The sequence below is a fragment of the Cryptotermes secundus genome, unplaced genomic scaffold (assembly GCF_002891405.2).
Source record: "Cryptotermes secundus unplaced genomic scaffold, Csec_1.0 scaffold184, whole genome shotgun sequence".
NCBI lineage: Eukaryota > Metazoa > Arthropoda > Insecta > Blattodea > Kalotermitidae > Cryptotermes > Cryptotermes secundus.
The window spans coordinates 721,453-782,400 of record NW_019725839.1 but is presented as its reverse complement, the minus strand read 5'-3'; the positions used below and the strand labels follow the sequence as shown (position 1 = coordinate 782,400).

At 41.6% G+C, this 60,948-nt stretch overlaps 4 protein-coding genes across 17 annotated transcripts in view; 1 reads left to right on the top strand and 3 right to left on the bottom strand.

Moving 5' to 3' along the window:
- Positions 1 to 434: 434 nt before the first annotated feature.
- On the top strand, positions 435 to 4,016 carry LOC111863574 (protein mono-ADP-ribosyltransferase PARP16). Of its 8 annotated transcripts, none has more exons than XM_023850015.2 (7): positions 435 to 608; positions 1,034 to 1,282; positions 1,845 to 2,000; positions 2,366 to 2,575; positions 2,669 to 2,834; positions 3,260 to 3,395; positions 3,477 to 4,016. In XM_023850015.2, the coding sequence occupies exons 2-7, from the start codon at positions 1,037 to 1,039 to the stop codon at positions 3,631 to 3,633; spliced, it is 1,071 nt and encodes a 356-aa protein (XP_023705783.1). In that variant the 5' UTR covers positions 435 to 608; positions 1,034 to 1,036; the 3' UTR covers positions 3,634 to 4,016. The 8 variants fall into 8 exon arrangements, with proteins under 8 accessions (XP_023705783.1, XP_023705785.1, XP_023705781.1 ...); XM_023850017.1 differs by lacking the exon at positions 435 to 608 and adding an exon at positions 615 to 755 and having other exon boundaries at positions 1,107 to 1,282; XM_023850013.2 differs by lacking the exon at positions 435 to 608 and adding an exon at positions 615 to 755.
- Positions 4,017 to 6,211: 2,195 nt separating this feature from the next.
- LOC111863563 (peptidylglycine alpha-hydroxylating monooxygenase) lies at positions 6,212 to 19,616 on the bottom strand. The gene is made up of 10 exons (XM_023849990.2): positions 19,471 to 19,616; positions 17,102 to 17,159; positions 14,835 to 14,922; positions 13,616 to 13,685; positions 12,920 to 13,052; positions 11,569 to 11,617; positions 10,736 to 10,881; positions 10,283 to 10,425; positions 9,743 to 9,792; positions 6,212 to 9,218 (listed from the first exon to the last, which is right to left on the bottom strand). The coding sequence occupies exons 1-10, from the start codon at positions 19,588 to 19,590 to the stop codon at positions 9,059 to 9,061; spliced, it is 1,017 nt and encodes a 338-aa protein (XP_023705758.1). The 5' UTR covers positions 19,591 to 19,616; the 3' UTR covers positions 6,212 to 9,058.
- Positions 19,617 to 23,780: 4,164 nt separating this feature from the next.
- On the bottom strand, positions 23,781 to 45,039 carry LOC111863539 (transcriptional repressor p66-alpha). Of its 7 annotated transcripts, XM_023849941.2 has the most exons (11): positions 39,847 to 39,870; positions 39,622 to 39,684; positions 35,665 to 35,737; positions 33,742 to 34,075; positions 33,023 to 33,307; positions 32,055 to 32,181; positions 31,490 to 31,653; positions 30,379 to 30,441; positions 29,843 to 29,938; positions 29,458 to 29,665; positions 23,781 to 28,769 (listed from the first exon to the last, which is right to left on the bottom strand). In XM_023849941.2, exons 3-11 carry the CDS (start codon positions 35,712 to 35,714, stop codon positions 28,084 to 28,086), a joined length of 2,013 nt encoding a protein of 670 aa, XP_023705709.1. In that variant the 5' UTR covers positions 35,715 to 35,737; positions 39,622 to 39,684; positions 39,847 to 39,870; the 3' UTR covers positions 23,781 to 28,083. The 7 variants fall into 7 exon arrangements, with proteins under 7 accessions (XP_023705709.1, XP_023705711.2, XP_023705706.1 ...); XM_023849943.2 differs by lacking the exons at positions 39,622 to 39,684; positions 39,847 to 39,870 and adding an exon at positions 44,909 to 45,039; XM_023849938.2 differs by lacking the exons at positions 39,622 to 39,684; positions 39,847 to 39,870 and adding an exon at positions 40,443 to 40,970.
- Positions 45,040 to 55,285: 10,246 nt separating this feature from the next.
- The window catches only part of LOC111863578 (F-box only protein 33), a 14,067-nt gene continuing 8,404 nt past the window's right edge, over positions 55,286 to 60,948 (bottom strand). Inside the window, exons 6-7 of the mRNA XM_023850024.2 lie at positions 60,626 to 60,765; positions 55,286 to 58,319 (exon numbers count right to left, since the gene is read on the bottom strand). Coding sequence (XP_023705792.1) covers positions 58,185 to 58,319; positions 60,626 to 60,765 — 275 coding nt within the window. The 3' untranslated portion in view covers positions 55,286 to 58,184. The remainder of the gene's footprint in view (positions 58,320 to 60,625; positions 60,766 to 60,948) is intronic.

Sequence of the window (60,948 nt, the reverse complement as noted above, 5' to 3'; positions counted from 1 at the left end):
TGTGTACAGATACTATAGTATCTATACTCTTAATCCGTGCATGAACAGAATTAATGTTGTAACCTATAGGATCGAGGGCACGCCAAGGAAACGCAACCGCAACGCATCTACAATTCCCGAGAATTGTTATCAGCCTGGCCATATTATTGAAGCAGGGCAAATTGAGTAAACGACAACGCAACTCGCGGAAAGACTGAGAAACTAACTTCCAGGCAACGGAGCATGCTAGTCATCTCACAATTGTTTTGCCGCGTTGTTTACATAGGCGATTGTCAATAAACCGCCAGTCGTAAAATAACTCTGACTCTGACTCTGCCTAGAATTTCCGGTGCTTTTGCAGGCGTTATCAGAATTATCAATATAATATTTCACAAAATCTGAATTGTTCGTTGTTCAGAGATACTGGTCAATTTTGGCTTGTTGGCTATTGTTTAACATTGTTGCTGATTCGAAAATACAAATATTCACGTTTATAGTTTTTAGCAGTTATATAATATATTTGAAATTCAAAATAAATTGTCAAGAAGAATAATTATACACACCGCAGCAAACCTGAGATAACGTTCGCGCACACGTCAGAATTACGAATCACGTTAGAATTCAGCGCCGTTAGTACCTAAGACGTTGTTGCTCTGAAACGCTTTGAAATTTGCATGGTTGATGAGGGTTGATGACAGTTGGTTGTTTGATTGGACGTATGCAATAGGGAACGATAGGGAATGGGTATATGGTGGATTGTATCATGTTAATTCGTGGTAATTACGGCCGTACACTATATTGTCATATACACAAACCCTAACTAAAGCACTATCCTAACCTAAACTAATGAAATCAACGTTGGTGCTGAATGGGTCTCAGAGGAGTAATGTTCTAGCATAAAATTCGCCGTATTGGCACAACAGAATTATATATTTGCGTATAAATTCTTAGTGTACAAACCACCATAATTATAAACCCGACCTTTTGGCATACGTTTTTATTCGTTAGATGTCACATTTATTGCTTTTTTATTTGTATTTTAAATTATTCTCAGGTTATGCAAGGAGAAAGAAGTGAAACAACATTTGATGGAAGCAGTCAAGCAGTTGATGACTTTAATGTTACAGCCAAAGAGGATAAGAAAATCGTTACATTACGAAACATATTAGATAAAGATCGAAAAGGAGCAGATCTGAAATTGAGTTTGTTTGTTGCTGCATGTCGAAGCTACAGATACGACTCGTGTTTGAAACCATTTCCACCTGAGTTCATCAATAATGGCCTTAAAGACATAGAATATTTGGTATGTAACATAATATTTATGATCCATTAGCTGAATTGTGCACACATGAAACCGCAGATACTAGAACAGCAAAGTATTGTCAAGATCACAGTAAAGTTTGCATTTACATTTCTTCCAAGGCTTCACAAGTGTATATGAAGTAAAATTACAGTGATTAACTCTGACAGCAGTGGATGTCTCTTGATTGCTCTAATGGAATTTCATGACATTATATCCTGTTAGGGAGCCTTATTGTGTTGGCCCGTAACTACTGTCGGCTGAAAGACCAGATTTTTGAGGATCAGTTATGGGATGGACTTTACTTCCCTTGATGGTAGGGTGATAGCTTCCACAGATATACAATTGAATGAGGCCTGATTTCCACACAGCCACAAAGTTTCATTGTTGTCACAGGGAAGGGCATGCAAGAAAGTCTACTTTGAACGCGGCTGATCTTGAAGCAAAGACGTTTGAGCATAGGACCAGCAGGTTCTCCCTGAATTTAATGTTGGTTTTGTAGGAGCAAGTTAAGTAAGATGTTATGCATGTTGTTCATCTGAAGTAGATTATTTTCTTGCTCTAGCTTGAGGTCATTGACAAGATGCCCACATTGACGCAGCTGGTGCAAGAGCTTTACGACCCAGATGTGTATCAGAAAATTGGGCTGGTGATTGATCTGCTCCATTGGCTTCTGGTGGAACTCAAAGACATCCAGATCAAATCCGTGCCAAAATCAGAGGTAATGCCAGTAGAATGGCACAGTGTTTGGTACCAACAGCATGACAGTTAGGAGGGTGATAGTGTAAATTTGGGCTGCCAATGGTAGCTGTCTCCTATAGTCTGACAGTACAGTAGTAATGATAAACTTTGTCAAAAATGTCTGTGAGGGTATGTCGTACCTTGAGTAGACAATATTATGAAAGAAGAATCTTGTGTGTTCAATCAGATATCCAGTGCAGTGATTTTGGTTCCTGTTATGTGTTGAAAATAGAATCTAGAAAGTGTGTAATAATGATATAACAATCTGTGTTTCAATCTGATGATGACACACCCTCAAAGATATTTTATAATATAACAATAAAAGGTAATTGGTTGTATGTGCAGTTTGGTGCAATAATGGGGTGTGTGCACTGTGAGACTGCAGCCCCAGCACCAAACCTGATCTTCCAGCTGGTTGGTAACCCTTGTGGCACCAACGAGATGAGGTGGAAGGAAGTTTCCAGAGGCCACAAGACACTGTATGCCTTTCATGGCAGTCGCCTCGACAACTTCCACTCCATCCTGCATTACGGCCTGCAGAAACACTTCAGCAAGGTTAGCCTCTGTCCCATGTTTGAGTTAGCAAAACCTGAGCATTATATGGTAGGCAAACTGATCCATTCTATGCCTCTGGCAATGTCTGTGCAGAACTCTCTGTTTGGCCACGGGATCTACTTGTCCAGTGAACTGAGCGTGAGTCTGCCGTACAGTCCCATGGGATATGGCTGGCGGTGGAGCACTGTGGGTAGAGAGATGAGCTGCGTTGCACTCTGTGAGGTTGTTGACCACCCAGATGTAAAGTATCAGGACAAAGGCAAGGAATGACATCTGCAAGCTCTGGACCTCAGAAGGATGACTGGAGAAAGTGTTGTAATGTACAGCTTCATAACTTGGGGTTTTCAGGTGCTAAGGGCAGTTAAATCAAGAAGGATGAGATGATAGGAATGAGAAATGCATACAAAATTTTGATTGATACACCAGAAAACTTTTGGCAGATGTAGGCAGAGATGGGAGGACCATGTTGCAGTAGATCTTAAAGAAAAGAATGTGTGAAAATTTGGCTGGATTCGCTTGGCTGAGGATAGGGACTGTGGAATTTTGTTAACAGGGCAATGAGCCTTCAGGTTTCAGTTCAAATTTCTCAGCCAGCTGAACAACTCGGTTACAGGCAGACCCTGCATCAGGGACTTCATTGGTTACCTTCCTTTTTTTTCACATGTCCCTCCATTTGTATTGCAGAGTCGGCCAGGTCTCGATCCATGGCTATGGACAGCATGGGAGGAGAAGTGCCAGACAAGTACTATGTTGTCCTGAACAGTGATTTGGTGAAAGTGCGCTACTTGCTGGTGTACAACAGGAACTTGCCACAGGCTAGGTGAGTTCCATTTGCATTCCCATTGTACATACGTAATGTTCTCAACTCATGTCAACCAATAGAATACGGAAACGTTTGCAGGTCCGAGGGCTCCGGATCGTGGCTAAGGTGGATGGGGAGACACAAGCTGCTGACATTCATGTTGTGCTATGTGGTGCTGCTTGTCTCCGTGGGGCTGTCCAGCAGTCAGCTGGCTCAGCAGTTCTACCATCTCGTGCTGAAGCGCACAGGCCTCTAAAGCATTTCCTATTACCAAATGTGATATATTTTTATAAGACAATCCAAATGGATTTTAGACACAAAGTTGAATTTGCATTTATATGATTGTCACATTCCTCTTTATTTATCTGCGGTTCATCTGCTACAGAACCAATAAATCAACAACTTTAATAGATTTTGGTTCATGTCCCTATTATCCCTTCAGGGTTTAGAGACATCATTGCCTGAGTACTGCAATGTTTTGTCTCCACTTTTGGCAAAAATGAGATAATTCATTTTCAAATTATTTGTATCATGTTGCTTTGTCTATATACACTTTCATAGATTGACCGTACTGACTAGTGTGAGATTTCAGAATTATTTTGTTCTAAGCCACATTTAAACCACAGCTGATTCCCTAACTTCAAATCCAGTATCCCGGAAACTGATGCTGATGTGTAGTACACTCCAGTACTCTCTCAGGTGATAACATCCTATGTGCTCAGTTTGTTAATGTTATACTAGAGAGTGAGCTAGTTAGCTCAGTCACTGTAGTGATTATTAGGCTGTTGGTTGGATGACTGCAGAATTAGGATTCAGTTCTGTGGCACGGAGATTTTGTTTGAACCTATGCATCCAGACAGGCACCAGGGTCCACCAAGCCTTGCTTTTCCCAGGGGTAAATAACTATTTAGAATCTGGATGATGGACAAATTCTGAAAATCCAGTATCTCTGCACATTTCAACTGCTTTACCCCTGGGAAAAGGCTTGGTGGACCCTGGTGTCTGTCTGGATGCAAACAAAATCTACAAAAATAACTATTTAGATTCTAGATGATGGACAAAGTCCGAAAACCCAGTATCTCTGTGTGTTATACACCATCATCAGAACCCTGTAGTATCTAGTTGGAATGGGCATTAACCACTCACCTCCATTAAAACAACTACAGACAAAGACATCAGCTTGTTAATCAATCAGTATTGCCTTTCTGTCAGTGACAGAGAAGAGGCTGATGCCTGAATTCAACAGTACATCTAACGTAACCTAACCTAACCTAACCTGTGTGAGTCAATCTTCACCGCCACTGTGCCACCTGCGTTGGCAAACATCAGTTGCAGCTGCTGGAGTGTGGTCATCGACTGGAGAAGTTGAATGTCCTTACCAGTCCCCACTAAGCAGGGTGTTCTGTTACAGTTTACATCTGAATTATGTCAACAAGCAGAATCTTGGGCAGAAGGAAACAGCTCATTCTGACATCCAAAAATATTTATTTATTATACAGTATACACAATTTTTAAAAGTTATACAGATGATTGTAGTTCTTGTGCATATAGACAGAGGGCACACTGTGCAGTACATGCAATAAATATAGAAATTCATTAAGTACACACTGCTGTTGGAATGTTTACAGTACTGGGTTCCTCACTTCCCACCCCCACATTTGCATTTTGGGAGCCAATACTGTTATGTGGGGTTACATTTTGTAACTGCAGGTTGCACATAACTGCACCAAACAGTTCACACTTGTATGCCTGCCATAGTTTATCTCCTTGTCAAGTTATCTGAAGCCAAGTACATGTGGCAACTACAGCAAAATCCTTATGTGATATTTCTTGATTTAAGTTTAACATCCAATTTACATACTCCAAGTCCTGTGCTCCACCATTTTAAGGTTTTCTGCCTATTGTTCAAACCCATTAATGTGCACTTTAATGCATTTATATCTCAAGTTGTAATTTCAGTGAATAACATTTAAGTTATAGGTAAAGCTGTCCCTGTAACAGGCTGTGAAGGTAACCCCCCACCCCCAGGAAGATTCCTGGTACTCATTTCTATTAGAGGCTGAGTTGACCCCAGGGCCATTGTGCGGCTGGAAGGATTACGTCAATTGAAAAATCCAGTGACTCCATCAGGAATTGAACCTGCAACCTTCTGGCTTGTAGCATAGTGCCACAACCAGCTATGCTATCACGTGCCTGTGGTTTGCAGAATAAACAAAAGTTTTCCACAAACATCAAGTGGCAGAAATATTCAATGTGTTTTTCAGGTTAGAATACAAAATGTATAAGTGTAAATGCCCAGAATTGAGATGACTGGAAAATGCAGAGAATGATTTACATGAGCTGTAAGTTAAGGCATAAAGACAAAGTATAAATAATAGCTTTCTAAGAAGTACTTTGGTCCATGGAGTTAGAAACAAAATTGCAGACGATCTTAATCTTTTAAAATGTAAAGAATGAAATTACATTTTTACTGAAGTTGCCAGGCATTCAGACTCACCTTTTGCCATTTATGTATGATAATTCAAAAGTTTGGACTGTCCCTAGCAATTTAAACAGACGACATGGTGAGGTTCACTTGAGTGAAACCAGGAACAAATCAACCATTTACCGAATCTAAGTTATCATATAAAGCTCCTGACAGTGGGAACCTCAAGTACAATGTACAAGCACCAGTCAGATTTACTGAAATTTTTAACAGTGTACAATAAATGTAAGTTTTGAGGTTTTCACGGCGATGACTATGAAGAAAGTCGTCTTCTGGGTTTTGGCCGACGTTTCGGAGGAACATATCGCCTCCATCATCATTACGCTACTGCTCTCTGCATTCACAAGCCATTCACCTGCTCTGAAGATGGAGGCGATATGTTCCTCCGAAACGTCGGCCAAAACCCAGAAGACGACTTTCTTCAGTGTACAATAAAGTTTACAGAATGAAAGGAACAGAAGATGATACAGCCAAACATAAACAGCAGCAATACTGTGAGGCAGATGCCTAGTTTACATGGGCAGAATCTTGCTCCAGCTCACTTCATGTCAAATGGAGAGACATAGCGATGTAAGCCTTCCACTGGGCACAAGTCACTTGGAGGAACCACAGTTAACAAATAAACTTTGAACAGCCTGTAAGACTGAGCAGGGGCCCAAACCTTATATAACAGCAGTACAAAACACTGTGAGGGCAGGAATTATGCAATGCAAGAAAATGCCAGAACCTTCCATTTTCACACCAGATGTCTCATGACTTAGCATGAGAAAAGTCTGATGCAACTGAAATATTGCAATGGCAACAGTGACTTCCGCCATCGGACTGTTTATGTGAGATGAGGTGCTCACAGTGGTGACTCTGGGCTGTGATACTCTTAATGATCTACCAGTCTATACTGTGTCACACCCCAGAACACAGGAATTGTGACCACAGCAAGCCAACTCCAGGCATTCACCGTTTGCCCCCTGTTCTCTGAGTGCAGTCTGCTATGAAGCTGAGTGATAAAAACACAATATTCATTTTACATACATACATACATACATACACTCAATAAACCAGAAAATTTCTCTGGTCATGTCAATACAGGTTTTCCTACTGATGTTACATTAAGAATTAAATAGAAAACCGTCTGGTTGCATACTTAGTTTTCTGTTCACATAATTTTTTCCTCTATTGTGATTCCCAGGATTCATATGATAGGCACATCCCTACCATAGATGGGAAGGAATGAAGACTCTACAAAATATGTGCAGAATACTGTAATGTACATATCAGAATAGGAAATGGGACACAAAAATATAACTGCTCAGTAACACTGCAATGTATATAAGAAGCATGACTCACAATTAGGACCATATGCAGTTCTATATATATCTAGCTGTAAGTACTTGCATGAGACAGACACTTCACTGAGACGATAAGGCGCCCTGGAAGTGTTTAAGTACAGTACGTGACTCATTGTACCTGAAGGGAGTAATACTCAAGTCATTCCATCAATTCTTACTTTTGTCCTGTCATTTATGAGTAATTCAGTTTTGATAATTTCATTTTGTAAGTTAAAGGAACTGTGTGGCTCAATGAATGGGCACAGTGCTGTTACTGAAGAGTTCAACACAAGGAAACAGATCCTGGTCCAGTGGCCTGAGAACACACTGCAGCAGATCAAACGGCAAGTGCCAGCATTCACATAGCTAAGCTAGGCCAACATGCTCACAGACTCAAAGGGGCTGAGGCCCTGGAGCAAGGGGGAGAGATGAGTGCTGAGTTCATAGTGGCAGGGAAGGAAGGGCAACGAGGTGCAGCAAGCAGGGGGCTATTGAGCTGCTAGGCCTTGCTTAGTGGCTGGGTCTCTCTGACATCCAATAATGTTCACAGGTATGAATGTACAGTTATGAACCAAGCCATGGAACATTTATAGACTTCTGCTCAATTCAGTTGTACTTTTCTTTGTCAGTTGGTCTGGAAGGCAATGAAATAGTCAGACTTCTGAGACAGAGTTACATTATCAATATTCATTTGAACACGACTGGAACTTTCTCTTTGGCCCAAAGCAAAATCATGAGCCTGACACAAGTTCTGATGGCATTTTAACAAAACAAACAGAGGTCTCACAAAGAGCAGATGTGGAGCAAGAAAAGGCTTGTGCTGGCATCTCGCCATTGGATTTCAAGAAAAAGGAACATAAATTTTAAAACACTTTTGCAGGTAACACACAGTTAGGCAAAATATTTGATTTTGTACATTCTCTGCTCCTTCACATGGTCTTTCTTGCAAATGCTGAGTGCAGAAATTCTTGCACAGCCACTGGCAACGGGCTTGCAAAAGGGGGGGGGTACATGCTTGCTCATAACATAATCTTTGGCATCAAGCACCCTGAATCCATATACGCACTCCCCTTCACCTTTCTCACAGCTGCTCGTCTTCTTCCTGCATCTCACACTTCAAGGTTAGGGAAGACACCAAATTGGAGCAGAGACAGATGTTGGACAGGTCTATGTTTGCCCTCTTTCTCTCTGTGCTCCAGCTCACCCACCAGTGCTTGTATGTGAGAAGAAGCAGACTTTGTGGACACCCTGCTACTCACAGAGTACACAGAAAGATTGCTTCTAAGCTAAATTACACTACAGGGTGGTTGTTAAATTCCGGATTAGTCTGGGCGACCATGATCTACTTAAGTACAAGAATCAGTGGGAAAGGGAAATAAACTGGCATTATAGCTGATGCTTAGAGACCAGAGTTCTGTTGCATTTAATTCATATGTATGTTACATAGATGGCACAACAGTGCACAATGTTTTGTTCTTAACACATCCGGTTCTGGTCTTAGGCACAGGGGCTTCTCTTTCTTATGTAGTTTAGGCATTCTTTACAAAGCAAAGCAAAAGTATTATGTAGAGGTAATTTCTGTCTGTCATACTGCCTAAATCCCTTGATATATTTGTTTAAAATTCAATATAGGAGACTTGTACTAAACGTTTCGGAGCAAATCAAATTTTCAGCCATACTGTATGACGATACACAAGTCATATACTTAACAAACCAGAGACAATGCCAGTGGGAATCCTGCATAAGAGGAAGGCAGTTAAGATAAATGTAAAGTTCTCTCTGTGCTCAAAAACAAAGCCAAGGGGTACAGGAGGGAATGAGGGATGTGGTGGGTAGACTTTACAACCACCCTGTGCCAGCACGCTGACACCTCACAGTGTGCTGGCATCCTCATCGGGAATGTTGTTCAGCTCAGAGGCCCAGTAGTAGAATGGAGGTCCATCCGTGAAGCAGTATTTCTTCTGGAGAGGTGAGTCCCGTTCTACCCAGTACATAAGGTAGAAATTGCACATCTCATCGTTATTGGTAAGCCTGCAGAATCATAACACAAACTTTACGCTGCTGCAAATGACAGAATGAGTTAAAGGCTACTAATGTGGATTTCATCCACCTTCCTTGCCGCAGAATTGTGTATACATGTATAATCACTGAAGTCTGTTCATCTATCCCACCATCTCTTTCAAACACAGCATCATAGAAAAACTGGTAAAAATGGAAATGACTCCAGGAAATCTATTAATTTTGTTGCCACATGCATGGGTTTGAGTCCAAGTGGACTCATTTCCCCATTATTTCCTTCATCAAAAAGAGCATTAGATCCTCACAACAACAGCATGACTTCGCTTGTTCTACGGCAACTGATAACAAAATTACCCTGAGGGACTGAGAAGCTTCAAGATGAACACAGCCCAAACACAAGTCTGCAGCATTATTTCTAATGTGTTTCAATGTTAGCTTCTCATTTAGTATACTACTTCACTGAACTGTGCTATTAGCAGTAACAGCATTCTGCAAGCCTGCTGGCAGGTGAGTGACACACAAGGGGATGTACTCACCCTGTGTAGGTGGTGCGGTTACGGGTGCTCTGCATGGTGCAGCGTGCTGCCTGCAACAAGAACGGTTTTATTTACCCACTCATTCACTTAGTACATAGATTTATACAAAAATAAGATAACCTGCCTTTCCAGAAATGCTTGTTCCTGTTTCAAAAAACTGTACAGCTTTCTTTGAACATGATCAAACAGTGCTCCATGCTGTAATATCTGATCAGCAACTACACTGTACTGTCATACAGCGAGAGCAAAGAAACAACAGCCTCACTGTGACGAGGACAGGAACACTGCTGCCATTACTACTGGTGGTGACTTATGAGGTTTGTCAACCTACTGACGCATGCTGCCACATTCACAAATACTGACATAATCTGCTCATTACCATAAATACAGTGTACGTATACACGTGCCCACACATATAAACACTTACTTCATTCAGTTCTCAAAGCAAAAGTAACCTTGGAAGCTTGTGCATGGTGTCTAGTAATTATATTTTAAACGAATGATCAAGATACATGATAATGTGTTGCATATGTCCCTTACAACTTTGTCGCCACGCACAATGGGCTCCTGGTTCTCAACAGGGTAGAACATCTGTGGCGTGAGGGGGTTACGCTTGCCAAGTAGAATCCAGTGGTCGACGCCACTGCTGTCCCTGCGGATGTGGTAGCCTGACACGACCTTGCCTGCAATGACAGGTTGGTGTGTATTTAGGAGCACCACCAATACATTAATAAAATGCAATTACAGGCAGACACTAAGAAACACACATGTAACAAGGCATCTACAATATAGACCTTAAGTCACTCAGATTACAGTAAGGAGTTGGCAGTGCATTTGCACCGTCCCCTCCTGCACTCTTGCACCTCAAATGAAGTGCAGCGCCCCGTAACAGCCATTCTCTAACACTCCAACAAGCCACACCCATGGTAACAATCATGCAACTGTCACTACAATCCGCTGCTCACAGCAACATAACTAAATGCGACTACTCACCGAGGCTGTGTGTGTGTGTACGATATGCAAATGGATGCAACACTTTTTTCTCATTAATCATACAAGATGTTTCCATCTTCTCTACTGACATGGGCTCAATGCTGCCCCCTGTGCCCAACAGGAGGACCCCTGCCTCCTTCTCAAGCCTGCCAACATGACAAAGACATGAAAAACGAAATGCAAGGAGACAGATCATGTGGAAATGGGTTACACAGTATCTGCATATCATTACGTTGTCATCATCGTCAGTCATCGATTAGGTTTAAATCTGTTCTGACTTCAAATTTTGTTCTGACCATCTCTTCCTTGGTCTTCCAGGTGACCTCATTTCTCTAGGATGATACTGTCATTATATGTGTACTGGAGAAAACCCAATTAAAATGATTTAGATTAAATTAGTTCACGTTTCAATTATGTTGCTCTGGGTACCAACATAGTTATATTCTTCCAAAGTGCTGGTAACCATGTACCAGAAAACATGGTGTCATAAACAAGATCACAACTTTAGTCTTCTTGCACAGTGTGAGAAAACTGACTACAGGGTCATCACATTTTTCCGTCTGAAGCTTTGGTATGGAACATCTACAGTAACAGTAGACGTGAGTGCTTAATTAAGTGCCATGCTATGAAGTCACATGAGGGAGTGAATGTATTCTTAATGTCAGCAGTAGACAAGGGTGAGTGGTTACTTTACCCCCAAGGAAAGAGTTCTCAGTACCCACTGGATCCTGCCTATCTCAGCATTTATAGTGCATGTAAATGGTGTAGGAGAAGAAGAAGGAGATGATGGAGTATCGTGCAAGCCTAAGGGTGTCACAACTGGCAACACTTACGGTCTCTCAGTGTAGTGGAGATGTATTCCAGAGTCATCTGTCTTCCCACCTGAAAACAGAAATCATCTGTTATGGCCATCATTCAACGAAACAAGCTTCAAAATTTTCTTTAGTAGACACAGTGCTGCAGTCTGGTGAGCAGTGTACTGCCACAGAGCTAAAACTGGGGAATATGAAAAAGGCAACATTTTCTCTCCACCACTTAGTGAGAGCTCTAAGGTTTCGCCTGGAATAAGCTGTAAGCATTGTGTAGCATATACACTACAACCACACGTTTGCACTGTGTATCAATTCTCAAATTCTTGACATCAAAAATTTCATATGAATGTCTGTCAATTTTATAAGCATCTTCTTTATGGGTTAAAAAGCAGCTGATGGCGACATCACAACTCTTTGGGGATATTCAGGCCAGTGGGTCACACCATAGCTCAAGCGGTTAGTCGCTGGCTTCCCACCGCGGCGGCCCAGGTTCGAATCCAGGTCTGGTCAAGTGGGATTTGTGGTGGACAAAGTGGTGCTGGGGCGGGTTTTCTCCAAGTACTTTGGTTTCCCCTGCTAATCTTCATTCCATAAAATTCTCCATCATCATAATCACCCAGGGCAGGCTACAATAGGCCAATCAGTGGCCGCCGTGCCAAGTGGACCCAGTTGGATTCCACCCCCCACTAAGCGAATTTAATTCAGGCCAGTGCCAAGTAATATAGGATATGTCAAACCCCTGAGCTGAAGGTAAAGTAAATTTCTGAATAATGTGTAGGGTACTGACAGTGATTTCACAAATATGACAAAACTGTTAATTCAAAATTCTCAACAGTAAATGTGCCAAAATTTGGAAACCATGTTTTCAGTTCTTGTAAATTTCCTTTCACTGCTGAGTTATGTAATATCACATGAAATGAGTGTGTATGGTGAACTGGACAGGGTTGAGGAGGAAGTGGTTCTATTTCAGTGCCTCAAGAAGCACCCACAGCAGAAGCTGCCATGTGCGCTCGCTAATTTGTGTGACTCATGAACAGGAACAATGTACAACACTGCTAACCAAACATGCTCTGTGATATTTTTACTGAGAGGAAATGAATGTTATGATGGTATTTTAAAACAAAAGTTGCAATATTATATTTTAGCATCCTGCTGCATTTAAATTTATATTGATATCACTGCATTACAGATGGAAGAAAACTACAACTGGAAAGTTGTGAACTGCATAACAGGAAATGTGCATGACTGATATGTAACACATTTCATATCTTCCTGCAAAGTTCAGTGCATTTCATCAGTGAAAATATGTCATATAGTGATAGATGAAAAATGAACACTGGTTAGATGATAAGGAAAACTTGCATATTTGCACCTTCAAAGGGCTTGCTGGTGGCGTAGTGCACCTGCAGAACAAGGTACTGGATAGGGGACTTGCCCCCAACCTTGAAGCCAACCCCCTCAGGCAGCTCCAGCTCTGGGGCATCTCGTGCCCATGCATATATCACCTGCAACAGCAATGTCATCCTCTTGGTGCAAGGATTATAATCGCCACTGTGAAACTTTGTGAACAACTGCCAAGCTGTATTCAAGAATTAAGTTATTGTGACCAACATTTCCAGCAGAGCAGTATCAATGATAGGGCAAACTTTGTTCATACACACACAAATGTCAATACTAACTGAACAACCCATTTCGCTGATATGATTTTACTCTCATATAACAAGATCACACTAAATCCATGGTAGTAGAACCCACCATTGGACATGATCCTGAGCCAGTTCTGACCACCTACTGTTCTCACATTCTATTTCCCTAAGATTTATCTTAAGATTATCCTCCACTGCTTTATATATCTTCAGAGTGGCTGCTCTGGAACACAGTTCTCTATCCACATGTCTATTCCACCATACATGCTACATATGCAGCCCATCATAAATTCACTAATCCGAATGTTTGTATAAATAAAGCATCAAGGATGTCTACAAATAAGGACACCAGTTAGTTATATTTCCCAGCTCTGAGTTCAGTATTTGTAGCATGAATGTGTCTGGGCAAAGGGGTACTTTACCTGGGACCCCACTGCGCATGGACTTGCCGTTTCTGAGGTGTCAAGCTTCCCTGACATCTCGCCACAGTTCCTGAAAGACAATACACACCACTGTGTCATTATCACCCTTTCCAGTATTGGGTCTGCTGAGACCTGTCAAGGATGTAACAAAACAGAATCATTCCATTTTACCTGAGATCTTCCAGATTTTTTTTGGGGGGGGGGTCTGATATTTAAACACCTCCTCTGGAATCCTGTCAATGTGTTTCTCTTTCAAATTTCTTCTGTACTGTTCTATAAATTCTGTTATTTGTGGAATTTTTAGTTCTGTCACAATTTCTTACTTTCTTTTGCAGACTGTGAGGCTGTAGCCTTCAGTTTCCTCCTGCTGTCCATGGCTCCATGCCACAGCAGGATCTGGTTTGCCTAGGAACTAATGACAGTCTGAAGACAGTTTGAAGATGTGATTTACATATTCTTGTATTTCAGTCTATAGAGTATATTTTGCCTGAAACATGGACCCTTACAAAGAGAAACAAAAGCACAACCCAAACAATGAAATTTGTGACAAATACTAGGAAAGGAACAGGTACAGATGGAACTACAGATTAAATCCTTCAAGAAGCTGCAATACAAAATTATATCCCAAATAGCCCAAAAGTGTTACTGGTGAATTTTTTGTAATTTTGTCATGATTTCCTGCTTATCAGCCTCATGAAACCCATGTCAGTTGGTATTACCTGTCTCCTCCCATGGGCCATGCTTCAGTGTACAAAGAGAAATAATGCATCGCATACAAGGGTACAAACTGTACAAAGAAAATGATGATTATGATACAAAATTTTGTTACGTGTGCTTGTTATGAAACAATGCTGTATCAAATGGTGAAATCTCACAGCTTTGGGTGCAGAAATGCAAATGATTACAGACAGGTTGCAGTGAGTCAGGAGAAAAGACAGGTCACACTATGAAGGTGCACATTTCAGTGGACAGGCTAAGAAAACCCATGAAAAATTTCATCCAAATAATCAATTACAGTCTGGATATGAACTGAATACCTTCTGAATGTTAAACGTATGCAGTGCCTGGAACACAAAGAAGTCACAGAGAATGCAGCTGCAGTGGAAGGATAATATTATCTTGAGAACATAAATTGGTAGAGGACAGGATCCAGTGCTAGGATTTTGTGTCTCTGGTAATGAACCACTGACTAAGGAAATATATTTATCAATCAACTCACCAGACTGCACTCCGACTGCCTGGCTTAGTACACCCGTACAGCAGCATGTGGTGTGTTGTCTTCATTGTGGCATTTGGTTCAAACCCAACTGGAACAGTCACATGCAGAGTGGAGCATGAGCCTCTCAACTGACAATTCACACAATTTGTTCCGGAAGATTCGGTTTAATAAAGCAAAATGAGTTGTATACAGTCTGGCTGCAATTGTCAGTGGTAATGCAATGAGGCAGCAATACTGGGTCCAACATCATTAGCTTCCTCTGGTTTCTTGATAGTCAGAGGATGTGAATGATGTTACTTAGTTATCTGTGCCCTTGTGGGATCTTCCATCGCACATTAGTTTATAGGCTGAAATGTATAACTTCTGTTTTCTTTTAATTTGGCTTCTTCATTTCTTTTCTTTTCCCTCTCACTCTCTTTTCCCATGTTCATTTCTTTCTTGTGTCACTATGTTTGCACTTTTCTTGGGTACTCTGTCTTATCTCCTCACTTCGATGTACAAGTATATATCTCACGGATTCTTACACATGTTAACTGCGTTCTGATTGGCAGGTACAACATGCAGCTGTCTTACTGGCTCATTCGGATGAATGTTCATTTTTTCATACATATTTGTGGCTTGAAGCTGGAGGCCTTTGTCCCCATTAAGACATGAGAATTCTGCGTGCAAGAAGTTAACATATGCTGTTATGAAATATTTTCCATTCATCCTTAAGCATCTGTTTTGTAGTACCTGAAATTCTTGAATTTTACATTTGTGTGTATGGGCACAGGCTTTGGAACAACAACAGATCACTGGTTTGATGTGTGTCACGTATAGTTGAGTACCAGGACAAGCTTTTGATGACTGAAAGTCATCTAAATAATATTTACAAATTTAATTCCTTTGCCACAGGAAACACATTATGTCTTCATAATGACAAACAGGTTAATGCTGTTTAAGGAAATAATTGCTGTTTACTGTGAGAATCATTTGATACAAGTAAAAAAAATTTTTTTTTTTAAATTTGCTTAGTGGGGGGTGGAGTCCAACTGGGTCCACTTGGCATGGCAGCCACTGATTGGCCTATTGTAGCCTGCCCTGGGTGATTATGATGATATGTTGTGGAATGAAGATTGGCAGGGGAAACCAAAGTCCTCGCAGAAAACCAGCCCCAGCGCCACTTTGTCCATCACAAATCCCACTTGACCAGACCCAGGATCGAACCCGAGCCGCCGCGGTGGGAAACCAGTAACTAACTGCTTGGGCTATGGTGGGGCCTTGATACCAGTAAATATACACTACTATGTGGGTATAATGCATCATTTTTTTATGTTAAAGCAGGTGGTATATATAGTAACCATTGTGCTTTAAAGGGTTAATATTTAATGTTAGGATTCGCACAGACTTCTCAGCTTTACACCTGACTGTTGTATGAGATGTTCACTGGCAAAACAGCCCCACAAGAACTTGTGACTGATGTCATGTGACACTGCAAATGGTGTTTGTGGAGCAGGTTGCCTGCACATCTTCTGGGTCAGTACAGTGAAACATGAAACATTTCTGCAAATCAGTCAGTTTCATGCATATGTGTGATCAGGGGATCTCTGTGTGCACACTGATACAGGCAAGCTCAGTGTTAATGCAGATGGCCAGACAGAAAACGAACGGCAGAAATAAGAAATGAATAAAAAGTGTACATAAAACCAAATGGTAAAAGGAAATTTGGGAACGAAAGAAGGAGTAACATTTGTATGACTGCTGACAAAACATACTGTAATGGTGTGAACTGGATTCATGCGGCTCATGACATACACAAATGACAGGCTTTTGTGATGACAATGAGGAAAAAAACATGCACTATAATAACAGAAAATATCTTCTTCACCAGAATAATATCTGCTGCTGGATGTGAGGTGTGTTCTGCATTGTAGCGCAGTGTACTTCGGAGACAACCTAACATATTTTGAGGATCATATCGCCAAAGAGTAAGCCAAGCAAGAAACCAGCAGAAGCATGTGACAATTTTCTCTACTACATAGTATTGCAAACCACATGACCATACTCTACAGCTGTATGTTGGTCAAGGGTTCAGTTGGATGGAAAGCAGGCACTTGGAAAACAGAGGCATAGAAGGGCGAATACTGAAACTTCTGAAAATAAGTTGTAAGGATGTGAAGCAGCTCAAGACTGTGTCAAATGGTGTGCTCAGTACTGCTAAACTAGGGGCCCTTATGTAAGGGTAATTAATTGCAATCAATAAAAGGGATAAAGTACTGCCTACTCACCAATGTAGTAACTCTTGCTGTAGTCCACTTTCACTGGAGTACATAGGTACAGTTCAGGCTGAAACAAAGCAGACAGATATCACTGGCCAGCACGTCATCCAACACGTATGGCACAGATGTGCCACGTGTCAGAGACTCTGTTTGGCTGGTGTGGGGTGTGCACTAGATATTTTTTATTGCTAGTGGGGCGGGACTAAGTCCCTTGTACTGCGGCCACTTCTGGCCTATTGTACCAACCCCAGATGTTAGGTGAGGGTGATTGTGGAGCAATTGGTGGAATGAAGATTGGCAGGGGAAACCGAAGAAAATCTGCCATAGCGCCACTTTCTCCACCACCAATCCCACTTGACCAGACCCGCGATCGAACCCGGGCCGCCGCGGTGGGAAGCCAGCGACTAACCGCTTGAGCTATGGTGCGGCCAGTGCACTAGATTCATCTGATCTGGAATGGGGCCCGAGGACCTTCTGTTAGAGGGACTGAACGCTGAACCCCCTACCCCCCTTCAAACGAAATTTCATCGGAATACACTGAGTAGGTTTGGTAATGACATATTAACACAGACGGGCATGAGGGTGGGAGGCCCCACAGTTGCGCAAAACGAGATAGGAAGAGAACCCCCTGCCACTGCCAGTACAAACAAATGAACTCAATCACGTGCACTTCACTGCACCAAGTCGCACGCTATATGCGCATATGTCAGAGCTTACATGTAGTTCGTAAAAGCTACTGTAAAAGTAAAAAAAAGTAAAGGTATCCCTGTAACAGGCCGTGGAAGCCCATAGGGTTTGGCGATGTTGAGGTTCCCACATTTTCTAGACAATCGGCTCACAGATGGCGGCAAGGTTGTCAGCCTTACGCGCCGGCCGTCCTTTAGCCCCAGGAAGATTCCTGGTACTCATTTCTATTAGAGGCTTAGTCGACCCCAGGGCCATAGTTGGGCTGGAAGGATTAGGTCAATTGAAAAAATCTACTGACCTCATCGGGACTTAAACCCGTGACCTTCCGGCTTGTAGCATAGTGCCTCAACCAACTGCGCTACCGCCAATGCATCTAGTCCATAATACGTCTTCTAAGTAATGTAAATCTAAAGATGTAACAGACAATTTTGTTTCCAGGTAAATGTATCAGGGTCATTTGATTATTCGTCCCGGTAGGGTTTACCGGGACATAAGGGCATTCTCGTTTATGTGGAAATTCATGTTAGCATCGTATTGCAAGCGGTGTATATAGACCTTCGTAACATCCGCTTCTCCGTCACAGTGACGTGCGAATGCTCACTCATATAATGCCATCTGACGGAATATAATTAGAAGTGTTTGTTTATTAAGATCGATCGCAACCATGGCTACAAGCATGACGTCATAACAGCCAACCGTGGGTGAAAAATCGATCAGAATAATTGCAAGCATCTGCGCAGGCGGAGAATTCGGTTCATTCAGAGAATTCCAAAATGTTTGTGATTTTGTGATTCCCACCATATTGAATGCGTGGGAGTCGGGCCAGACCTGACGAAGGTTCTCTCTTGAGTAGTAACCTTCCTTACACTGAGGAAACTATACATACTGTGTGCCACTTTATACTGCGTGTAAATTCTGAAAAAAGTGAGAATGTGAAATGGCTTAGGAGAGGGCCCAGCTTTTATTGACAAGCTGAGCTACTATCAGTTATTCACGAACACTGTACCATGTAGTTGGTAGAGCTAAGCTGTACAAAAACTGAAACCGCAGCACACTGAACTATCAAAATCTGCTAGTCTGTACTTATGGGTACTAACTCCCACTGCGGCGGCCGGGGTTCGATCCCAGGTCAGGTTATGGTGGGATCTGTGGCGGACAAAATGACTCTGGGGTGGGGTTTTCTCCGCGAACTCGCTTCCCTGGCTTGTTTACATGCAACCACCTGCTCCGCATTCATTAATGCTCCTACCATCTGACGCTACGTAGTCTAGATCCTGTGAACTGTTAACAACTCACTAATCCAGATATGAAGAGGAGCGATCACGTGCCAACATCCGTCTGCACTGTTCACTGCCAAACATTAAATTGCGAGCATGTTTCTCATGACATTTTTATATTCACAATTTGCAGCTTTGGTGCGGTGCTAATTACGAATTTGCATAATGAACGACATACATACAACTGGAGGGGGTTATGAAGGATTTGTGAAAACCAGTCTTTAGTTAAGACTGGATGCCAAAATGAGAGTAAAGTAATTTGAAATTCTGTCTGGGACTTGCCAAATGCAATCTTCGTGGCAGCAGCTTCCAGTATTCAAGGATATGTAACCCGCACTGCAACCTGTCAGCCTACACAGTACCGTTCCCCTAAACATAATTATGTGATTGGTTATTTATTTAATTTGTACTCACCCTATACGGTTTGACATTTGGCATCAAGAACGAGAACTTCTCCACTTTATAGGCCAAACAGCAATAATGTGTGACAATAATCAGAGCCACTGCTACCATATGGTAGCTTCTAACCGCCATTTTCAACCTACCACTACGGAGTCTGCTGCTCGACTGACGACACTGACACCAGCTGCGCAAGAAGCATGGGTTGCAACAACTGCGGTTACATCATAGCCGCATAGTAAGAAGCGGATTTCATTGATCGTTCAGTTTAAAAAACAGTGGTTACTATATACGCCAGGTAATTTTGCATTAAAGAATTCTGCATTCTGCCGACGCAGTGTGTTTATGTGTTTTGTATGAATGTCACGGCAAGCAACACTGACCGCCAGCGCGGTTTGAGCTTCTGACGGAGGTCTTCTGCGATGTGACACCGTGCAGTCTGGCAGAACGTTGCAACGTTTCAGCGAAACGTGCTGCTTTCATCTTCAAGCTAAAAGAGACTTGCCAAATACAATTCTACCAGATGCGCGCGACCTGTGCTCCCTTTACGCATAAGCAACGAAAATGTTCCCTACATCACCATTGGCATGGCGTATAGCTGTACGACCGAACGGGCTGGCATACGGTAACACTCTTCTCGTATTCCAGAGGTGTTGGGTTCAAATCCCGGCCATAGTAATTGAGTTTTTTTAAACAGCAGGGTAAGTACCCCGATTAGGAGACGACCGTCTCCTTCCCAATTCATCGCCCTATTTTTTATTATCCTTCCTGGTGTAAGACTGAGTCCACTCGTTACTGCGGCCAGTAACTAGCCTACTCTACCAGCCCCAGATGTTAGATGATGGTGATTGTGGAGCAGTCGGTGGAATGAGATTGGCAGGGAAAACCGAGATACTCGGAGGAAACCTGACCCAGCGCCACTTTGCCCACCAGAAATCCCAATAATCAGACCCGTACTCAAACCCGGGCCGCCGCGGCGGGAACCCAGCGTCTAACCGCGGCCTATCTATCGTTCTATGATTCTAGCTACTGAGAGCATCGTTAAACACCCCCTTCCGCCAGAATCCGTCCGTCCGTACGTAACAGCTCGAGAACTGCTAATGGATTTTCGGGGCTGTCATGCTCGGATGGTATTGCCCCATTCCAATTTTGGGCTGAAATCGGCCCAAGTAGCGGTCACTTTACATAAAGACCTACGGGCATTTCTGCGCGTCTCGACCGGAGCGAAAAACGTTGCAGAGAGAAATGAAACACATTTTGTGTCCTTAACACTTTTTCTGCAGGCCTTGTGCGTTTAGAGATAATTAAACAGGAGAGATGAAATGAACCCAAAATTGTTATCATGCGCGCGCACTTTTCCTAATTTTCTCCTGTTCCTTCGACAGAGACCGCGGATTTTCATTGCAGACATCTGCATGTCCGCCGTATGTACAGCGATAACAAACCATATGTATAGATCATAAGGAAGTGTATTATCCAAAATTAAATTCATCCACATCGGAACTTTTATCATATTCTTCCCACGTCTCATTCTATGAAGTGTCTTGCAGGGGACAAGTACACACGGTGAGATGGATGCATTTCCCGTCTGAATGGGGAGGTTCGTGAATCAGTATCACTCATCGGCTCGAACCTGGGCCGCAACACCGGCTACCCTCACGTTTTTCGTGGCTTACATCAGTCCCTTCCAATTCATCATGAATTGTGTATGTTTCTACCACCCGAAGCTGTGCAGCCTCGATAATGGTATAGACCAAGGGTCTCCAAACTACGGCCCGCGGGCCACATCAGTTCGCGATGTGATTTTATCCGGCCCGCGAAAGAATTGTGCAGAAATGCGCCAATTGAACTAATTTTCCAATGAGTACTGGTAAAAAAATACTTGTTCATAGATTTCAAATTCATTAATTAAGACTGTGTTTAAAATATACTGATATTCCATATTATGTTAATATTAATATTATTCACAATTTTACTAATTCTGGACCGTGTACTGCGCGGTATTTCTTCGTTAATTGTTCGGCCTCGATCGGCAGTGTCTTCGTGGCAATGTAGGTTGCGCGAGCAGTTCGTTACTAGCCGTCTTGTGCACAGGACTTCTTGCAGTGGTGCAGTGTAATTGTAACAGATAATCATCACCGCCGGTGTCGTAATTATTACCATTTTTGTATTAAAGGCAACTTATGCCCAGTTTTGCTCTAACTGTTCCGAGAATTGGTAGTAAGGAATGTTGATAAGGCTACCGGAACTTTAGTCCATTCTACGATGGTCGGCTTGTAAATTTATCTCCATTTTTGGGACGACATATCTGTGTGAACAAACTTTTTCCCAGGTGAAGTACATCAAGTCGAAATACAGGGCAAATTTATCCGATGAACATTTAAAGTCGCTACTTGCGATTAGCGCTTCAAAATTTGAAACTCAATTTAATCATATTTTAAGAATGCAAAAAGAGTTCCATCATTCACATTGTTTTATTATAATTTGTGATGAAAATATGAGCATTTGCTGCTACTGTCTGTTGTCATNCGGGGCCTGATTTACAGTTCATTTAATGATGCCGTCAGCAGTTCAAGGTATATTGGATGGACGTAGCAGGAAGTGGCCGTGGCTTAATTTATTTTTAAAGCAGTAATAGCAGGTAATTTCGCGCAGGTCACGTGTTTGATATAAAAAATGAGTTTTTTTTTCTGGTGGTGGGAAAACATGAAATTACTGCATGATCTAAACGTTTTTAAAGGATTAGTCGACTCTGTCAGTTTAAAAATGTAATTCAAAACGCGGCCACATCTGGTTAACGTGAATACCTGCTTATGTTTATATTACTAACCAGCACATTATAACTGTATTTCGCACAACCCAGGGAAAGTATAGATGGGTGCATTCCTACGTCATCAAAAGTAATGACATCATACAAGATGGCGGGGCAAACAAATACGGTATGCCAGCCTGGAAAACTTCGCATATTCATTTAGTTCAAATACCAAAGAAATACTCCCATAAAAATCATCTTTTACTGTCTATACGCATGTGATTTTCGCAGTTAATAATGAGGAAACTGTGTACTCTGATAAATGGTAACCCACGTTTTCGAAGAATGTGGTGCATGTACATCTTTTGGTTAGATGAAACAGCTGGTTCCTCCAAAGCTTTGGTATCTATTTACAGAACCACAGGCTCTCACAATCCAGTGACAGAATATGAATTCAGGTGTCCCTTTAAGCAATTCATATATTTTCACATCTATACTTCTTGCGGTCATTTCAATTTTACACAGCTTTATGCCAACACATCTTCAGGGGTTCAACATCGCACCCTTCTACATATGCCATTTCTTCTTCTGACGTCATATCTACCGATTATGATCCAGCCAACCAGAAAACCATACCTAGTTGTCTCCTCTCATACCGTCTGTTCAGTTTTAAGCAACATTTTCATCACGTACTCTTAATTTAATCAATTCTGCTGCTAAATCATCCTTGTTCCTCACCTTCAATCTCTTTTATTCATTTGGTGACTAAGTTTGTTGTTCATGAGTACAACATACTTTGATGCTCAGGTCATGGAAGTAAGTCCCATGGCACTTATTGCTAGTTATCACTATCAACACTTATGTCAACATGTCAACAGTATGACTAGACAGCCGTGTGAGGATACAGGGCCTCAGTAACAAACACACATTAACAGTCCACTTTTTATTTAATTGCTAAATGGTGCATGTTGAGATGCTTTATTCCTGAGAAGTCTGGCAACACTGTGCCCACAGAAGAGCATAACAGTGGTAATGCTCTTCGCCTTACATTAAGATGTAGCAAAAATAGTCACACAAATAACAAGCTGCAAATAAAACGAAATTAATGGGAAATTAGAACTCCAAACAAGACCACCCTGAAGACGACAACTGCAATATATGTTGAAACACTGGGTGAGCTTCACCATTTGGCACATATACAACCGATGCACAACTACAAAACTATGTTTTGAGAAGGGAAAGGATCTGTACCAGAAGAGAAGAGGCTCAAATAACAATCACACTAACATTCAAAGTAGTTTTAATACCGATTGTAAGGGGCAGTGACAGTCAACCAGCCATACATCTTACTCCCCCACACCACCAGCATGACAGTAGGGGCACACAACAATGAAACAACCACGTCATCAATAATTTAAACATACACGTGCAAGAAACCCTGAACCACTTTGTGTGTGGATGTGACAACAGGGCTGAGAAGCAGTCTGACACCCCCTCCCCAGGGGCAGATTTGTACTAGAAATGCTGGGATGGCTGAATGCCAGATGCACACAAGATTCGTTAATGTGGNTAATCAGCAGAAAACATTACACCTCTGATATCACAGTAATGAAGTTTTCAGTAACTGAATGAACGCCAATCAAGTTAAACTACGTGGACACACAGAGTTCTGTAAGCAGCCCAATCCAAGTTGTTAACTCTTTTTAAGATAAACATGAGGATATACTGCATTTACGCATATTGTCTGTCCCTTCTGGTATGAATGCGTTTCAGATGAACAGTGAAGACACATTTTATCATCTCAAAAACAGTTATCCAAGCTAACAGTACATACTCTTTGACAATATAAAGTATATTACCAGTACAATACAGTTACGGATTTTTAAATAAAAACTGAGCATGGACAGGCTTACACCCTTTCTATGCCACGTTTTTCAATCATATATTCAGTCTCCTGTGAAATATCAACACTGCTGTATTGGCTTCGACATGTCAGTTCACCAACCAGCATTGTACGAACTGCAATGGTTATATGACGCCAAATGATTGTGAATCGAGAGTTCAAATGGTTGTGGTTACTACCTAAATATTATTTTTCTTCTACAACCAACAAAAGCAGCAGCTGTGACTGCTAACTCCTGCAGAAATCTTATTAATCCTCTGAAGCTACCGATTTCCTATAGCATAAAAAATCAGAATTTTTAGATGAAACATGATGTACCTTCATTACAAAGATCAATCAGTTAATCATATTTACGTAAAATAATCACTGCTTACTCTGAGAATCATATGAAATAACAAAATTCACTGTGGGTAAAATATCGAGCTATTTAATATCAAAGCAAATGGTACACACACTAACCACTGTGCTTAAAAAGTTAAATACCACAGTTCAAACCCTACTGCCTATACTATGACTGGAGGTTACAGAATAACCGACTGAAAAGTAGAAACCAACCAACTATGAGCAGAGACTATAAAACTGATCAACGGACAAAATGAAATAGGGAGATTCAGTTCCCACAAAATATTTGATCTAAGTTGTGCTAAGAGTTATAATGACATGAAGTCCAAACTCCCTACATTGGACATAACTACCTGAATGAGGCATGCACTGAACACGCTACCCCTTGTACAACTTGGCCTGACAGAGCTCACATTATCCATGCTAAAAGGGCTACAATGAATAACAAATGACAACAGAAACACAACAAGGAACATGACTCCATACTTGCCATCACAAAACAGCAGGAAGACTGGGATGAAAACAATAAATACACTAGGTAACTGAAGAGGCACAGCTCATGTAAGTGATGATTCCTAAACACACGCCCAAACCAAGCTTCATTCATTTATTTTATCACACAAACTCCTTAAGTCATATAATATCAAATGCAAACTTCGTTATCGAAGTCCTGCATCAGAACTTGCCTGAAAGAACTGAGAAAAGCACAAACAATTTTAGTCATGAATTGAAGACGGTATAACTTGCAAATACTGAATGAAACTTATACAATGCTGCCTAACGTGGATGTGCACAATGCATTTGAAACCTACTAGTTATCCTGCTGCTTTTCCAATCCAACACATTTACACATATGATGCAGCATCCTTTTACTGGTCGAAATTTAAAACAGAGGAACAGTGAGTTTGAAGACGTAATCCTAGCAATTTTTACTAACATTAATATCTAGGTGGACATGCTTGAGATCTTTGTTTTCCTTAGACACTTCCACTTTATGAGTGAGTGTCCACTGGCAGCCACAGCTCCTCCTCCTCAACTGCCCGCCATGTTCTCCTTTCCTTTTGTGTGACAGCTTTCCTAACTCGCCCTTCTGCACCTTAACCTCAGTTTAATGACAATTCCCTAGTATGAGGATCATTAAAACATTACACCAACTGAATCAAATGATGACTAAAAGGCATTTTTATCACCTGGCAATCCAAGAAAACTCCACTTTCATTGCTCAAACCAATCACACACTTTCCACACACGTTCTTTGCTATTATGCACAACTCATTAAAATCTAATGTGCATCTATACCACACACGGATAAATCTATTGCCTGTGCACAAAATCTGTCAGTGCAGTGTGAGATCCAGCTTGCAGAGGATTGCTAGACACCCTCCAAATCAAAATATAACCAGCAGACCTGCAGAAGTGAGGCAGCTGAATTGTCTATTCTGACATTAAAATTGTTACCCCCAAATTAAAACATGGCCACCACTACTGCAGCAGCAACAGATATAGAACCCCTACTCTTGGTGACAAATATCACACTTCTCAGTGTCAACATTATTCTCATGTTCTCTTAAATATTCACGAGATTAAAAAATATTTCACACACGTTCTGCTCATGAGATCCATATTTTGTTATGTATGAAGCCTTCCTACAGAGAGCTCATCTTCAGAAATCTGACAGAGTTTGCATTCATATGGACAGAAATTAAACTATTTTCATTAATTTTATTGCTGACCCCCACAGCACCGAACTTTATCCGAACTCTACAAGAATAATTTCAGAGATGAAATATGTTAAAAAATTAAAATTATGTTTAAGAATTAATTTTATGCACACTGTGCAAAGAATAAACACTAACAGCAACATGTATGAATTCTGTATGGAAATTTAATTTTGCTCATGGCGAACGCTACCTCACAGAACAGGTACCTTCATGTTAAGAGATTTCAATGATACTATCATGGAATATCAGCACACTGTGTGGATTACTGCGGCCTGCTCAGAAATAAAATTTATACAAAAATTACATAAGGTCCAAAGCTTTCACAGAGAATAACTGTCCTAAAATTTTTCGCACAGTCACGTCAAAGAAGAGTTCAAAAGCCATGTTCTGAAGGCTTGCTCTGACCCGATTACCAGGATCAACCCTGCAGTGACTTGGCAGGTCTCCAGAATGTCTGTTTATGTGAGCTTTAAAACACAGCCAATTGCCTGAGAATATTTTAGTGCAATTATCTTGTTCATGTTATCATGTATGGCCACACAATTTGACCAGAACAACCATCAATGCGACAGGCATTAGGAGCACCCAGACAGACAAGCACCATATATATATATATTTACAAACACAGAGGGAAATGCATGTTTCTCCACTGGGACAATAAGAAAAGGTTTCACCTACATAACAAATGTATGCTCATTCAGACGTCACTGCATGGCATTTGGAAAACAAAATTTGCATTGTCTTCTAGGATGAGGTGCCAGGCAGTTTGGTGGATAGGTTCCTCCGAGACACCAGCCAGTGACTATCTACCAAAAAACATGGGATCACAACCCAGAAGCGAGCAATCTTCACAGACACTGCTGTGAGAGAGAATCAAAAACCTCAAAATTCCTAAGACCTAAACAAGATAAGAAATTGTCACGAAAAGATTTATGCCAGTTACTGGGTTGTATGCCCTATGCCATTCAGCAAGTGGCAGCTTCAGTACTCCGCTTCTCAGCCCCAGTGATGAAGAAATGAAGAAGGGTGGAGGAAGGACACAAAGGGATGAATGACATAATAACAAGAGTGTGTGCGCAAGCGCACATACACACCATGCTGCTATGTTAGCAAATGCAAAAATGAGCAAAACATGTTTATACAGCACTTACAACAAATGCACACTTCTCTTGCGCTGTCTGTCCCACCACTTATACCACCTGTTACATATGGAAAAAACTGAACACCCCTAATTGCACTTCCACTACCGGAGATTCCATTATCACCATTAGGATTATTATTGGACTTTTCTGTGTACTCTAACATTTACAGGAGAAAATCTGATAATCCTGATTCATCAGACATATAACACGTTCCAGGGCGAGGAGAAATGGGCAAGTTCACTGGTGTCTGCAAATGGTACAGCTGGTTGTGAAGATGCTGAACATTATAAAACTTTAAGTAATGACAATGAAGGAACCGACACTGAACATACGGATCCACAAACACCAAGATACTGAGAACGGGAAGTCACTTCCTCCACATCACAAGCACAGTACACTGTTTACAAAACCAAAACAAGAAGAGGTTGGTACCACTGCTAAAAGTGGGGAGTTCTCTTTATTTACAGGAAGTTTCACCAAATGGCGAGACCAGCTTGGGAAATGCTTGGTTACAGTGCTGGCTAGAACAAACATCTTGTGTTGGCAGCAATGAGGACACTTCCAGACTGAGTACGCAACAACATAATACTGGATATTACTCGCACTGTCAGTTGAGCAATGACAGCAGCTGTCCCACAGCATTTCCCAGTGCTCTACCCCACCTTGGTCCCCAGTTCTACTCTATATGAACTAGTTGAGGTTCTCCCAGCCCGTGGTGAGATGCGGGAACCCAGGTGGTTGCTGCTGGCTGCTGGAAGAGCTCTGCCATCATGTCTTCCAGTTGTTGATGGAGTGGGGGTGAGAGCGAGAAGGTGAGGGTTGTGGCGAGGGTATCATGTCGAGCAGGTACTGTCGCTGGAGGTCTGCTGCTTGCCTTTGCAGCTCCACCAGATTCGCCGCAGCAGCTGCCACTGTACTCTTACCGCTCGCTGCCTGAGCTATGGCGAGCTGGTGGTACGGATATAGGAGAGGCGAGAAGGGGATCATATGTGCAGGCATGGGCTGGTGCTGGGGCATCCCACGCAGCAGCTGCTGGTGTAGTGCTGCAGCTGCTGCGTGGTGGGACCCAAACTTGCTTGACTCAGCTGCCAGCTTTGCCAGAGGGTGGTCACGGTGTGGTAGTGGTGGTGTGGGGGCTGGGGGAGGAGCAGGGGCTGGGGGAGTGGGTGCATGGCGTGGAGGTAGGGTTGGTGTGGTGGGTTTGGAAGCAGACATAATCACTGGGGAGGGGGCAGGGGGGGCATGGATGGGAGGTTCTGGCACTGGAGGGGGAGCAGGTTGTTGTGTGGTGGGGGACGAGCACGAGGACACCTGCGCTAGTCGTTGCTCGATCTCTTGCTCCTGCTGTAGGGCCTTCACAAATGCAGTCTTCAGACGGTTTGTATGTTCTGCCTTCAGCGCCTTCTTGACATTTGTTGTTACGCACTGCTCACATATAACCTTAGGCTCTTTGCCTGAAACACAACAGGGTGTTCGACACAAATGTAACACTAACTGAAATGCAAAAATGCTTTTGTATATTGCTGTCCCTTTACCTCAGTCACGTACTCTGTAACAAAATTTCCGGTAAAAAGTTCATTACCAACAACAAAAAATCAATCACTCATCTCTATTCTCAGCCACTTCATCTGGTTCTGATCCAGATATATTAAAAGCTCATTAAGAAAGGCCATCCCAGAGATCAGGCAGCTGCCAGTGACTTTCCACAGTGAAGACCCAGGCTCAATCCCAGGGCAGACCAAGTGGGATATACACTGGGGAAGGATTTTCTGAGTGCTTCACTTTCCTCCTGCCAATAACCATTGCACCTACCATCTTAGGCTGCAATACAAGGGACCCATACTCACTCCAAGCCTTCAACTTAGAAATAAAAAAACCCCAAAGAATGGAGCAGTCATTTTTGAGTGGCTAATAGTTTACCAGCTACTCAAGAAACTTTCCACCTTTTATAGAACCAGAATGTTCATTACTGTGCTCACAAGAGCCTGTAATGTAATCTTACACTGTGCCAGTTGAATCCACTCAACACAACTCCCATTACATTTCTTCAACATTCATTCTTGTATTATCCACCCATCCTGGTATTTCAAGTGGCTACTTTAGACTTCACCTGTAAAATTCTGCCCCACCATTGTTGCTCACCTTTTGATGGATTCTTCTCCCACTTCCATACAGGTGTGAAGTCCGTCTGGCACTGTGAGCATTTGAATGCATCAGGTGGGGGTGGGGTCTTCTGGTCCTTGGTGATGTAGTCCACGACATGCTCCAATCCAAGCAGGTAGATGAACTCCGTATTCGACGGGTTTGGGATGAAATGCATCTCTGGTGGGGGTGGCTTTGGGGGAGGAATCTGAAAACATAAGCTGCAGTGTTGGTGCGAGAACACTCCGTACACTACAAAGTCTGAGTACAGTATACATATAACAAGCCACAGTGTTGGGGCATGAATCACTACACACTACAATCTACAGGCATTAACACTCCCCCCTTGGCCTGTTTCAGACATAGCAGACATAGTGCTACCAACCTGCAACAGGGTTTTCTCCAGCTGCTTTCTCAGGGCCAATTTTGCAGCTGCCTGACGCTGTGCTGGTGTTTGCGTCTCTTCCACACGCACCCGATCCTGCAGGAATGTCCACATTACAGAGATAAAAACAAGCACACAATAAACCAATCAACAGCTACCTACTTACCAGAGCTGTCGCTGCCATTTATTCAGCCTTCTCTACAGACTAACACGAAACCTGCTGCTGTTGTCAGGACCATTACTGAATGCAGAACGTAAGATACATTCGGAAACCAATTTTTGCGCACGTGCAACATGTTATTTTTCTTTAAAACATTCTGCCAAAGATAGATACCTAACCCCAATTACTTGAAAAGTTCAGTAAGTAAGGACATACTTATACGTACTAAGATAATGAATTCGACAGAATCTGTAACAACACACACTTACACAAGCAGCTTTAGGAACTGAAATGAGGGCACTCAAACCTTTTCTTTGCCTATCCATGTAACACAACAACCAATGACTACAACACCAAAATGTTGGCACTACTGTACCTGCTCTGGTAGCTGCAGAGGGGTGGAGCTCATGGGAGTTTTGTTCTCCACATTGCCGAGTATCTACAAGCATAATAAAATCTCCCCTCAACTCGCCAGCTTCATACCATTACACTCATCTTACAGTGCATCAGTAATCTATAATCATTTCAACGAAAAATGAACTGACTACTTGATGAGTACCATAGTCTCTTGAATACCCAGTCCCATGAACAAGGCATGTGACCTACTTCTTTGGGGACTAAAATTACAAAGGAGTTTTGGTGAACTTACTGTTATATTAAAGCATGCATGTCAAGTATAGGTGTACATAACACACAGCACCATACTGAGGGGGGTTGGTGGAGCAGCAAAGCCCCAGACTGTTTGAATCTGGTTCAGGACACCAGTTCTCCTGACTGAAGTTTGTCATGGCTTTCCTCAGTCCCTCTAGACAACTGGGAGGGCAGTAACTAAATGAAGCCATGATCACTTCCTTCCAAAACCTTTCCACTTCATCAATAATCCTGCCATATGGCCTAGACACTGATGCCGCATAAAGTAACACAATACCCCCCCCCTTGAAATTAGCGTTCCCTGCCTGTTACATTTACAGCTTCTACTTCAGGATATTGTTAGTCACATTTCCTATCAGCAGCGTGATTTCCAGGTTCTTCTGCTACTTGAATTACTTTCAGCTCATCAGAAACAGAAATTTCAGCAGTCACGTTTATCAGAATATGTGCTGGTCATCACACAGATGAAGTGTGTCATTATGTGACAGTGCTGCCAACTTCATAATCAATTAGTGATGCACTCCACATTTTAGTCACATCGTCTTTAAATCACATGCAGGTAATTTGAGAAAATTCGGTAATTACAGAGTTCTCTGACCAAGTCAAGCAGCAGTGGCCACAGAACATTTTGTCCCCCTGAGAAAATCATTTTAATGACTGACCTATCGCACCTCACCATCTACAGGAACAAAAGGAAAGGAAAAACTTTATGAAAGAGAAGTTGCTTCTTCTTTCTAAGAATTATGAGATCTGGAAAGTGGTTCACAAGATGCCACTCTCTTGACGTTAGCAATGTTACGTTAGAGCACAGTGGGCATGTTAATATGAACCCCCACCTGCTGCTGCTGCTGTTGCTGCTGCGTCTGAGAGATGGGGGGCGGCGCAGGGGAGTGATGGGACTCTTTGGGTGCGCCACGGTCCTGTGACCCTACAGAGTAGCCCATCACCACATTGGGAGGCGTGTTTACAGGAGGCCTGCCACTCAGCGATCCACTCCCACCTGTAGAAATGCAATGGCATCTGTCACCTGCAAGTTCCTTGCACTAGATACAAACTTGACATTACACAGTATATTGAGCTATCAATATATGCCGTCTTCATTTAATGTGCTAAACAGGAAACTTGCTGGAATGTTCTGGATATTTACAGGCATTCTTCCCCCCTGCACATCTTTGCAGAACACATCTTCCACATTAAGTCAGACCTGCCTGCGCATAAATAGCGTTAAAAAATTTGCCCAAATAAAAATAATTAAACTTATACAAATAGAGATATAAAATAAGAGTAGAGAAAAACAAAGGAATGAAAAGAAAGAGAACCAAGCAAGCAGGGAGTCCAGGAGGGTAAGAGACAGAGTACTGGGTAAAGAAAACAAAACAGAGTACACAACTGCTCTCCCACCTCGGAGAGACTGCTGTGTCAGCATCATGTTGGGTGGCAACCCTGTAGATGAGCCGCGGCCTGGCTGCGGAGCCATCATCAGTGGAGGAGGGTGATGAATACTCTGACCCCTTGAGGGTGGAGGCTGCTGTAATATAAGAGCAACACGGCTGTTATACGAGCTTAAGCATGTAACACACAGGATCACACAGAAACTAGATGTTTTCTACCATCTCGTATTCGTTAAGGAACATAACATTTTGGACACTGGATATACTTCAGTCACCAGGTGAAGGGATGAAACCTAGTCTGTTGGGAATTCAAGAGGGCACCAATTTATATTTTCACCCTTCCTTTTATATTGTGACAAAATGAAGGACTATTTTGCATTCTCTGATACAAATGTACAATATACCAATCCATTTCTATACATAATTTATAGTAACAAAAACATTCAAATTATGTTAAATTAAGTCAGCTATAACCTCAAACATGTTTGTAACTGCTAGCACACAAACAGGTTTTGTACAGGATTCACACATATGAAGGGAACCAACTTCTGGGCTGTAATGCTGCACAGTTCAGGGACAACCCAATGTTTCAGATGAATATAAAGCCTCCATCTTCAGGGCAAGAAGAGTAAGACCAGCAAGACTAGATAATTGCCTGCTTCAGTCATTTTCTTGGTTGGCTTGCTCTTCAACCCAGAACATGGAGACAAAACATCAGGCTAACTCTGAGCTGTGACAGCACACGTCAGAGTCCCCAGAACAATGACCTCACATTTCACATGCCCAGCTCCAACTTTTCACTACTTGTTGCCATGAAAGCCATACGGCAGCCATGCTGCTTCACAACCACACAGGTATTGTGGAACCCAAATAAAACTTGTATATTTATCAAAATGTAATATGAAATTAATGGATCCTATGGTAAGTGGTGCTACTTTCCTTCCACCTTACAGGACAGCACTGCACAACAAGACTCACCCCTCGTAGCAGTGGTGGGATGATGTTGGGGATCGGCTGTTTTGTGTGGTTCGTCCTTACAAGTGGAGGCGGCGGCTGCTGCTGTGGTGGGGGAGGCAGTTTGCCAGGGGGTGGCACCTTAGAGGATGGCTGCTGGCTGGGAGGCACCACTGCAATATTCTCCTTCATCTGCTGTGACTGACGCAGCTTCTTGAGTAGTACAAGTTTCATCTCCTCATTCCGCAACTCTTCACGGAGCTTGCGCAACCCCCGCTCACGCTCTGCGAGCTCAGCTGGAGACAGCTCCTGCACAGTTCAGTCAACAGATGCACTATGAACTCTTTCTTCATCAGCTGACAGTGGCTAAGCTAGTCAAAAGTTCTTCTTTGATGAATTCTGAAGGCTCATTACTGTGTTCCCAACAACCCACACGATGCACTAAACACAGTTTCTGTTATTTGCCTCTTGGTTTGTTTAAACGGACTGTTATCAATAACTAACTCTGTGAATCAAAATTCCTTCTTGACAAGCTAACAGTTCTTGAGCTAGTCAAGATATTCCCAGCTACTATGAAAGCCAGAAGTTCATTACTCTGTCCACAACAGCCCATGAATGAACTCACCAGGTGACCACTGACCTCCACTGCAGCTTCTGACCTGACACCTCTGTGACATGCTGAAGTCTACAATGTATCGAGCTCAATCTCCATGTACCCTATGCCATTAGTGTGTCTAACTCACCTTGATAGGGGGTAGTGGTGGCATCTCCCCCTCGTCTGTGTCACTGTCATAGCCATTGGTAGCAAACCCGTTTATTCGGGGTTCCTCATCGGACAGCACAATGATGTCGGGACTCTCAGCATAGTTACGCTCTGTTCGGGGCCTCAGGTTGCGTCGTGGATAGCGATCATCGAACTCCTTTATGCTACGAGGGATCAAGCCACGAGACATTGTGTCACCAGCACCCATCATGTCGTCTGAAATGGGCCTGTGTGAACGGGAGAGATCTTGTGGCACCTCACTTGCACCCACTGTATTCCTGCTGGCTGGTGAAGGCTGCATGTCTCTGTCTCGCCTGCACACCATGCCACACTCATAATTTCTTTACAAAACTGAACTGCATCTGGGGGGGGGTGGGGGTGGTAAAGGAAGCATCTCACACACATAAAACACGATACTGCCAACTTCTGTGTTAACTCATTTCAACAGTTTAATACACATCATACACAAGTATTCTACAAAAGTCGAGTACCCTTCGTCTGATGACAATAAAGTGTTCTAAGGATAAATCACTAGTATGCATTCCCAACAGTACGTACAAGTGATCCTGGAATAAATAATCGAGAAACATCATGACTAACCAACACCACAGAGCAGAGTACTTCTGAGAACCACTCACTCACCCAGAACACAAATTCCTTACTCCATATGCATTTTACATTTATTGCTGTGACCACCAGAGCCTGCCCTACTGAAGATGTACAGGGAACCCTCGCTAATCTGGTCACACTTAATCCAGATGGTGGATAATCAATATAAGAATATGAAAAAATGGAAAATTCTATTCACAGTTGAGTATACGAGTATGCATACTTAAGAGACACATGGGATTTTGGAGCACGAGGACTTCCGGACTGTGTTGGGGGCAGCTGGAGAGACTGAAACCATGCAAGAAAATATCCAAGATTGGCGTGACGTCGATGAAAGTGGCCTTGGATTTCAGCCTCTGACAGTGAAAGATATTGCTGCAGTGATATTTTTTTATTTATTTTCATCAGCACTACCTATATTATTAAATTTTCCATTTATGTTTTTCTACGTTTTTGTTTTTTAGGGCTACATTTTCCTCCATTAATCTGGGCAATCTCTCCCACAAATTGATCTGGATTAATAAGGGTTTATGGTATTTTAATATCGTCCCGCATATTCTCAGGTCTCATGAGTGGTCTTTCATTGAAAGTTCCCTATAATTCTAAAAGCATTTCTCATCTGTCCAAAGCATATTACAAATCCCTCCATCGCATTCTCCTAGATTTGATCACCCCAATAACTGGCAAGGAGTATATTTTATGAAACTCCTCAAACACACCACATGGAGATGAGAACATACGAATCATTATGGCGTGGGAGTTCATTAAAACAGAACAATGTAGAGACACAAAATTCCTCGAGGCAAATTTCAGAACTGTATCCCCAATCAGGCCATGCCTATTTCCTTCCGCATCCTTTCCAATTCATTATACATCAACTATACTTCTCACAACCTATTTCTCTAAGTTACACTTTAATGTTACCCTCCCACCTCCTTCATGGTCTTTTCCAAGTCCTCACCTGACAAAACTTTACTGCACCGATGTGATATATGCACTCCTAGTCTTCATTACCTGTGCTACGTATTTAGCGAATCCTGCATAACACTGACATCATTACACACAATAATTATAAAAAACATTACTGCTCTGTATGTCCACAGTTATGGGAAACTTATAATTCCAAATGATTCGCATCCAGAGTTGCCAAATCATCAGCAATTGCACAATGGACTAGAATTAAACTGAAGTGGCAACAAAACCAACATGACAATGCTGTGTGACACAAATGTCTTCACCCCAACTCAAGCATGATGATACATGGCAACACTGGAAGTAATACCACTAGACCTACTTGACACTAAGATCCACAACTGCATCATCGTCTACATCCATCTTTTCCATGATGGCACTGTCAATATCACCGCCTGTAATAAATCAACCAATTATCATGAGTGTTATGAGCACTGCATCATCCAACAGAGTCTAATTTCAAGGTTACTGGTCCCATTTACAAAAAGGAGCCCTCCCCCCACATTCCTCTGCAGTCACCTAGCCATTCTGTTAACACAGATGTGAGTATTTTGTACCTTACACATCTCTGAGAATGTGTCCTCATGTCAGACTGTGACACAGTTACATCACTGCCAGAAAGTTACCACACTGACACAACACTGAACACACAGCACTTTTCTCCTGCAAGGATGCCTACTCACAACAGACTGTACCTTCAAAGATTTGTATTTTATGCATCCTGTTCTGTACTCATATAAGATATTACAAGTTCCTGTGCCACCACACAACATTTTCATGTGATGGTACAAACGAACTTTATTATCACCCTCAGATGTGTTTCAGACAAAATTTGGTGATAACATTGGCTAGTGAGCAATCTAGACTGGCCAACAAACACAGTCCAGAGGAGGGTGATTATTCTGCGGCCTCGGCGCAGGAAAGCCATTGCAACTATGCAACATTATTTATCAAAAACATCTACTCCCTTGGTTTCAGGAGATCCTGGGTTTGAATCTTTGCCTCAAGATATTTCATTTTATTCAGCCTCACATGCAGGGGTGCCTTAAAATGGGCTGCATGTACTCCACACACACTGTTAACCAATCATCATCCCTTCGCTACACATGCAAATCATCATCACCATCATAATCATCTAATGGCGATGCTTTTAAATTTGTATCTGGGAGGTGCTTGGATGGAGTCTCGGTTGAGACAGCGGATATCCTGGCTGAGGTTCATATAATTTCCAGAATTAGGCATAATGGATTTTGCCTACTCTGTCATGGATCTCGCCTTCCTGTGGCACACCACTTTTGCCTGAAGAGGCATTGAATTCAGTTGCGGCAGAGTGACTGTTATGTATTCTCTCACAAATCCAGTTTAATATCATGACAGATGAAACTGCTCAGGAAGTTCGAAGATAAAGCATGAGCCCAAATATGATAACATTACTACACGTAATGCTAGCCGGGGATGTGTTGATCTGAAGGTGAAAAAGGAAACTGAAGAGAAAATAAATCTATGGAACCTCATTATACAGAAATCTGGACAAGATGCTCGCCATGTTTGAACCGTATGGACTGAGAGGAACATCTCATGCATGGATGAGACCATATCTTTCAGATAGATCACAGTTTGTTTAAATTCACTATATGGATCAAAAGACTTCTACAATGAAGACAGTTACCTCATCCCTTAAAGCATTAAATATGGTGTACCTCAAGGTTCTGTTTTGGGACCCCTTTTATTCCTATTATTTATAAATGATCTGCCCCAAGTTATACATAATGCAGAGGTAGTACTATTTGTTGATAATACAAATATATTGATTACTGGAAAAAATATTTTATCATTAAATGAAAAAATTCAAAATGTAAAGACTCAAGTAGAAAAATGGTTTTATGAAAATCGTCTAATAATAAACATGGATAAGTCAAAGGTATTACTTTTTCGGGGAAGTAGGTCTATTCCAAGTACCAGACCCCTTTTTTATATAAATAATAATGAGGTGGTTTGTTCAGTGGATGTAAAATTTTTGGGTATTTGCATTACTGAAGATTTAGGTTGGGTAACCCACACCCAATGTGTGTGTCAAAAACTTAGCAAGACTACCTATTTGATAAAATCCCTAAGGGACTCAGTGGGCCAAACTGTTTTAAGAAGTGTGTATCTTGCAAAATTTGAGTCCATGTTGAAATACGGTATTATTTTTTGGGGTGGGGTGCAAAAGGACTCTGAAACTCTATTTAAACTGCGGAAAAAATGTGTAAGGGTGATAAAGGGTGTTAAAAATAGAGTTTCCTGTAGAAATTTCTTTCGTGAATTAAAGATTTTAACTGTTACTTCCTAATATATTTTTGAGATCCTATGTTTTATAATAAAAAAATAAGATTTATACCACCCAGTATTCTGATGTTCATGGCTATAACACTATTCATAAACACAATTTGTATGTACAATTTTGTAATACTGAGCATAGCAAGAGAGGGGTGATTAGTATGGGAACCAAAATATTTAATGGCCTTCCAACTGAATTAAAGAATGTAATAAATTTTAATGTTTTTAAGAAGAAACTTAAGAATTATTTGTTGTGTAATGTCTTCTATTCTCTTCAAGAATTTTTTTAATAATTGCTGACATAGACTGCTTCTTAATAAATCTGTCTATATGTTTAAAATATTTATTCTTATGTCTTTTTTTGGAGTATTTATTATTCTTAAATTAAGTTAAAAATGTGATGAATCACTGTGTGAATGTTATGTTATTTTTGATGTGAGGTTGTTGATATTTGACATGTCCAATTGTAATTCTCTACAGCTATGGATGAAATAAATAATAATAATAGAAATGACGACAACAAGGAATATATAGAGGGCGCAAAACAATGTAAAACAATAATCAGATCTACTATAACACCAAGCACGTCAAGAGTAATAGTAACCTCCAGACCTGTACGCATGTGGGAGGTGCTCAGTTTGAATCTCAGCTGGGGCACAGGCTATCCTGACTGTGGATTTTCATGGTTATCCCTGGTCCCCGCCCCCAGGCAAGTGCTAGGAGAGTAACTCAATTAAGCCGTAACACTTACCTTCATTGACACTATATAATCTGCGATGGTGAAAGTGTAACCAAGAAAATAACCAACCTAAAACACTCAGCAGTACATAATGCTCAGAGAGGACCCTTACAAAGAGAAACCGACAGACAAATAATGTTTGAGAAGTACACTGGTATTATATGGACTCTGCTAACACACAGCTGTCCTGTTAGTTTGTCAGTTATCAACCTGTTACACATAAGCATGGAGGTATACAGCATGTTCCTCCAAAATGCTGATACCCTCCCACTAGACTACATGATATTATGTCTCAGAACAGTGCAACATGAGAAGAGGGAGGTTTACCAAAATTTAAACGAACCTCAGAAGACATACAACTTTAATAAAACCATGAGCAGAATTCTGAAACTTTAATAACCTGCAACGGAATGGCTGGTAACTTCTTCAATACAAGAAGATAACATTTCATGATGAAGGGAGAAGACACGCGGAGGAGCAAAGTACAGCCCCAACAATTCTTGACCTTGGTACTAGATACACTACTGGTATAGTATAATTTCCAGACATTCTTCTGTGGTAATATATGTGATCTATTCAGGTCATTTTAAGGCCCTGTCAGTATCACAGACTATATTACTGTGTGCCAAATGACATGAATTTCAAAAGACGTGGAAAGAAAACTGCCCTGGCTTAGTCAAGGTACTAACCCTTCATTTGCATGGAGGGACTCAGGAAAAAGCACACATAAACTGAGGTAGGACAGCCAGTGTTCTGGCAGGATACTCTGTGACACCATCACCAGTTATGACACTGAGTGACAGAATGAACAGTGAGTATGGAACTGGAAATGATGTGGAATGAAGCAGTGTTGTTCTATCTCACCATGTGGCTGGTGGAACACTGGGAAACCACAGTCGGGGTGGCTGGTATACTGCCTGAGATTTGAAAACACGACCTCCCAAATACGAAACAGAATGTTCACCACTCTATCACGAGTTCAGATCAAGCAATATATAAACCCAGCAAATGCAAGCCAACTGATTGTGGTGAGAGAAATGTATTGAACACAACATCTGCCAATAAGACGGGGAAGTACTGATTGCAATAATATCATAAGCAGAGCCTCTGAGGAGGTCTGTAAACAAGTCTTCAAAATCAAATCCATTACAGTGTCACCATACAAAATATTTGCCATACTGATGCTCAGAAAGTTATCAACATATCCTATCTACAACTAACCTGTAAAATTAGCAATTATATGAACCACTTTCACTCAACAGGAACCTTTGGGCCTTCCAAATCCTGTTAAGAATGACAGCATTAAAGTGACTTTACTGTCTTTTATATGAGCTATTAATTAACCTCATTAAACTCATACAGTTTTGAAAAGTACATGTCAAATGGCTACATAAACATAATGTAGCCATTACATCACAAATCACCCTTCCATTAAGTAACTCTTACTTCAGGTAAAATGTATACATTTATGGTTCATCATACGAAATTAACAGAACTTTCAAAACGGCTGCCAAAAAAAAAACAGATTAATAACCTCTGTACTGTTCAGACGACCTATTCTACTGCTGAGTGACATCAATGCACTTGGCCAATATCTCAGTCACATCCACAACGACATATTTGCTTACACGTTTACATAACATCCCACGGACCCATACTATTATCAGATCAGGTCGCAATGGGTTAACCCGTATTTTCAAAAATTAACTTTGATAAACTGTCAAACGATACTTAAACTGTGCCAATTTTAAGCGAAAAAAAAAACAACTTCAAAAGCACACGACGATGACACATAAAGATGAAACGCTAAATTGATCACTGCCATCGCCTCCGGCTGTCACCCACAATCCTCTGTGACTCCATTGTGTTATATCCAATGAATGTCCGTCGGCGATGAGCTTGATAGGCTTAAGAATTATTTGCCTATTTTTCTCAACGGAGATGTTACATTTCACGTTTATACCACCACAACTAATCTGCGGGCGATTAGACGTTTTAATAGATACCCAACAACCGATATTTCTAATCACAAGTGGACATACCTGGCGGTCAATCAAGGACGTTCCAAATTTGTTAACTGCCTGACAAATCGATTTCAAAAGTACCGACAAGGTGTTAATTATTCCAAATACAAACACTAGTCCGTGACCGAAAACACTTCATTAATGGAAACCATCATTACAAACACTTTAATAACACAATACACAGTTATTTAACATATCTCAAATGTCTTCAATCTGAGGGAAAAAATTAACGCATCCACGCAAAAATTAACCACTGATCCAATATGGCGTTGTCTCTACTTGTACGCTACGGGGCTTCCTTCAGTATTACAAGGATTCCGTAAACAAGTTGACATAAACAAATGCACGTGGTTTCACTGGTCATTTGAAAGTTCGACTCTTAAAGAACTGTAATAGTAAAAGCAGAAATAAGCCTGGCTTTCGCTTTGCGCTCGAAAGCGGAGCAATGGGCACTGAAAGAGACGCAGGACAAAGTGAATGACCGACACCTCTAATGAGATAAAAGACAAACAAATAGGAAGCATCCCCCCAGTGTGCGGTGTAAAAGAGAGATAGTATTGTGACGTCACTGCACGATAATCTGTCGCCAACCTCGTCCGGTGAAGCGAGGTTACTGAAAGCAGTCGAAGTGTCTGGGCGCCGCTCGTTTCGTAACTGTCGCTGACCAGCTGATCGGAGGTGTTGAAGGTCCGAGGTTCAAAGCCCAATGCCTGTAGTTCTTCTCAGTAGTCTGCTTATAAATAGAATAACAAACGTCTCAGTTTTACCTTCTGAACATTTATGGAATTAATAAATCCATATAAACATGGGCATCTCAAACGAGTTTCAAACGAAGATCCATCAAGTGATCCTATTCTAAGGGTTCTATTGTCCCAAATTTCTCTGCAATCGAGAAGGCGACGACAGAACATTCCAATTTTGGATTTTCTCGTTTCGTTAATTTCAAGCATAAGCAAACAGTTGACAGTTCCGACGCTAAGGCACTTTTCCTAGCCAGACCTTTCAACATGCCAATAGAAAGCGGTTTGCGTTGTAATTAAATATACATCGACAACCTAAACAGCTGTCGGTTTGGATTTTCGGGACAACCCCCTCCCCCAAACATTCGTCTTACAGAATGTCTTTACAACGTTAATAAAGCCAAGAAGGTCACATAACGAGGCGCTTCATGATTCTCGCTGTTCATCTAATACCGTTAGGGCTATTATTTCCCTAAGAATTTGATGGTCAGGGCATGTAGCATGCGTGTTTAAATGACAAATGCGTACAAAACTTAGGTGGCTAACCTAAAAGGAAGTCCCTTTAGGAGACCTAAATTTCAAAAAGTAAATAAAGTAAAGGTATCCCTGCAACAGGCCGTGGAGGCACATTGGGTTGTGAGGTGTTGAGGTACCCACATTTTCTAGACAATCGGTTCAGAGATGGCGGTGAGACTGTCAGCCTTACGTGCCGGCCGCCCTTTACCCCCAAGAATATTCCACTAATATTCCTGGTACTCATTTCTGTTAGTGGCTGAGTCGACCTCTAGGCCATAGTGCGGCCGGAAGGATTAGGTCAACTGAAAAAAAAAATCAATGACCTCATCGGGACTTGAACCCGCGACCTTCCGGCTTGTAGCATAGTGCCTCGACCAACTACGCTACCGCGTGCCCCTCCTAAGTTTCAATGGGCAAATAATATTAAAACGCTCTTAAGGGAAACATTACTTAAAATGTGGACTAAATTCAACTGGCTCACGATGGGGACCAGCTGCGGGTTTTTAATAACACGGTAATATATCTCCGGGTTCTATAAAAAGCGGAGATTTTGTAAGGAAGCTCAGCGAATACCAGTTGTACAGAGCAGACTCTGCAGCATACAGTTGGGATCAGAATAAAAGTTTCTGTAAACAGCGAAGTAGGCCTCTCATTCTGAAGCGAAGTACACTTGTCAACAGTCTTCCTATACCTCTGGCCTGGCGATCTGCTGGCCTCTGTTGCACCTCTACCACCGCACAACTTTTGCAGTGGATGCGGCAGCTCTGCGTATACCTACGAACCAATAACCAGTCCTGAACCCAAACACTGAAGAAGTCTACAGAGCGAAGAGGGTGTTAATTGTTTCCTCTGTATTTTTAGTGGCTTATTCAGCGATGCTGTCAGTATCTAGACATCTAGACTATGTAGTGCCTCATGAACTGGAAAGAAATTTGAAGCAAACGGTCGTGACATGTTCGACGTACTACGGTACATCGGTGCCGAGTTTCGAGCCGAACGTCTCTCGAATATCAATCACTCTAGACTCTAGAGCCTCTAGAGCGCTGCGTCTGCACCAACCCATTCGGTGGGGCAGTGCAGTGCAGTGTAGTGCAGTACGGTTGCCTGTGAAAATCCGATTGCATATGGGATTTGAGGTTCTCACGGTGACGAACATCTTTTGGAATGTGACGCCGTGTAGTGTGGTAAAAGTTTACCGACGTTTCGGAGGAACGTATTGCTTCCAGTTTTAGAGTCGAAGAGTAAGCCAAATGAGCATAATTTCTTTCTACAACTTTTGTTAGACTTTTTTTTTCGCCAATAAGTGAGTTACGCTCTGTATCCTTACAGAAATGCATTTATATCTCGAAATAAATTGTCCATTATGTGCATCCAATTTTAACCAAATTTGGAATAGTGTGGCTCCACAGTATGAAATTTCATGAAACTCCGTTCGCGTTTCTCACGTTCCTTCAGGCTTACAGACGGACAGACGGAATGATTGTAACGGACTCTCCGTAGGATTGTGAAGGCGCCTAAAATGTGAACGAGTCGTAATCAAATTGAAAGTAATGTCGCTCAAAAATCGGCGGTGGTATATCTTGTAAACAACATGGTGGATAAATTCCGTGACTTGGTCGCCATGAATTAGGCAGTAACATTTACTGCACACCAGACGTACTGGTCGTACCATTACGATTCTGTCCCCAGAGCCTCGTTTGTTGGACGAGTGCGAGTCACCTGAAAGTAAAGGTGGCTCTGAGGTAAAGAGCGTACCACAGTTTTCATATCGGAAACTTGTGTTGAGAAAAGTACTCCAGTTCACCACATAAAATTCTGTCTTGTCTGGTCTTGTCTGCGCGCACCGAAATACCAAGCTGAAGCACAGTGCACAAAATACAATGGTTGAATTGGAAATAGCGCAGCTCTACAGCCTACAACTATTTCTCAGCCTGAACTATAGGGCTCGGTAGCTGGCGGCAGTGGTGAATTCTTCCCGGCGAGAAGTGTCATCGGAAATATCGCACGGACAGATGGCTCTGTTGGAGCCGGTCGGACCGGGTCGGCTAATCTGTGTGCTTCATGGAGGCAAGATGTGGTAGTAATAGTATAGTTAGAAATTGAATGATTCGTACTTTTTCCTGCTTTTCGTAAGGAGACAGAGTAAGCTTATGAAACGACCAAGTTATGTATTCCCCTTCTCCCAACCCAGTGCATGGCATTCTAGCCCAACAAGTTTCGTGGAACGTAACCAAGGTAGAGTAACGTATGGTCCGCAAGGAAAACATACTGAAGAAGCTCAAATATATCCGAACAGCTTTAATTAATGAATGTGAGTGAAAGTGTGAATAAGAAACAGCTTCCCGACGTTCACAGCTGATTGGGCTGGGTAGAGAAAAATGAATGATATTTGTCACATCGCAACGGAATGCTATGATATATTGTAAAACAGCTCAAACATGACTGTACCTCAATAATTACAAACATGGTTAGGGTGTGTAATTTTGAGGTTATGTCAAAGAAATTTAACGTATATAAGGTTACATTTAAGGTCACTGTTTGATTATAAATTTACAATTTCTAAATGAAATTAACGGTGAATATCTTGGGGGGAGGTGGGTACAGGAAGGCAGTATTCTGAACGGCACCTTTGTATCTTGTCAATTATACCCGTACAGTACTTTTGTTCGAATGTTTTGAACATTACGAATAATAATGTATTATAAGCCCAAACTAAATACACTTAAATCTCAACTTTGCAATGATCATATACTGCTGCATTTTGGTTATAAAATGTCAGGGAAGACAGATGTTCATGCCATTGTCAAGAGCCACAAAAAACGAAATATCATAGAATTCCAAATTTTCAAGATTATTTCCTACATGGTGCCCCTCATGTCATGTCAGTCATTAATGGACAATAAACATATTTGGCTATCCAGACTCTGTGCATTCTTATTTCAGCATCTTGGATGGCGTTACAGTGACACTGACATTTAAAGCTAACTGCATTTCCACTGTCTAACAGGGCTATATATTTAATTTATTATACATTTTCTAGAGTTCACATATTTTTTCTTTAATAGGCTAAATACATTGGCTGTACTTCAGCATTGATTGCAAAAATGTAAATGACTTCTGATTGAGAGATATGGTACAGAATCTATTCAAATTAAAAAATGACAGTTTCGTTACTGCAGTCATCAAGTAGCTTAGTTGCTAAAAACAAACAGTTACTTCTACACTTACCAGAGTTCTTAAAAAATAAGTTGCACTTCAAAGTGACAGCAAGCAGAGAACAGAAAATCTGCAAGAATACAAGGCTGTAGAATAGGCGCAGGTTTGCACTTTTGTGTTGCCATAACATATGACAACCTCCCAAAACATTATCAGTGTTAATTACCCGCTATTTTCAGTTTTATTAATATAACTGTTATAAATGTTTCGGTGACTGTGTGGTTACTGCCACATGTGGCCCTCATCAGCTATATATGATATGTTCGAAACTTCCACTGTATCATCACCCTGTTGAGGGAAGTACCAAGTAATATTAATTGAAGGTTGAAAGTTAAAAATTAGTAAAAAAAAGTGTTTAAAATTGAAGCAGATAATAAGTCAGGTTTTCTTCTTTGGGGAGGAACACCATAGAGTAGTGTAGTTTTTACTAATAAAAAAAAGTAAAGGTATCCCTGCAACAGGCTGTGGAGGCCCATATGGTTGTGAGATGTCGAGGCTCCCACATTTTCTAGACAGTCAGCTTATAGATGGCAGTAAGGTTGTCAGCCCTACGTGCTGACAGCCCTTTACCTCCAAGAATATTCCTGGTACTCATTTCTGTTAGAGGCTGAGTCCACCCCAGGGCCATAGTGTGGCTGGAAGGATTAGGTAAATTGGGGGGGGAATCCACCTCATCAGGATTAGATCCTACGACCTTCCATCTTGTAGCATAGTGCCTCAACCAACTATGCTACTGTGTGCCCCGTTTTTATTAATAAGATTTAAAAGTTTGTGATGATGGTACATTAATACAAATATTATGTTTTTGACCATTATCAATCATCCTGTCTTTATCTAAAAACACTGTCCCGTTATATTTTTCAAAACACATTTTGGAGACTGGATTCTGTCTCTGTCTGTCTTCAGGTAAAACCTACTCAGCTGGTTCCTACTTCCAGACTGAAGATAGGGGCTAGCTCTTTCGATTGGGCCCAACTGAGTAGTTTTTACCTGAAGATGGAGAGAGAATCCAATCTCTGAAATGTTGTTTTTGGAAAATAAATAGGACGATTTTTAGATAAAGACAGGATGATTTATAATGTCCAAAGCATATTTGTAGTTTTTGTCGTCGGTTTCTCTAGTTTGTTGGGCATGGTGTCCTTGATAGCGGATTGACTGATCTGCCTCACTATATGGAGATTTTTGGTGCACTTGTGCTGTCACTGGATTGTGATCACTGAATGTCTGGTATTTGTGGCATGATAATTGTATACACAGGACACATCCTCAAAAAATATACATTTGGCCCCCAAATTCCTTACACACTCCTTTACCTTTTTTATGACAATGCATGTACATGTCTACATGACATTTCACAGATCAGGTACCTGGGCAAAATGAAGGCACCCCCAGTATGTAAGCATTGAGCAAGGGAACATGGAGATCACTGTCCACACATTCCATTACTTTGCAGTAAACGAAAGTGACTCAGCCATTTTACCCCACATTATCCATCGGGTTTTGTGAAAGAAACAAATGCAACAAAACCAACAGCATTGTTCTTTTTGGATATCTACTGACTCACAGAACCATGCACAATTGTGTGTTTCTTTTCAGTGTAATATTCAAAGTGGTTTCTTACCCACAGTCTAACAGCTACCGACTTGAGCGATGCAAAGTCAACAGAGCACAGATTGATCAGTTGTCTGATACAGTGGGTAAAAGGTGAAAAAAGTAAAGTTGTCCCTGTGCTTAACTAAATAAGCACTACACCATGAAGGTGTATGGGGAAGTGGATGTATAGATCCACACTGATACAGTGGGTGGACTTTATTTATGAAAAGCATCCCCCCCTCCACACACAGATTAGCTGAAGTTTTGTGGAAAATTTGAAGTATTTTGTGTGGAAGGGTATGGAAGACCATGATGATGATGATGATGATGATGATGATGACGATGATGATGGTGTTTGGTTTTTTCTCCTTTCTTTGTAGGAGAGGGATAATGGATATTCTGCAACAGTCTGTTATCTGAAAATGTAAGATTAAAATATCCATAATGTCATGGTATCAGATAGACATAGAAGGCAGAACACAAGTGTAGATTCACCATATTTAATAGCATCAATAAATAAGATATTTTCAAACTGAAGGATTGGGTGCTCCATTTTTACAAATACTAAATGGAAGAGACTATAACATTGGGCACAAATTACTCATGGTGCTGCAGATTAACAAGCGCTTCCACGCTGAACCGCCCAGCTGTGATGTAACATCAACCTACTGGACTAACCAACTTCAAAAACATACAAACTTGATCAGTCTCACTGTTATTATTATTGTGACATTTGACTGAAGTCCATACAAGCTGTAATATAAGCACTGCCTATGGTCTTTAATCAGTCGGGGGTTCCCAGATGTCCCTGGGGGTTGCTTCTATTTTGAATTCACATCATAATTTCTGCTTCTACACAGGCAGACCAAAAAGGAACACACAAGTGCCTGCTGGTTCAGCCCATCACACATACAAGGGAGAGACAGAATGACGACTGGTATGAGGAAACCATTCCCAGAGACATTTTGCCACACAAAGACTGGATTGAGATTGAATATGGGTCTCTCTAATCAGAAGTAACTGTAACTGCCTAGTGGTAGCATGCACCACCAAATCTAATGACCCCTGAGAAGTATATAATGTGCAGATCATAACATCATTGGCACAGTCTCTAATATGATGAAATTATCTGAGTTTGTAAAAAACACATTTCTTTAATTGCAGTAATGTTTATATATGGCCGTGCCATAGCTCAAGCGGTTAGTCGCTGGCTTCTCACCGCAGTGGCCCGGGTTCGATCCCGGGTCTGGTCAAGTGGGATTTGTGGTGGACAAATTGGCGCTGGGGCAGGTTTTCTCCAAGTACTTCGGTTTCCCCTGCCAATCTTCATTCCACCAATTTCTCCACAATCACCCTCACCTATCATCTGGTGCTGGTACAATAGGCCAGAAGTGGTCGCAGTACAAGGGACTTACTCCCACCCCACTAGTAATAAGAAAATGTTTATATAGAAAAGAAAAACACAGTTCTGGTACATGCTAGTAAGGAGATTAGAGGGCAACACACAGACAAAGCTAAATATCTGTTGACATTTTGTCACCAGAATGCAGGACAAAACCGTGACATAAAGACAGCTAACAGACCCTTTGAAAATGTGGCAAAGTTCAAATATCTGAGAACAGTAACCAATTAGAATTGCATTCGTCAGGAAATCACGAGCAGACTGAACTTTGGGCAATGCTCACAACCATTGAGTTGAGAACCTTCTGCTTTCCCATCTGCTATCTAAATATACACAACTCTAAATTTCGTATGTAGTTTTGCGTGGGTGTGAAACTTGGTCTCTGACATTACGGGAGGAACAAAGACTTGAGGGTGTGTGAGAACAAGGGGATCAGGAGAATATGTGGGCACAAGAGAAAGTAGGTAACAGGAGGGTGGGGAAAATTGCATAATGAGGAGCTTCCTAATGGGTAGGGTATGTAATGTGAGGGCCACTAGGAAGGACTAGGCAGAGGTGAGAGGATAATATTAAAATGAATCCCAAGGAAATTGGATGCGATATGAACAGGGTTAATCTGGCTGAAGCCAGGAACTACTAGGGGCTTGTGTGAACATGGAAATTAACCTTTGGATTCCATGAAAGTGAGTACCAGCTTCTCATGAATGGCTCAGTTTGTTAATCACACTGCATACTTATGGCAGAATATGCTACGTAAGTATTCAACAGGCATAATAAAATGGATGGCTCTAGCTACCATTAAAGTTAAACACAAGAAAATAAAAGTAAAATGCAAACCCCAGGGCACATATGCAACATCCAGGAATCTTATATATATATATATATATACATAAAAATTATTACAGTCATTGAACATGATGGACATTATAAATTCAAAATTTAAAACATTTCTGTGGTTTAACAATATAGCTTACATGATCCTCCTTAACTAACTGAAAGTCAAACAGACCAAAACATAAAAAAAGACATTCTTTCACAAGCCAAATACTGTCACCATACTTTTTCTATAATACATAAAATTTATATATCTATATTTGCGCTGATGACGATAATAAGAACAATAATAATAATAATAATAATAACAACAACAGCAACAACAACAATAATATAATTTATCTCTGACACAGATGATGGAATACAGAGAGGATACAGGAAGGACATCATAAATCACAGGCATATGCAGCTCCATCTCCAGCACTACATAAGAATCCTTTACTCCCTTGCAATGGCTCTCACACAAACTTGGAGAAAACATACAGCTATGAATCCACAGGTTAATACTACATGTCAGTGTTTCCCAAAATTTGGTATGCATACCACCAGTGGTACATGGAGGGATTTCAAGGGCATGCAGCAAAGATAAATTATTACAAATTGTTACATAGTTCTGACTGCTGTCAGGTGAACCAAAGTTTCCGCAAATTTGTGCTTTACCTCATAACCATTCCTTATTTTGTATCTAAAGCTTCATCACGCTAACTGATTCTGAAATAACTTGGAGAAGGGGTATACTGCTAAGGCCAAGGTTTGAAAAGGGATACTCATAAACAAATGTTTCACATTTGGGAAACACTGTCATAAGCCATAAGTAAAGACTACATTAGATGCTCATGAGGTGTATAAAAGCAATTTATTTGGGGTTTTCATGTTGGTGAAGGTTCATATTATAGTCTTATACATTATGACATAATGCTGTATTCTATTATCCTGAAGCTGGAATCAATATGTTCCTCTGAAACATTGGTAACCACCCACCAGACTGCATGGTGTAATAATCCACAAGATCACTGTATGAAAACAGCAATTTCTGTCTTAAAACTCCCATAAGGGTGATGGTACTTTAAAGTTTTCAATATGAATTAAAGAGGGCATACCAAAAGTGGACATCATTTTAATTCTAAATGGTACAAGGAGTGCCATAGGAATATTAGTTCTGCATAGTTCATTTGGTAAATGCTACTCCATCTTGCACATCGCTGTTTAGTTTCTCATTTGTAACACCTGCAATGTTTTTGGCACACTGTTCAAATTCATGGCTGCACATTTGATGTATACAAAGCTCTTTGACTGTTGACAAAAAGCAGGTAACTGCACATGCCCTGCTGTACACTGCATCATGTACAGGGAACACAATGTGCCTTTCAGAATTTATGACAACCAACAGTAGCTTTTAGTGATAAATAAAATTGCTATGAACTATTCTTTGTAGTCATGCACTGGTACGATTGGCAGGCATGTTGTGTTGTAACAACTGAGCAAATGTTGGCTTCAAAACAACAGGAGGGGGAAGACTGCATAAACTGTCCCCCCTTTACGATTACCACGTTTCTGAGGCCTTATTTGTCATGATTAACTATTCACATGCCCAGAACCAATCGTATTGCCTCAGGATACCTGCATTAAAACTCCCACAGCTGAGCAGATTGGCTTGTTATTTATTAATTAGCCAATGAATGGCAAGCAATACGACATACCGGTGTTTTGAGGAAAGCATTGCGGGGGTTTCCTGTTTTTCTGACTGTGTTTACCCATAGTAAAATCCTGACAGCTTAGCATGCTGTTTCATGAGTGCGAAGTCCCCCTGTGTGGATGCAATGCAGCACATTACCATGTTCCCAGACAAATTATTTTGTTTTCCTTTAATCCGGAGGTACAGAGCATAAACTGACTTTGAGATTTGAGGTTCTCACAGCAGTGAATATTGAGATTATGGTTTTCTGGGATGCAACCCCGTGTACTCTGGTAGATAAACCAATGTTCTGAAAGAACCTGCAACATGTTCCTCCAAAATGTTGGTCCTAACATACTTAACTACATGGTGTTGCATCCCAGAGAACTATAATCTTAATTGTCTTCTGTTTCTCCTTCAGTTGCTTGGTGTTTACATGGCATGGATATGAGTAGTGTTGCTGACATTTCAGAGGAACTTGCTGACTCCATTTTCAGGATAAAAGTGGGTAAGGGGGGTGAGTTTGTGTCTGTGTATATATATATAGGTTCCTGTTTCAAAAGAAGCACATGGGGCTGTTGACCCGTCCAGGCCGATGGGGACCAGAAAAAGAAAGTGAAAAACAGCCCTTATAAGGGTCAGCTGTCTTCATATTACTGCAGCCCCTTAACAAAAGTTAGATGAATTTCAAAGGCACAAAATGAATGCAAAATAAACCAAGACAGAACAGTTGAATATGCAGCTCTTTCACAATGACAGGAAACACTCGTGTGAATACATACGTGAATCATCAAACCTTCAGGTATGATTTCACAATTAAACCCCTGAGAATTTAAGTGACACACTTCATGGCCTTGAAACCATATAAAAATGCCCCAAAGGGTGAAACTGCCTGGAAAAGTTTGAGTCAAACTTGTGAGGTAGCTCTCTGGCTCTTAACCAAGCTCCTCATTTGTCGACTATGAAGGGTACTGCGATGTGACACCCTGTACTCTGGTTGAAGTTCCTGTGAAATGTGGTGAATGTCTACCAGCCCACATGGCCAGAAGATAGAACCCTTCATAGTCACCGCTGTGAGAACATAGGAACAGTGGGTTAACGGAAGTTACAGGCAGTCACCCCCCAGGAACCAGAACTTAACAGCATGGGGATTCGTGAAGTCCAATCTTCAATAAATGCAAATCATATGAATTATATTAGTAATAGTGAAGAATACCTTGTAACTTAGCAATTTTTTAAAATTGCACCTTAAACCAGATTGTGCTGCATTGGATTTGAATTGCACATAACATCCATTCAGTTAGAAATGACAACCATCCAATATTTGTTTCCTGTACATTCTAGGTACCTCACACAATATGTGGCTTTGGTTGTACAACTTTAATGAACTCCACTTTTCATAAACTGTCCCCTTATAATGCCACACGTTACCATTCATAGACCTATTATAGCAAGACAGAGGAATGGTGCCTGTGGTTCTTCATCTCATCCATGGGAACAAACGGAGCAGTTGATCATCTTTGGTATTGACAGTTCCTTTCATGGATCACAGATCAAGCTGTAGATCTCATGCAAACAGAGCACCTATTTTATTTCAGCATAAAATTAATGCCACAGTCCTGTGACACACAGTTTCACAAAACATGAGACATTGCCCANGGGGGGGGGGGCAGCAGCATATCTGTTACACACTAGGAACTATTATTACAAAGCACACTGCCATACACATATACTGACACCGACACAAGAATAAGCCCAGTTAATTCGATGTTATCCTGGCGAACTTCTGTAGCTGCTGTGAGCCAAAAGACAGCAAACAAAATAGACGAGATGTGCTAGAACAGGGTGACATCACTTGCGGAGATCTCAATCTATGACCAAGGCAGAGGCAGGGGCAGCGGACCATCCCAGTTGCACCTGCTGTGAACTTGCACACATGAGGAGGCTTCTGGTTGTCTCGCTGTGACAACGTGCAGTCTTGTAAGTGTCATGCATGTAGCAAGGTACACGGTCACTGAAACTCAAGGAAGGGGGTGGTGTGTGGGACTGTGGCACACTTATTATGTTCGCTGTCACAGGTAGGAAACTGAATTGTAAAAAGCAGCCCTCTCCAGGCTACAATATATTTTTAGAACGAAAAGTGAAATTGTGAGAAAAAAGATGGCCCTTTTCAGGTCCCCATAAGTTTTCTTCAAGCACATACTTCAACATTAAAGACAAAAGCAGCCTTTTCCTCCTACAAGACTACATGGTGTCATACCCAAAAGGCTGCCAACTGAATACTCTCCAACAACATTTCAGATACACAACAATAGTTACAATGATACATTATCTGTTAATGCAAGCTTACTTTTCCTTACATGAAGGCATATACATTTGTTATAATACAGAGTCGTAAGTTTGAATAATTTTTCTTTCTTAAGAACTAGAAGCACACATTACTAACATGTCATTCTAATGCTCTATTGCCTTAACCAGCTCTGAGACAACAGATCACATAACAATGATTCTGAGGGTACGTACCAAGGAACTAAATGAAAGACAGTGAAGCACCTGCTGCCACTCCTCTGTTGTTGCGGACAAAACAACTAGAGACTCTTCTCGTTCAGGTACTGAGTGCTGTTCCACTCTAGTCTTGAGGAGCAGATCGTTTTACAGTAGCGCTACTGACAGAATAATATAAAACGTTCAGTAACTTTCAAAATCAACAAGCAGCTTCTTTCCTACCAGTGACTGTCTCTTGGCTCCAATATGGGTGAAATTCAGTGCACTTCTCTTACTATTCAGGTCAATTAAAATGCAGTATGCAACACTCCACTTAACCTTGTGACTGGCCAAACAGCTGGACCTGTCGTGATCCAGTCAGTGTGAAGCACTGATATCGAGCAGTAACAGAATTAATTTCAGTATCAAGGTTATGGTCTTCTGGTACCTGACACCATACAGCTTAACAGACATCTATGAAAGACTCAGGGAAATCTGCTGCCTCTGTCTTCATGGTACTCTGAACATGAAGATGGCAGGTTCTCATGAAGCACTGCCACTACCTACTGAACTACATGGATTCACTGTAATCTTCATCTTCATCTTCATGCTGTGACAAACTCAAATCTCACAATCAATTTTGCAGCATAAAACACTAAAACTGTGGGACATCTGGAAGCTCTGCCATACAGGGGGGTACAATTTTTGATAGTGGTTCAATAAATTCACACTCATACACAAATCTGAAAAGTCTGTGACTACCATTAGTTTCGGCAGTTTGTCTTTACAAGCCGCTTCTTACTGGACATTCTGTATTGGGGAGGGAGGAGTTTCTATGTGCACATGACATCTGCTAGCTGCAATGCATTCAGCTGCATAATAGTGACTTTAAATTAATTTTATACAAAATTAAAACATTACTTTTGAGTTTAAGAACAAGGCTGTGAGAGGTGACAGGTCCACCTGGCTTTATATATCACAAGGAAAGGGGGTTATTGGTAGACCAGAGAAGAAATGGTATGAACAATAGTGGAACAAAAACATGCCTGACTATAATCTACCCCCCCCAAAAAAAAACATTAAAACAATCTGTTTAATGAGAAAGGTTACAATGATGTGGCGATAATGTGACATCACTTCTTGTGCTTGCATAACGCTCTGCTCCTGTACAACTTGCAATGATGTGGCGATAATGTGACAGGAGCCAAGTGACATCACTTCTTGTGCTTGCATAACGCTCTGCTCCTGTACAACTTGCAATGATGTGGCAATAATGTGACAGGAGCCATGTGACATCACTTCTTGTGCTTGCATAACGCTCTGCTCCTGTACAACTTGCAATGATGTGGCGATAATGTGACAGGAGCCAAGTGACATCACTTCTTGTGCTTGCATAACGCTCTGCTCCTGTACAACTTGCAATGATGTGGCGATAATGTGACAGGAGCCAAGTGACATCACTTCTTGTGCTTGCATAACGCTCTGCTCCTGTACAACTTGCAATGATGTGGCGATAATGTGACAGGAGCCAAGTGACATCACTTCTTGTGCTTGCATAACGCTCTGCTCCTGTACAACTTGGAATGACACAATGAAAATATAAGCCTGCTGTGGCATGCTTGTGTTTGCGTTCCGATTGTAATACTGCTCGTTCTGGCCATGACTGCCACCCCAACTACAACAAACAATTAAATGTTGCTAACACACAGTAAACAGAGTGACAGTCAGACCCGTAATGTTGGCAGGATGTTCACATAGAACTCCGTTCTTATTAAAGAGAGAATTTTTATTTTGTCTACTAGCTCTATGGACGTAAGTAGGTTCTCCTACAAACACTTAATTTCTTCCTCACATTTCCCACTATCTGCTGTACCCTCTAGATATTTCTGGGGATCAATATTATTTTTTATGTTGGTACTGAGGGACTGGAAGATCACGGATTGAGGCTTCTTTTAGAGAAGCCAGACGCTTGGACGGACCTAAGTAGGATAAATTGCAGACCACTGGGAGAAGGAAGAGGAGCAACTGTGGAAGGAGACTAAATTCAACTGAACATTTCTGCCAACATAACAGAATTTAAACCCCAGTCTTTAGACAAACTGTGGAATAAAATGCAGGATCCAACAAACGTCAGGCAATTAGATGGATCCCTCTCCATAAGGACAGAAGAGATGATAAAAAAAAAAAAAAGACAAATCTATCCCTGTAACAGGCTGTGGAGGCCCACAGGGTTATGAGATGTCAAGGCTCCCATATTTTCTAGACAATCAGCTCACAGATGGTGGTGAGGCTGCCAGCCTTATGTGCCAGCCCCCTTTACCCCCTAATACTCATTTCTGTTAGAGGCTGAGTCAACCCCAGGGCCATAGTGCAGCTGGAAGGATTGGGCCAACTGAAAAATCCAATGACCTCACTGGTAGTTGAACCTGCGACCTTCTGGCTTGTAGCACAGTGCCTCAACCAACTACAAGAAACTGCATAACACACGAGGCAGCATCAGTATGATGTCTGTGATTGGTACGCTACTGGAAGCAATAGGATGATTTGGAACACAGCGGTTAAGATTCAATCTGGCAGATGTCTGGAATCTTTGACCCCCCCGCCTCCCCCCCGAACCTAAGTACGTCCAGCATAGCATACTAGATCCTATGAATATCACAGATGTTTGATTTAACTTTGAGCAGCAACACTCTATCTCACCTTTATTAAAAATAACAACATGTCCTTCTCTGGAATGTTTGACTATGACTAACAGTAAAAACTGCCCAGTAATCAGGTGACAGCTCCTAACAGTTCAGGCACACTACACAATGTCTGTGGTGTTATTTATTGTGCACCAAAGTAACAACACTGCATTTTGCTCCTCACAGCAAAGTTAGTTGTGTGATGCCGCATGGGATTTAAGTCACTGACAGACCATATACATGGCAGGAAAAGTATGTATCTTGTATTGTCACGAAAGATACGAAACTAACATTCCACATGCAGCAACTCTACCCTGTTTCTTTGTGCACTCATGAAAAGTGATTGTGGTAGTTTTCATTGTGCAGAGAGTTGCCAAGGTTGCCTAACTCTATGGGCAGTTTTGGTTTGCACTGCCGGAAAAGTATCAAATTACAGTCTGACATATTCGCATATTTTACACAAAGCAAAGCTTGGCTGTCCACACTTGTAAAGAAAAGAAAAGCTAGGCATGAAGCCAAAATTGTTAAGTACCGAACCAATGAGCAACTGCACGATTCTCTGGCACTCCAGTGTACAGGTTATTCAAGTAAGAGAATTATGTGACGAAACAGAGACACAAGCACTGAGTACAACATTCCCTCTTCCTTCTGAAACGGTCTCCTGCTTTAGCCCTTTCCACTCCTTCTTTCTGCAACCTCACTCCTACTGGCTATGCATCTGTGTGGGAAGGAAATTGCGACCTGCTGTTCCTGTACACCAACTACTGGAAGGGATGTCAAAGAATGTAAAGATCAACTGCATAACTATGAACATGGCAGTACGTTCACAAAGCTAGTGGTGTAAACATGCAAACAGTGGATGTATACAGTAAAACAAGCTGCAGGAATGAACCTTCTGGAATATTACATAGCTCTATAAACAAGTGGACGATGCCCCTTATGAGGTGGAATAGGATTTTACAAAAATAATGAAAAATCTAATAGAAAAATTTAATGGATTTTAATTATTTCTATGTTATTTTTAAGCAGACTGCAGCGTGCGGTTTTAGCGCACATTAGAGCAGAGTAACAGTTTTGATATATTAAGACACTCGAAGATGGTCATCTATGGCCAAAACATGTTGCGTCAAGTGTTAAACGGTGAATAAACAATTGTTGCATTATTGACAGACTGTGGATACATAGACAATTTCATTAAAGTTTTGCAACAGGATGCTGAAATACAGAATTGTAAAAATCTAAGCCAGACATGGGAAAAAATAGAAAGTTCCTTGCAACACCTCTACGCTACAGATACAAGGAGATTGACTGTATACATAATGGCTGCTAGACACAACGCAAACCCTTACGAATTTCAGGAGCAGAAGGAGTGTTCATGAATTGTGCTGAGTTCTGCTGCCAGTTCATCTGCGTGACCATCTTCCCACTCTATGCGCACATCATGGCATCGAGACTTACACACTGAATATTAACTGTGATTTTCAATCTTACATAATTTTAAGACTACATAAACAGCAGAGCCCAAATTATAATGACGCACTGTCACTCTCACCAAATGTCATAACAAAACCTAGGGTTCAGTTTATTGTCACACAGTCATTCCTGCAGGTCCCTAATCTTAAACGTGACTCTGCACTGTGACACACATGAAATGACTAGCAAATAGAAGAGAAATTCCTTAACCTCCACTTTGATTTCTAAGCACATGCTGCAATTACACAGTGAATTTTCTAGATTGTACTTGCATATTATGAGCTGTCCCAAGTTACAGCAGGAGTTTCGACTCTTCCAACTGCATGCATGCTCCATCTGCATCGCACTGTATTAGCGCAACAAAACAAATGAATGCCATCAAGGTAAGAAATTGCTCTTTCTGTTGCACTACAAGAAATGCGTTTCACTAACAACCAACCATAGTTGTAACGCTTCTTTTCGACTAAGCGATTCATTACTGTGGGGCTAATGGCAGGAATGATTTAGAAATTTTCAGCTACATGAAATACTGAGTCCCTTTACGATCACGACAAAATGCAAACACAGTCTCACAATGTAAAATGCGTAGATGTAAATGTGCAGTAATATTCAGTCTCATCTGAAGTGAACGAGATCTGCTCCATCTCTTAATGTGGGCGAGCAATACAACTTGAGATCACATGCCTCATGTAATATTATATTCTGATAGTAAAACATGCTGCATTAGAAACAGAGGAAATGACTTGTGGGATTGATGTTTCTAATCCTAACCTGAGGGGGGGGGGGCATCACACAACTAACCCATTAAGGAAAAACACTATCTGTTTTGTAGTGATCTACGTCCAAAATATTTACATGCAAAACAACAAAACTCTCTACTAGTTCAGAATATGAACTTAACTTTCACATTCTTGTTGTGGCAGTTGGGGAGGGGGGGAATTTTTATATTTATATATATAGTATAGTATATACATGAATTTACTACTGTAGCTTAATTTAAAAGTACTTGAAATTGCTATACACAAGCTAGTGAGCTGAATGAGCTGAGTGGTTGCCCTCCTGCATCTAGCTCTGTCAGTGTTTGTGTTACCAGAGACAACAGACAGGTTACTCCAGGTTTGTATGCAACCTGCACAGCTGTCATTAGAGGTCCTGATCCTTCAGAACAACTGGTAGGATGAATTCGTCTGAATCGCCTGCTGTTGGATTGTGAATCACATCATGGAGCTGTGAGTTGGCGAGAGGAGCCCACATGGTGCCCAGTGCCTCACCCACCTCCTGCAAAAACAGCACATGTACAGCTGACATAATGCATGTCCACGAGCTTATGGTCGCGGCAACATAGCTCTCCAGGTCACTGGGGCGCATAAACCTCCTCTCCAAAATAAGGCGGTGACTAAAGATTCTGCCAGATTTGCATCCAGTTTTCACTTCTATGGGTTTTTTAACTTTTTTTTTATATAGAGAAGTCCTCAGCTTCACCTCCAACCTCCAGACATGGATGACCAGATTCATGTATTTATGTCTACCAGTGACAGGGTGACCCAGTTATACCCCCAGGCACTGGGTTCCTTTTTGTCACTTTCTGCAACTTGCAGGGCTATGATTCGATTGAGGTATTCTAACATGCTTCCATATCACAAAACTAACTTGATTGCTGAACTTAACCCTTTAAGCCCAAGTGGTTGTTACTATTTTGTGGCATGTAGACCTGTTGCTAGGCAATGACTGCAAAACATATAGCCAGGCAATGGCCCATAAACAGCAAGTGTATAACGGTGTTTTCTGTTCAGTCCATGCCAAGATGCTATAAGCTGGACAGTTATGAAGGAGTTCAGTTAGTTGGTTGATGAGCTACTGAGTAAGCCAGCTGGTTAGTTAGTTCAGAGTTGCTGCAGCTGAGGCCAGGGAGAGTTTGGGAACCCAGAGTGAAGGGAACATAAGCTGCTGGAAGCTGCTACTGAGCAACAGCCAGGGAAGACCGAGAAGACTACGTGTCCTCTAGTTACAGTGATCTTTGGAGTGTGTAACTCAGTGAGACTGTCGTATTTATTTATATTTACGTTCTGTAACAGCTCAGTACATCCAATTACCAATCCAAACTCTGTCTCTAGTCACTCTAAAATCGTGACAATATATGCTGTAACATACAAACCTGAAATCCCCCCAGGGCGAATTTCTGTGCTCTGTGCGGTTCTCACAATAAACAGCAGTAACCAGTTGGGCTGTGTAGCAGAGACATGATGTGTTTCCTGTGAGGTACGAACTGAATTTTTATATATTACGTGTATTTAGAAGAAATTCAGTCTTTAACAGGTGAATTCTTATCTGTCCACTTTCATGTGATGGCCAACACTGCAATTTTCCTGTTTAGATGCTATGTCTGGCCTCCTGCAATAGTGATTTTGGCAACTTACCACTTCTATTACTGTGTGTAGGGGATGACAGACAGAGGTATTAATATTATTATTATTATTATTATCTTTGGAGGGGGTGGGTTTCCCCATGCACCGCGACTAGTAGTCTATTGTACGTCCCCTTTTAATTTCTACTGTCGCCATACCCTACCAGTACAGGTGCTCGCTATCAGCCCAGCTCTGCCAGCGAGGTCAGCCCTCTTCTGGCACTGGTACCCGATGCTTCCCCCATCTACCGGAGGCATTGGAAACTACTTGGGTGGGAAACTTTTTGCCTAATTTTGCTCAGAGGTCTCCTAGAGACATGAGGATCTTTTACATGCCGTAAATCTACGACACGGCACCCACAGCTTAAAAGTCCCTCCCGGAGGATTTGTTCCCTGAATTTTTCCGCCCTTAAACATTCCACGACCTCCACTGGGTCTGAACCCACATACCTTGAGTCATGAGGTGGGAATGTTACCCCTAGAGTACGGAGGCCACTGACAGTGACGTAACTACAGAAGCTGTCTCTGCCATCTGATGGCAGGATGTTAAATTGTTTACCAATTCCATTTCATGTACATTCTCAGATGCCGTTCCCGAACTTCTTCAGTTTGTGGGACATGAACGTCATGCAGCTCCCTGTGGAACACCATCAGCTGTTGGGCCCTTGTGCCCACTCTGCAAACTGCATACCCAATTTCTTGTCGGCAGTCAGTGACTTGTTATTCAACATACGTGCTGCAGCAACCCTCCAAAACCGCCAGTCACTGCCATGCTGTGGTGACAAGGGGCCCATGCGCCACACTTCTACCCTATTACCTGAATTCTGTTTCCTTCTACAAAGCCAGGGTCCCAGGATCACTGTCATTAACAAACATATGACACTGATATTTTCTTCCCCTTGGATTTCTGAATGAACACTATGGATTGGGGTCCAGATGTGTGTTCAGTTTGTTGTTCTGTGACTTTCTATAGTGAACGAACCAATATTTGTTATAAACATAATTTGTCATGTATATTTTTCATTAATGTGCCATCTGTTAGGAGTGAAAGTAACTCAACAAAATGAAGCCCTACAATGACTTGCGTCTGTGTGTGTGTGTGTGTGTGTGTAAGAGGAGGGGGGGGGGCGAGAGGGAGAGCCAGAGGCTGTGCTCACCACAGAGCAGATGTACTACTCACAAACTGCAAGGAAAGCTCCTCATCAATGCCCGGTTCTGCCCCATCATACAGAATGTCTTGGGCTGCAATGTGCAGCGTCTTGAGGCTGTGACCCCGCAGTCTGGCAATGGCCACCAGGTTGTCCACATAATACTTGTAGCCTGAAAAAATTCCCGCCTCACATGAGAAGTGGAAACTCTCACCATAACATGTGAGAGTGATCGATACAATTGATTCTCTAGGGTGTGATGCCGTGTATTCTGGTAGACAGGTATGAATATTTCAGAGTACCCTACTGCCCCCCCCTTCTACCATGATGATGGGGATGGCAGATTCCCTTTGAA

Bases quoted from the DNA above. Each gene is read 5' to 3' on its own strand.
- LOC111863563 (XM_023849990.2), bottom strand. From the start codon at position 19,590: ATGGCGGTTAGAAGCTACCATATGGTAGCAGTGGCTCTGATTATTGTC. The intron at 14,923-17,101 runs GTGAGTAGGCAG...TGACTGTTCCAG, and splicing joins CAGCAAGAGTTACTACATTG to TTGGGTTTGAACCAAATGCC. The intron at 9,219-9,742 runs GTGAGTACATCC...ATGATTCTGCAG, and splicing joins AACCGCACCACCTACACAGG to GCTTACCAATAACGATGAGA.
- LOC111863539 (XM_023849943.2), bottom strand. From the start codon at position 45,026: ATGTTATGGCAACACAAAAGTGCAAACCTGCGCCTATTCTACAGCCTT. The intron at 35,738-44,908 runs GTAAGTGTAGAA...GATTTATTACAG, and splicing joins CTTATTTTTTAAGAACTCTG to GCGGTGATATTGACAGTGCC. The intron at 34,076-35,664 runs GTAGGTCTAGTG...CATGGTGTGCAG, and splicing joins GTTGTGGATCTTAGTGTCAA to GCGAGACAGAGACATGCAGC.
- LOC111863574 (XM_023850011.1), top strand. The intron at 1,283-1,844 runs GTATGTAACATA...TTCTTGCTCTAG, and splicing joins TTAAAGACATAGAATATTTG to CTTGAGGTCATTGACAAGAT. The intron at 2,576-2,668 runs GTTAGCCTCTGT...ATGTCTGTGCAG, and splicing joins TGCAGAAACACTTCAGCAAG to AACTCTCTGTTTGGCCACGG.